The sequence below is a fragment of the Lactuca sativa genome, chromosome 2 (genome assembly GCF_002870075.4).
Source record: "Lactuca sativa cultivar Salinas chromosome 2, Lsat_Salinas_v11, whole genome shotgun sequence".
Lineage (NCBI taxonomy): Eukaryota > Viridiplantae > Streptophyta > Magnoliopsida > Asterales > Asteraceae > Lactuca > Lactuca sativa.
This window is the reverse complement of record NC_056624.2, coordinates 6,123,858-6,195,946: the sequence shown is the minus strand read 5'-3', so window position 1 is coordinate 6,195,946 and position 72,089 is coordinate 6,123,858. Positions and strand designations below refer to the sequence as shown.

At 35.8% G+C, this 72,089-nt stretch overlaps 5 protein-coding genes and 1 long non-coding RNA gene across 20 annotated transcripts; 1 reads left to right on the top strand and 5 right to left on the bottom strand.

The window, feature by feature from the left end:
• The first annotated feature begins 7,956 nt into the window (after window positions 1-7,956).
• On the top strand, window positions 7,957-14,928 carry LOC111887626 (glutamate receptor 3.3). Of its 3 annotated transcripts, none has more exons than XM_023883792.3 (8): window positions 7,957-8,110; window positions 8,220-8,362; window positions 9,003-9,184; window positions 10,001-11,343; window positions 11,922-12,199; window positions 12,355-12,386; window positions 12,824-13,230; window positions 14,349-14,928. In XM_023883792.3, exons 3-8 carry the CDS (start codon window positions 9,142-9,144, stop codon window positions 14,769-14,771), a joined length of 2,526 nt encoding a protein of 841 aa, XP_023739560.1. In that variant the 5' UTR covers window positions 7,957-8,110; window positions 8,220-8,362; window positions 9,003-9,141; the 3' UTR covers window positions 14,772-14,928. The 3 variants fall into 3 exon arrangements, with proteins under 3 accessions (XP_023739560.1, XP_023739557.1, XP_042754896.1); XM_023883789.3 differs by having other exon boundaries at window positions 8,884-9,184; XM_042898962.1 differs by lacking the exons at window positions 7,957-8,110; window positions 8,220-8,362 and adding an exon at window positions 8,588-8,757 and having other exon boundaries at window positions 8,884-9,184.
• A 4,566-nt stretch (window positions 14,929-19,494) lies between these two features.
• LOC111887632 (serine/threonine-protein kinase/endoribonuclease IRE1a) lies at window positions 19,495-26,289 on the bottom strand. Of its 8 annotated transcripts, none has more exons than XR_008230091.1 (7): window positions 25,065-25,431; window positions 23,845-24,734; window positions 22,934-23,731; window positions 22,586-22,719; window positions 21,974-22,139; window positions 19,886-20,700; window positions 19,495-19,799 (listed from the first exon to the last, which is right to left on the bottom strand). XR_008230091.1 is itself a non-coding variant. In XM_052768246.1 (7 exons), the coding sequence occupies exons 3-7, from the start codon at window positions 24,039-24,041 to the stop codon at window positions 20,187-20,189; spliced, it is 1,809 nt and encodes a 602-aa protein (XP_052624206.1). In that variant the 5' UTR covers window positions 24,042-24,734; window positions 25,065-25,262; window positions 25,922-26,289; the 3' UTR covers window positions 19,495-20,186. The 8 variants fall into 8 exon arrangements, 5 of the variants coding, with proteins under 5 accessions (XP_052624206.1, XP_052624207.1, XP_052624208.1 ...); XR_008230092.1 differs by having other exon boundaries at window positions 19,495-19,792; XM_052768246.1 differs by adding an exon at window positions 25,922-26,289 and having other exon boundaries at window positions 19,495-20,700; window positions 25,065-25,262.
• Window positions 26,290-32,942: 6,653 nt separating this feature from the next.
• On the bottom strand, window positions 32,943-36,255 carry LOC128125859 (uncharacterized). 6 transcript variants are annotated; one of them, XM_052768243.1, is made up of 5 exons: window positions 36,073-36,255; window positions 35,776-35,880; window positions 34,563-34,914; window positions 33,585-34,403; window positions 32,943-33,226 (listed from the first exon to the last, which is right to left on the bottom strand). In XM_052768243.1, the coding sequence occupies exons 3-5, from the start codon at window positions 34,835-34,837 to the stop codon at window positions 32,986-32,988; spliced, it is 1,335 nt and encodes a 444-aa protein (XP_052624203.1). In that variant the 5' UTR covers window positions 34,838-34,914; window positions 35,776-35,880; window positions 36,073-36,255; the 3' UTR covers window positions 32,943-32,985. The 6 variants fall into 6 exon arrangements, with proteins under 6 accessions (XP_052624203.1, XP_052624205.1, XP_052624204.1 ...); XM_052768245.1 differs by having other exon boundaries at window positions 34,563-34,890; XM_052768244.1 differs by having other exon boundaries at window positions 34,563-34,866.
• A 10,018-nt stretch (window positions 36,256-46,273) lies between these two features.
• LOC128132148 (uncharacterized) lies at window positions 46,274-53,473 on the bottom strand. The gene is made up of 2 exons (XR_008230090.1): window positions 53,309-53,473; window positions 46,274-47,236 (listed from the first exon to the last, which is right to left on the bottom strand). It is a non-coding gene; the product is annotated as an uncharacterized LOC128132148 (long non-coding RNA).
• Window positions 48,873-52,546, bottom strand: LOC128132146 (uncharacterized). Its single transcript, XM_052768241.1, has 3 exons — window positions 50,313-52,546; window positions 49,981-50,230; window positions 48,873-49,898 (listed from the first exon to the last, which is right to left on the bottom strand). Exons 1-2 carry the CDS (start codon window positions 52,449-52,451, stop codon window positions 50,183-50,185), a joined length of 2,187 nt encoding a protein of 728 aa, XP_052624201.1. The 5' UTR covers window positions 52,452-52,546; the 3' UTR covers window positions 48,873-49,898; window positions 49,981-50,182.
• A 346-nt stretch (window positions 53,474-53,819) lies between the features above and the next one.
• LOC128132147 (uncharacterized) lies at window positions 53,820-56,456 on the bottom strand. The gene is made up of 4 exons (XM_052768242.1): window positions 56,264-56,456; window positions 55,383-55,691; window positions 54,420-55,206; window positions 53,820-54,053 (listed from the first exon to the last, which is right to left on the bottom strand). The coding sequence occupies exons 2-3, from the start codon at window positions 55,631-55,633 to the stop codon at window positions 54,573-54,575; spliced, it is 885 nt and encodes a 294-aa protein (XP_052624202.1). The 5' UTR covers window positions 55,634-55,691; window positions 56,264-56,456; the 3' UTR covers window positions 53,820-54,053; window positions 54,420-54,572.
• Between the last annotated feature and the right edge of the window lie 15,633 nt (window positions 56,457-72,089).

The window sequence follows — 72,089 nt, the reverse complement described above, 5'->3', positions numbered from 1 at the left end:
TTTCAGACATCAACTGTGTGGCTAGGCCAGATAGATAGAACATCCTTTCGATATGAATTTACGAGCATTAAGGAAAGAGATTATTTTTAAGAGTCTTTGTTCACCGTAGACATAGATAGGATTCTCCCCTTCAATAGGAATGCGTACTATCTTTTCATAGCACAAGAGTTCTGCGTGGTTCTTTGATAACCAATCCATGCCGAGAATAATATCAAAGTTGGGCAAGGAGATAGGGATCAGGTTAGCAAGAAAAGTATAGTCTTCAATTTCTATAACACAGTCTCTATAGACTTTATCAGCAAGTAATGATATACTTCGCGCAGTATCTACGTGAAATGGTTGCGCAAGTACAAAGCAAGAAATTTGAAAGGAATGCGCAAATTCGTAAGACACAAAAGAATCTGAGGCACCAGAATCAAATAAGATGTGAGCAGGTCTAGAGTTAACAAGAAATGTACCCGTCACAACATTCGGGTCCTCGCGTGCCTCCTCTGAGGTAATCTGGAATGCACGACCCCTAGCTTTCGGCACCTCCTCCTTTTTAGTTGGAGTACCCTTTGATTGTTGAACAGGGACTTGGCTTCTCGCCGGTTGTTGAACAGAAGCTTGACTTCCCGTCATCTGACTAGTAAGAGTAGGGCAAAAACGCTTCTTGTGGCCAGTAATACCACATGCATAGCAAGTAACATCCTTTCTTGGGTAAGATGGCTTTATATGACCCTTTTCTCCGCATCCATAACAGACAATGGATTCTTTGTCTATTTTGCATTGGCCAGGATGATTCCTTCCACAAATACGACATGAAGGCGATTGCATAGAAAAATATTGTGATCTACCGCGTCCACGAGAGACACTTTGAGCTTGAACTTGATTACCAGGCTCAGTCCGAACGGATCGAGCTGGTAGAAAAGAAGGAACAGTTCTTTCAGTACGTGGATGCTTCGGAGCAGTAACAGTGGCACCACGTATTTCTAAGTCATGCTCACGTCTTCGAGCATATTCAACGGCTTTATCGAATGACAGAACTTCTCGATTGGCAACGAAATCGTGGATCTCATGTCGTAGTCCCTCCATGAATAACTGAATTTTCTCGTCTTCAGTTGGAATATACTTTGTAGCAAACCTTGATCTTTGATTAAACTGAGTTTCATACTCATTCACAGTCATTCCTCCTTGTTTAAGCTCGAGGAATTCCTTCTCCAATCTCTTCCTCATGTCTAGAGGACAATACTTCTCTAGCAAACGAGTTTTAAACATTTCCCAGGCTAAATTCTCCTGGTCAAACTCGTTGAGAGCTTCATATGTTGCTTCCCACCAGACTAAGGCTTCTCCGATGAGCATTGCGGAAGCATAGTTAGCCTTGTCTTCATTATCCACATGAGAAATACGAAACACTTTCTCTGTGTTCTGGATCCAAGTAAGAACATAATGGGATTGAGAACACCGGAAAACTCTGTAGCACCACTACTCTTGAAATCTTTGAACGAGGGACGCGTCACCTCTCCTTTTGAAAATTCTCCAGTGGCTTTCTCTTTTCCCTTATCATCATTCTTTTTGTGTTCTTCGAGAGTCTGTCGAATAACACCGGTAAGTTTACCCAATAGTCGCTCCTCGCGAGGAGATACTGGAGTATTCACTTCCTCGGGTTGAGGACCTCCACCAACCTCAGGGGTATGGCTACTAACCTGTTCAGCCATTGCTCTGCAATACGGAGTAACATTGTATTTTAGAATATTAGGGTTTATTATTACCTAATACTTTTACTTATATATTTCCTATGGTTTGTATCCCTATACTTACAATGATTAAGTTCATATATTGAACTTCCAATAGTTTAAGTCTAAATACCAATCCGTGGAATTTCGTTCACTCAAACTACTGCTCTGATACCATGATTGAAAGACCCTAACTTTCGTATTTATGAAAGACCCAAACTTTCATACTCGACAATATAGTTACTCGAATTACATATTCATAAAAACAATATTTTACATTGATAAAGAGATTACAAACTGCTGGATACAAACCGACTATTTTAAAGTGTTATATATTACATAACTTCCCAGGATTCTATAGTTTTATACATATGGGAGTGCAAAATACAATAGTTTCATACTATTCTTAAGCTTCTATCGATACAATAGTTTCAAACTATTCAAAAATCTTCTACCAGTATATAACTATATTGGATGTCTATCTCCTGCAATTTGTTAAACATCGAGAGGGTAAGCGGTGACGCTTAGTGAGTTCAATAATAGATACAACATAACGTTATGCCATATATATACTTTAATAGGGCAGAAGCAAAGAGGAACAAGGAACAACAAGGGAATATGTGAATCATGTGACAAACATTCCATATCAATCATTGATTTGATTTAAAGATGTACAATCAATGAGACATAACAATTTCCATGCTTGATATACATCAATAAAGCTTTGGCCCAAACGGCACAGAAGATATACAACTTCGGATTAGCATTTCGGTAGATTTCAGGCTTGTAGCCCTATCTAACCTTCTGCCACTACCATAGAATAGAATTCATTCTCTTACGGAGACATGTTCCACATGGCCAGAGGCTACATACCAGTATCAACGTGAATCTAAGTCCTTTCACTGATCACATGGTCAAAGGTATTTCTTTGCTATATAAAAATAGCAAATAAAATAACCCGGAATAATAACACTGAAAAGCATGTAGCACATATAACACATAACATACAATTATTTCTATATATTAAACTCACCGTGAAATAACCGGGGGCTAAAATATTAATTTGGGCAGTACTTCGGTTCTAAATATGACTTTCGTCGTTGAAAACCGGGAGTTTTCTTGAAAACCGGGCTCTGCGAAGGTAGAGCTTTGAAACCGAAAAGATAAATTTTTCGGGCTTCTCGGGAGTCTCGGGGCGTGTTTCGGGCTTTAAAATCAGTACCGGGGCTTCGGGGGATGTCGGGATAGTAAAAATATTGAAAGAGGGGGTGAAAATGGAAATTTTCTAAAACTAGCCGAGAGGGCTCGCACCCCTTATATAGGGTCGAGCTTCGGATCCGAAGCGAAGGGAAGGAGACAGGTGGCTGCGAGGCTCGGACCAGATGGCAGCTTCGGCAAGGCTCGGATGCGAGGAGTCATCAGCTTCAGGCGCGTCATCGGCTGGGTCTTCGGTTCGGACGCTGACGGTGCGCAGGTGGCTCGCACGTGGGTTGCGCATGCGAGGGAGGCAGGTGGCTGCGAGGCTCGGACCAGCTAGCAGCAACGCGAGGCTTCGGGTGCGAGGGTCGGAACAACTGGCTCGCAAATGGTAGCCTCGGATTGGACCCAACTTCGGTCCAATGGGAGGATGACACGAGGGTCAGATCACGTGTGGCATGCGAGGATCACGTGGCCTTCCGGACATCTGTGTGACACGCGTCACTTCTCGGGCATTGCCACGCAACAGCTTCGGACACGTGGCCAACTCCGAGCGAGGGTGACGTGGCATTTCACTATTCATACGAAAATTAAATGAAAAATGTGCCAAATCTTGTAAAATCCATAACTTTTGCATACGAGCTCCGTTTTTGACGTTCTTTATATGCACGCGAAGCTAAAATTATGCTCTACAACTTTCGTTTAGACTTTGTCGGCTAATTTTGACTTTAATTTTAATATTATTATTTTTAACAGAACGGGACACGAAAATCCGTTAAAAATTCATAACTTTTCATCCGACGTCCGTTTTCGTCAGACTTTTTACCGTTGCACTATTAATGACGAGACCTTCAATTCTCGTTTAGGTTATGTCGGCTAAAAATCACTCGATCTAAAATTCGAGTTTTTAGCTATCTACTGCTAAGCTGAAACTTCGAAAAATTATAACTTCCTCATACGAAGTCAGATTCAAACGGTCTTTATATGAAAGTTGATTGTTTTCACGAGCTCTACAACTTTCATTTGCATGATTAAGGCTATAAATTAGTTTATCGAAAACTAAATTTTTACGCGACAAGGTATTTTCCGGATTTATCACGGATCTTCGTTTGGTCATAACTTCTTCGTTATAATTCGGATTTCGATGAGGTTTTCGCCGAAATGTTTCTAACGAGATTATCTACAACTTTCAATAATAAAATTTTACTTACTCCAAATAGTATATTTTCGCTATATTTTACTATTTGGTTTTTTTTAATTGGAATCTCATAAGACTTCCAACATTTTATGAGTGATTTTAAACATAGTTTTACTTCATTTCTAGTAAAAACTATCTGTTAGAACTCAACATTCAAATTCACTTAATATTTCATAATAATATTTACTTAAAACACGATTTCAAAACGTGTATGTTATAGTGTTACATCATCAATAGCAGAGTAGGGGCGGGGCCCAGGATAGGAGAAAAGTGAGTGTGGGCGGGGGCCCGTATCTCACTATCAGCAGGAGCATGGACGGGGTTCCATGACTCATCAGTAGCAGGACAGGGGCGGGGCCCAAGTTAGTCGAGGCCTTAGAACAGGAATATACTAGAGTATGTTTTCTTTATGTACTAGCATGTTATATGATTGTATGTGTATTGTAGGCGGGGCCCAGAGACAGGCGGTGCCTAAGAGAAACAAATATGTATACCGAGCGGGGCTCGATGCCAGGCGGGGCCTAATGTCGAGCGAGGCCCGATACCGGAGCAAGTCTGATGTCGGGCATGTCCCGAGGTAGGAGCGGGGGCCCAGTATGTGGTTATGCGTATGGTATGTGTTCGGTTGGGGAACTCACTAAGCTTCGTACATACGCTTTTTAGTTTTGGTTTCAGGTACTTCCGGTAGCAGAGGGAAGAGCTCGGGACGACTGCATTGCACACACCAATAAATTTTAGCCTGGGATGTTTTGCTCTGATCTAATGAACATGTGTTTTTAAATGATACTCTGATTTAATACAATGACTTGTGTTTTAGTTGAAAGGGTTTTGATAAGTATGGTTCATTAATGATTTTTAAATGAAATTTTTGGTCATGATTTTTGGGATGTTTCACGATTGCTAATCTGATTTTGAAGTCGTGCTTGCAATTATAGTTATTAGACTTATCCAAGTGGGAGCCTGTTGGATTAGGTGTCTAAGCCCATAACTATAATTTGTATGCACTTGACCCGATAGTAGCATGGTCCATTATGGGTTGCATTCTCCAAAGTAATTTGATAGGATGGATTTTGAGAAAGATGTTATTTGTGATTTATTAATATATTATAAGTATAATATATTAATTGAGAAATCATATTATTTAATTGGTATTGATCAAAAATTAATTTGGAATTAATTTAGTAATCAAAAGAGACTAATTAAATATACGGGGACTGATTATGTAAATCAGTGATACATATAGTTTGGGCTAATGATCCTTGATTGAATTATGGTGGGCTAAGCTTATGTGAGAGTCCATGAAGAGTTAGTCTATATGAGTCATTGGATGAATTCTACACTATATATATGTAACCCGTTAGCCAAAATCGATTGACATAAGTGTTATAAGTAGCATATAACCGAATTTGTGCTCTCTAACTTCTCTCTCAAGTTCCTCCATTTGCTCTTGGTGTTTTGTGAACCATTTGAGGCATCACACTTGGGGTGCTAAGCTCTTGAAAGGCCAAACTCAACAAACTACAACAAGAGGTAATCTTCTAACTAGTTTTTATGGTTCAAATATCAAATTGTATGCTAGTTAGGCTTCATGCTTTGAAAAAATGAAAATTGCATATATAACTAGAGAAAACTTAGATCAAAAGCATTAGGGTTGTATGTGCACCATAGGGTTGTAATAGTGCACAAAACCCATCGCTAACATCATCACCCAAAAAGTCTCCTACCCATGAGCATCGAGAAAAAAGGCACAGATAGATGATCCATCTCACCCACCACTACCACCACCACCGGCTGCTGACCCATCAATTGACAAGGACCAAATATATTAGTGACTTGCAGAACGAGATCGGTCAATTGAAAAATGAGGTTCATGAATGTCGCGAGCAGTTGCGGTCTCATGAGGAGCATTTAGTAGAGCATGAGGCTACTTTAGCCATTGTTCTAAAACTTATCAATAAGACTCCCGGAGACGATATTTATACCTCAAAGGGGATGGAAGTACATTTTTAATTATTTCATTGTTTATGGTCATTATGTTCTTGCATCGTTTACAAGTATACATTATCGAACTGTACATGGACACTACAATGACAATGAGTTATGGGAGGATGATTATGTCGTAATCAACCCTGAAAAGTCGTTGAATGTCGGCCCTGAACAGCCACTGAATGTCGGCCCTAAGCAGCCGTCTCTGGTCATCCCCTCGTCGGGTGTAATAGAGATTTTGCGGGATGATTACAAAACATCGACGTAAACACCTATTAGGCCTTCTAAATGCCAAAAAGTTATGTACATATGGTATAAGTCATCATGGATACACATGAAGAGGAAAAGTGTTACACGACAACAACCAACACCATTGGACAATCTTGTAGATCCTACTGTACACATTGTATATAAAGAACGAGATGGTTTGCTGTTGTTTGCTCACAATTATTTGACCAGTTTTGTTACACTTGAATTTTGGACACAGTTATATGCAGATAGTCATGAAGGATGGTTGTCATGTGATGTAAGTAATATAATTCTTTGCTTATTACATACTACGCTTCTAATATTAATATTTACTTTACTGCAAAAAAAATGGCAACACATCATGATGTGGATCTCATTGCTCTTAGAGCGTAGAGCGGATGATGCTCGGTGGTCGGTTGTGCCGTCAGCTTTCGACACTGATACATATGATTGGAGTGACATGGCTGACAAATCCGTTTACCCAGCTTGGGCAGAGTGTGATACGATATAATTTTGTTTGGATTACATAACCTGAGTATTTATATACTAATTAATTATTTTTAACCTTTTTTTTTGTAGCTTTACATCCCAATCAACATACCACAATCTCATTGGTTTTTGGGTTCTTTGGATTTGAAGACATTCAACCCCCCAGACATACTACAACATACTAACAGTAGAGGGGATTGTGGGGTGTTTTTGTATTGATTCCTAGAGATGTTGATCATCAAGAAATCGATTTCTATAGAGGGTAAAACCATCGGTCCATGGGCCATGAGTTATATAAAACGACTAGAGGATATATTTTGGGGTACAAAAACAAAGATAATTTGAACATCGTATTTATAATATGACCTACATACACATCATTTATTTAGTTTATGTATTTATTAGTTGCTTGTTCATTTTAATTGCTTTTTATATTTAATAAAAACAAAAAATTATTCATTTTATAAAAGAAAAACTTATAAATTTTATAAAAGCAAAACTTATATACAAAAAAAAAGTCAAATCTATTCCGGACCCATGATACGGAATCATACTCCGAAATTCCGAAGATATCTACGGAACAATATATTCCGGAAAATGTGGTTATTTTTTACCAAAAAAAAATTGTACGTTTATAAAAGTTAGATTATTCAAATTTTCTAAAAAATAATTGGACAACCCTTCAATATATTTTATTATTTATTTATTTATTTTATTTTATTTTGTGAATCCGTTCATGAAATTGATTAAAACCATACAAGTGATGAACATGTGGACTCTTTCGTATATTGGATAGAAAATGCCAACAAAACTAATTCAATTTACATTTGCTAGCAGTCTGCCTCTATCTTTCTTTTTTTTTTTAATAGAAAAAAAATAAAAGAGGACTCCAGGTGTTGTAACTCATATGTGAAATCGCACTTCATAAAAACACTACCAAAGATTTCCGAGGCTCGATATTTTTTTACTTTTAATCATCAAAGGGTATCTTAAATGCTAGATTAATCTCATATTTAATTATGCATGTAATATTATATTCATCTAACTTTAAACAAAACATAGGGTGTGTTACATGTTGTCACGTTCTATATCCTAATCTACTTTTATTCTTTTCTTCCACATAAAATCCATGCATCTCTTTCTTTTCCAAGAAGTCTTATCCCCATTTTATCTCAATCTTCGTCATCTTGTTGTTGTACTTATATACACACCTACCTCATTTACCCCCATCCAGAAAAACCCTTCAGCCAAAACGAAAAGAAACTCCCTTGTTCATGTAATTAGTATTATTATAAAAACGAATGATTTTTTTTTTTTTTTTAAGAAATTGACCCTTCAACTTGCCCGCAGATAGATTCTCATTGTGTCTTGATTTCCACATTCAGGTTTCCATGTTTATCAGAGCCTTTTTCGATTCCCAACTTTGACCTGCTGTGTTATTTTATGAAGCTAACTCCATTGAAGATTTGAAGTCGACTGTTTTACGATGTTTCTAGACTTTTAATTCGACATTAGACACCCACCCCAGGTATTTCTACTGTTTTTAAAACTTAATTTCACCAAATGTATTACGTTAGCTGATCAGAATATAAAACTGAAGGGTTTTTTAGTTTTCTACCTTTTCTTTCTTAAAATAGTAAATTTGTAGTTGAGTTTGCTTTCTGTCTGTCCCTCTATTTTGGGGTTTTTGATCAATCAGTTAAGCTTTTAAGAATCTTTATGACATGGGTTTTTCTTAAAAAATTGTGTTTAGGGCATTGCATCTGATTCCCTGTTTCTGTTTTCAACTTTTTCTTTGTGGGGTGTACGAAAGAACCCTTTCTCGTGGGTTACCTTTTGATGTTCCTTCATAATTCCACTTTGTTTTATTTTTCTTGATTAATTTCTTCAAGATTAGGGTTTTAAAGCTCTGACATGATCTTGGTAAGTAACCACTCTGTTCACATTCGATTGTTATTATTATTATTATTTTTTATTTTGTGAAGAATTCAGTTTCCAAATCCCTAAATCCACAGTCAAATTAAAATTCCCAGAAACCCATGATTTCAGGTGGATCAAATTTGATATGATATGATGAGTGTTCTTGTTTGGAATCTTGTTGTTACACTGTTACTAAATTTGGGGGTTTTCCTTACAAATGGTTTGACATCACATAATGCATCTACAAGACCAGCTGTTGTGAATATTGGAGCAATTTTCACTTTTGATTCAACAATTGGAAGAGTTGCTAAAGTTGCAATTGAAGAAGCTGTTAAAGATGTTAATGCCAATTCAACTGTTCTTCGTGGATCAGAACTTAGAATTGAAATGCGGAGTTCAAATTGTAGTGGGTTTCTTGGCATGGTTGGAGGTAAATCATGAATTTATATCAAATAATTTAGATTTATTTATGTTCTTTAAGAAAATTATGATCTCATTTCCTTCAAAAAGACCATATATTACTCTATCAATCCCTCTCACACTTTAATGTTTTAAGAGGTAACTTGAAATAAAAAGTTTTTTGTGGGACATCCAGAAAAGTGAAATGTTGCAATACTTATGGGTGTTCAAAAGATGCTTTCTCTTTTACCTCTTATAGCAGAATAAGAGTAGATCTTGTGGACCTTGATGAATCCTAGCTAATGTTGCATATTATCTATAGGGGCAAATAGGTAATTTGATTCATGTGGTGTTTGGAGGTGCTTTTTGAAAGTGATTATCTGATTGTTTCTAGTTTCTGCTCGTGTGTGTTTACTTATGTCAAATAATTAATTTTTATACTAGTTGTAACAAAACTGATTATCAGAAGGTAGATTAATGTGCATTTATATACCTTTATTTTATCTCTAGGGCTAAATAGAGTAACTACTTTCATTTCTTTCTATAACAGACTTGTAATTTTTTTAATCTTATTAAAACATTTTACTTTGTTAATCTACCCACTTATAGCATTATACTTTCAGTTTTTTTCTTATTAGGACACTATATTTTGAAAAGTCTATCCAAATATAACAGATAAAAAATTTGAATATTTGGATCACATTGATATAATTGGGTAGATTTTTCAAAGTACAATGTTGTATAAAGAAGTGACAATAGGATGTTGTAATAAACAAATCTTTGAAAGTATGTTGCTATTTCTTATAGAATTTTGTATTGTGAACAATTATCTTTTTACCATTTACAGCATTGCAATTTATGGAAAGCGATACGGTTGCAATCGTGGGGCCACAATCATCCGTAGTAGCCCACATTATATCACACGTAGCAAATGAATTACAAGTCCCTCTTTTATCATTCGCCGCCACGGACCCCACACTATCCAACCTCCAATTCCCATATTTCATAAGATCAACACAAAGTGACTTACACCAAATGACAGCTGTATCCGAAATCATAGACTACTACACTTGGAGAGAAGTCATTGCAATTTACATAGACGATGATTATGGAAGGAACGGAGTGTTAGCATTAGATGATGCCTTAGCTGCAAGACGTTGTAGAATATCATACAAAGCCGGAATCCCACCAGGGTCGGAATCGGAATTGGGATACGGGCGGAGTGAAATCATGGATATTCTTGTGAAAATTGCATTAATGGAATCGCGAGTGATTGTTCTTCACGTGTATCCGGATATTGGATTCTTGATTTTTTCGGTTGCGCGTTATCTTGGAATGATGGAAGATGGGTACGTTTGGATTGCTACCGATTGGCTTTCGTCTGCTTTAGATTCAAATTTTCCAAATTTATCAGATAAAATGGACGACATGCAAGGGGTTCTTGCTCTACGCCAACACACCCCCGGTTCTAAATCTTTTACGGAAAATTTTAAAAAATTATCGGGTGGTTCTTTTGGGCTAAATTCTTATGGTTTATACGCGTATGATTCCGTTTGGATTATAGCTCATGCTCTTGATGCGTTCTTTGATCAAGGCGGTGTTATTTCTTTTTCAAATGATTCAAGATTAAGTAACGCGGGTCTTGCGGATCTTCATCTTGATGCGATGAGCATCTTTAATGGAGGAAAATTACTTTTGGATAATATATTGAATAGTGATTTTATTGGTTTAACCGGACATATAAAGTTTGATTCGGATCGAAGTCTTGTCAACCCCGCATACGATATTCTTAACATAATCGGAACCGGATTTCGAACAGTTGGATATTGGTCAAATAGTTCCGGTTTGTCAACTTTGACTCCCGAGAATCTTGACTTGAAAAAAGTCAATGGATCACATAATCAAGAACTTCATAGTGTGATTTGGCCTGGGGAGATAGTGACAAAACCACGGGGGTGGGTTTTCCCGAATAATGGAAAGTTGTTGAAAATTGCAGTTCCGATTAGGGTTAGTTATAAGGAATTTGTTTCACAATTGCCGGGGAGTAATTCTTCGAAAGGTTTTTGTATCGACGTGTTTGTTTCTGCGGTTAATTTGTTACCGTATGCAGTTCCATATCAATTTGTGCCATTTGGGAATGGGAAAGAAAATCCAAGTTATACCGAGCTTGTGAGATTGATCGCAGCAGGGGTGAGTTTGACTTTAAATATTAATGTTTTTAATTGGTTTAAATGCAAGAAATAGAAACATACTTTTGTTTTTTTTTCCTTTATTAGAGCATCTTACTTCCATTTCTTCATATTAAAACGTTGTGCTCTGAAAGAGTTACGTACTTATAGCAATGTCATCCAAATACAAAGCATTTTTCGTCGATATAATTCGATAGATTTTTCAAAGTACATGCTATAATTAGGTAGCGTTTTGAAAGTACAATGCCTTAATAAGAGAAAAAAATGATGGTACGATGGTGCAATCAGAAGGAAATGAAAGTAGGATGTTATAATAAACAAGTAGATGGAGCTAGACAGGCTTTCTAGGGCTGTTTTCGAGATGAGGATGAGGAGGGCATCGAGAGCGAATCTTTGTCCCACTTTTTTGGTGTGACAAAAAATTACAGTTTTTGTCCCATTGACATCCATCACAGTCTAAGTCCAATGCATGTCAAACACAGTACAGTGACAACATATCATGCATAACTAAAGTGGCCTAAACAATGCCTAAATAATTCATAGCACACAGAAGCTTTAAAAATCAAACTTTTGGTGTAGGTATTTGATGGTGCGGTTGGTGATATTGCAATAGTCACAAACCGAACAAGAATTGTGGATTTCACACAACCATATGCTGCATCAGGGCTTGTTGTAGTGGCTCCATTCAAGAAAATGAACACGGGTGCTTGGGCTTTTTTGCGCCCGTTTTCTCCGACATTGTGGGCTGTCACTGCTTTTTTCTTTCTTGTGGTTGGCACTGTGGTTTGGATTTTAGAGCATCGGATAAATGATGAGTTTAGAGGGACACCTAAAAGACAGATCATAACCATTCTATGGTTAGTTTTCTTCTTCTTTCATATACACATATATGCATATTTGGTTTTTAAGTCTTGTTATCTTTTAATTCAGTTAAAGTCAAAAAGAAACACCACCTAAGTGTAGTTTGGCATAGCTTAATGATATCTTGTTTTCTTGGTTTCTTTCCTTGCAGGTTTAGCCTTTCTACTCTCTTTTTTGCACATAGTAAGTGAGATTGCTTATTTTTCAACAGCAACATGTTTGACCTCAAAAGTCAAACTGTAGTGACTCTGTTTGATTTTTGAAGTCAAACTGAACAATGCTTGAATTTTGAAATTCGTATTGATTTTTGAGAAATTTCATAAATATATTACATCTGGGACGAAATTTGGTACCAAATCAGTTACAATACCCATATTTGAAGATTGAGAGAAACGTTTGACTTGAAAAGTCAAAGTGCAATGGTTGGCTGGAATTGGAATTCGATTCCATTCCATTCCAGTGATCCAGTCAAGCCTTTGGTTGCAAATGAATTTGAAACTTGGAATTCACAAAAAGTACTAAAATACCCTTTTTAACCCTAGAATTTCACAAACGGCTCTAGCCTCTCTCTATCAAATTGCAATTCTTTCCAATTGAGTGACGCGTTTTCTTTTATGCAGGGGAGAACACCGCAAGTACTCTCGGACGTATAGTTTTACTCATATGGCTGTTTGTAGTTCTAATAATCAATTCGAGTTACACCGCAAGTTTGACTTCGATTCTCACAGTCCAACAGTTATCTTCTCCAATCAAAGGCATCGATACCTTGAAAAAAACTAACGATCGAATTGGATACCAAGTGGGGTCTTTTGCAGAACGATATTTGGTTGATGAGATCGGAATTTCTGAATCCAGACTTGTTCCTCTTGGAACGCCTGATGCTTACGCTGATGCACTCCTAAAAGGCTCCGACAAGGGTGGGGTGGCGGCCATTGTTGATGAACGACCATACGTTGAGCTTTTCTTATCGAATCAGTGCAAATTTAGGGTTGTTGGGCGCGAGTTCACCAAGAGCGGATGGGGATTTGTAAGTTCCTTATTTAATTTCTTTGTTTTTCGTGTTTATTTTCAAGATTTGAAATTTCTAATTGATTGATATGTGGGTACTTTGTTATCTCATAGAAGTACTTCTAAATATAAAACATATGTTTAAAACTTTAAATCATAGACGTATTAAGTGCAAGAAATGGCAACGTATATTCAGTTATATGTTTTTATAGGGTCATACTTTCAATTCTTCCTATTACATCATTCTACTTTTCATAATCTACCTCATTATATTAACCTATAATTGGATAGATTTTTTGGAGTATACTTTTTCTATTAAAACATGTTGAAAGTACAATGCTGTAATTAGGTTCATTATTCAAAGTCCAGTGCCTTTAAAAGATTACAATGCTGTAATAAAAAATGGAAATACATGCTACAATAAACAAGTAAATAAAAGTGTGTTGCTATTTTATGCATTTAACCCTTGGTGAATCCAGATTCAAGAAATAATAGGACATTATTTATTTCTAGGGCTGAATGCAAGAAACAACATTGTATGTTCACATATTTGTTTATAATAGCATCCTGCTTTCATTTCTTTTGATTAAACATTATACTTTCATGTTTTTTAAGGCTGTGTAAGTCGAAACATCAACCCAATTTTAGTGTCATAATTTTATTGTTTTTCTTATTAGGTGATTATACCTTAAAAAATCTATCCAATTAGCTTTGTATTTCGATGATATTGCTATAATTGGGTAGGTTTTTCAAAGTACATTGTTGTAACATGCAGAAATGAAAGTAGGATGTTTTAAAATAAACAAATCAGTGAAAATACATTGCTAGATCTTGTATTTAACCTATCTCTTGAATTTGACTTCATCAAAAGGCTAAATGCATAAAATATCAATATGCATTCATTTATTAGCTTATCCTATATTTATGCTTTCATTTCTTCTTATTACAAGATTATACTTTCAAGTGTAGATTTTTCAAAGTACAATCTATGTAACGCGAGAAAACAAAAGTAGGATGCTTTGATTAACAAACCAATAAAACACGTTATATCTTTGCATTTCATTTAACCACAAAACTCGAATTAGTTTACAAATTGAGAATAATAACCGAGGCTAATACGGTCAAATCACATTACAGGCATTCCCCCGTGACTCTCCATTAGCAGTCGACTTATCAACCGCAATCCTCACACTATCAGAAAACGGAGACCTTCAACGGATCCATGACAAATGGCTAATAAGAAGCGGATGTAGCACCGATAATTCAGAGCTTGAATCAGACAGATTACACCTTAAAAGTTTCTGGGGTCTCTTTCTTATCTGTGGTATCGCGTGTTTCGTTGCCCTTTTTATTTACTTTTGTCAAGTTTTCCGGCGGTTTCGTAACATTGCCCGGGCGGCACCGGATTCCGGTGGGGCCGGGTCGAGGCGGCTTCAGACATTGTTATCGCTTATTGATGAAAAGAAAGATCCGAGAGATAAGAAGAGGCAGAAAGTTGAGAGGTCGATATCGAATGAGAGTAGAGATTGTGAGATTGGGCAGGATTCAGAACGAAGATAAACTGATTCGAATACGCGGTTTATGGGTATTTTTTGAACGTGTAACTAAATTTTATGAAATTAATTGAAATTTAGAATGCTAAACTGCTAATGAGTATAAGTTGTATATATATTTTTAAAGTCAATATTGAAAGTTATATCGAAGTTATGTGGTAGTATATATATGTCTTGGTTTATAAACAAGGGGGTAAAAGTGTAACATCTTGAAGATGTGTTGCTAGGTTTTTTATTTTTTGTGGTAGTTGTAAGAAATGTGTTTATGTGTTGGATGTACATATGATTAAGGGGTATGGGGATGTTCTTAGGAGTCGAAGCCTAAGTGGCATACATCACAACGTGTACACTGCTCCCAAGGCTAGTAAATGTGTTGTAGAGTGGATATCTTGATGGAAGATTAGGTGGGTTTTTGATTGGCTGGTGGAATAAAGTAGATGCATGACCACAAATGGGTGTAAACTTTCATTTTTCCTTTTTCAGTTTAGATTTAATTTTATATAAAATCTCTTTTTAACTTATATATTAGAAGAAAGGGTAATTCTATCTACACGAATCTAAATCTAAATGCACGAAAATTAGATTGAAATGATAGATGTCAGTTATCAATTTTAAAATATTAAATTTATTTTTTAATAAAAAATATTTATTCAAAATTATTAATGTCATTTTTCATTTTACCTTAAACATCCTCCTATTTATATTGATTTTTAAATCAAACCTTTTATTTTCTAAGATATATATATATATATATATATATATATATATATATATATATATATATATATATATATATATATATATATATATATATATATATATATATATATATATATTGAAAATAATAAAATATATTATTTTCATTAAATATCCTTACATTTATATTTAATTTTCAAATCAAATCTTATATTCCGCTGCCTCGACTGAAGGTATAACAGTTATATGGCTTAAAAATAATTGACAAGTTACTAATACATTATAATAGAACTCTTATCAACATTTGACGATAATAATAGTTCATAAATCAGTTCTTACTCGGCGGGTTACTAAAAATAATTATTATAATATGTGGTGTTTTATTGTTATAAGTTGTAGGGTGTAAAAATAATTTACAATTTACTAAAAATAATCGATAAGTTGTGGTGTTTTATGATTATAAGTTGTAGGGCGTAAAAATAATTGACAAGTTATAAGCGAGCTATGACGTATTTTAAGACGTGACATAAGACGTTAATTTATTATATATAACAGTTGACGTAAGGGTGGTTAAATATATGTTTCTAGAAACGAGTTAAAAATTATTAAATTAATCGGTCGTTAAAGTATAAGGGTATGATAAAAAAAAACTTAAATCGAATAACTGAACCAAACCAAATGATGGTTGGTTGATTTGGCTCGGGTTACTCGGATATTTGATTCATTCGGTTTGATTAACCAAATAAAGATACCTTATTCGGATAAACTGATAAAATTGAATAAACTATTTAGTTAATATATATTTTTTATAATTTATATCTATAAATAAATATTTTATATTTAAACCAATGGATTAGTTACTAAAAAAGATTTTGATAATTCATTATTTAATTATTAACCATTATAAATTGATAATTCAAACGGTTGACCATTTAACCGGATAGTCATTTAATCACATGGTTTGGCCGTAATTAGAAACCAATTATGTTAAATTTTTGTATGATTTTAAACGAGAGATGAAAAGAATCTTTCTAAAACTTATCAATGGATAAAATATGTCCACAATGCCAGGGATTCCCCATGAGGGGGTTCTATCCATAAATTCTAAGATAACATTTACTACACCTCACCAAGATGGTTCTCTTTTAGCCAAAGACCCAAAAAAACCATCTTTATCCTGGGTCGGTGTTAATGATTTTGTTATTTGACGACAGTCGGAATCAAATCGGAAATTCAATAACGACACTCATCTTATATATATATATATATATATATATATATATATATATATATATATATATATATATATATATATATATATATATATATATATAATGTTTTAAAGTTTACATGTTTTAAATTTATTATTATAAATAAAAATAAGATGACAAGATTTCAAAGTTAAAGGGGCTATATATATTATTATTCTAAGTTCTAGGGTCTTAATGAAAAATTGACAATTAAAATGGATTGGACGTACATGACGTTTTTTCACAGAATTTTATACAATACACGAATAATTCGTGTATTTAGGAGTACCTAGAACAAATTATGAAATTACGTCCTATGTTTTACCAAAATTTTATGTTTAGTCTCTATCTTTTGTTTTGTTTCATGTATAGTCTCTATCAGTCTTGAAATGACATTTATACTCTTTTTACATTTTTCTATTATTATCTTATTAAAAAAAGTTAATAAAAAAAATATATCAACCAAAGGCCCAAACCCGCTACCTCATGTTCCTTTCTCAATCCCGTTATATCCTCTCGTTCAAAGTCACGATTTCGACGGCATCTCTTCCATACTCCCTCTTGACCGACAATTGCATCTCATCCCTCCTTATTCACCATTGACCCGCATCTCTTTTTGTTTCCCTCTCCACCACCCACTTGCATCATCGCTGATGAAACCCCGACTCAGACTTGCCCATTTGTGACCTAAATAGCCATAGGTTTGAATGGGATTGCATCAACCTTAGAAGTCGACCCCTAAAGAGGCTCGCTTTTTGCATCTGGGTTCATTTGACTTGGGTAGTTTACGCTTTGTGCATCTGGGTTTCATTTATGTTTGTAGTCGGTGGTAGTGGGCTTTGAGAGAAAGCATATGATTTTTTACATCGGGTTTAACCTAGAAATTCATAGGATTTATTCGATTGGGAGTGCAGAAAGCAGGCTTGGTGATTCAAAGCAAAGTTCCAGGAAGTTTTTTTTTTTTAACTTCAATTCCATGACGGACATCTCAATCAATCTGTGTGCCTATGCTTGTTGTCTGATCTGGATGTTAAATTGGCTGATTTTGAACTTTAATTCCAGGAAATTATTTATTTTTTGTACATTTCAACATTAATCCATGCTAAATCCCCACTAAAACCAAAACCAAGATTCAAGCTGAAACTTGGTTCTAGCTGCAGGTCTCGCCGAAAGCCGTCATCGTTGAAACTACTATCATTATCTCTGGTAACCTAGATCTCGTCTTCAGGGAGAGAGTTAAGTTCTCACCAACATTTATTTCAGATCAGAGTATAAGAGGATGCTTCAGAGCGAAATATATGCAGAGAGGGTAGGAAAGGTAGTGTCTGGTGGTGGGTTTCGGTGTTTAGCGGTGGTTATCATGACCGGTAGTGGTTGTTGGTGGTTGCGTGTGTGTGGTGGTAGTAACCGGTGGCTGAGGGTGGCAGGTGACCGGAGGTGGGAGTGGGTTCCAATTGTTAACAAATCAATTAATTGATTATTTTTTTTAAAAATAATAAGAAACTGAAAAAAAAAATAATAAGGGCTCAATTTTTTATTAGACATGGACTTACAACGTAACAAACATGAAAAATAATAAGGGAATTATAGTCAAATGTTAAGATGGATCCGAATACAATACAAAAGATAGGACCAAACATGAAAAATATAAAGTTTTTTTTTGACAAGATGTCTAAGAAATTGTGCTTTTTCACAAAGATGTTTATAAAATATAATTTTATGGTATTAGAATTATGGATGAGAATTTGGTCCGAAAACTCAAACCGAACCGAATTAGACCCGAATAAGCAATTTGATTTGGTTTTCGGGTATCTATATAAGGCTTATTCGGTCCGGGTTATTCGAATAAGGGCTTATTCAGTCCAAAATGACCGAACCAAATATGAAAAATCATATTTTTTTTCTCCTTGCACGATTGCTTATTCAGTCTTGTGTTCTATCAATCATTACCCAAAATACATATGTAATGTTTAATGTTTAACTTATATACTTATAGATAGATTTTTTGGTGTTTTGGATGTTTAATGTTTAGTGTTTAATATGTTGCTTAATAACTATATCTTAAGATTGTGATGGTTAGATTTTACATTTTATATATCAAAAATAGTTAATCCATGTTGTCCGTTTTATTCGTGTTTATCATAAGCTAAAAAAATCATACAAAATATAATATTTATACTCACATTGCAAATATTATTTGGGTTATTCGGCTCTTTAATCATATATGTTATTTGGGTTATTCGGGCCGAAACCGAACCGAACGCGTATTACTTATTTGGTTTGGTTTTTGGTTCATACAAATATCCTTATTCGGTTTTCGGTTTATTCGGGTTCGGATCGATCCTGACCCGAATAACATCCCTAATTAGAACATTTCATATATAGATTTTTGTATGAATTAAAATAATGTCTTTAAATGGTCACATTGATAGTTACCAACTTTTAGAAAGAGAGAATACAAAAAGAACATTCTTTCAACATCTATCTGAATTAACTATATTTTAGTAATTAAACTAAAAACCATTTTTGTTACAAGGGTACTCGAAAGACGCAAAATTAGAAAACCAAAAGCGTACTTTCAAAATTTTATCGACTAGCCTCATAACTGCATTTTGCTTAATGGTAGGAAATAAAATACAAAACCATTTTCATCGTATGTTTTGGGTAAAATGCACAAACTACTATCTTTTTAGTAGTTGAATATCATCTATTCAACTTTTCTTCCATCCCACAAACTACATACAGCATGTCACATTTCCCAAAAAAAAAAACAATCATCAAAACTGAATAAAAAGACTCTTTTTCAACCGCTAAAATAATATAAATATGTGAAAACCAGCAAGAAGCTGGAAAATACAGAATACAGCACAAGGAAAAAAGAAAATACTGAAGTACAAACTAAACACAACCAAAATGGGAGATGACACCACACCAACACTTGAAGAAGCATAGTACAGCAGCAGCACCAGCTATTGAAAGGGACAACCAACGAGCAGCACCAACCAAGTCCAAGTGAGAAGAGTAATAATGGGTCTGTTTCCCACGAAAGCTCAAGCACTTGAAATTAAGGGTCACCTGGGAGCTAAAGTCTTGCAAAAAGCAAATAGAACAGAATGACAATCTTACTTTCAGAATGATACCAGGCCATACTAAATATGTAGCAACTAATCGGAACCTTCTGATCATGATTATGAGAGAGTGAGTCCTGCAGAGAAGATAGCCCATAGCCCTTTCCCCATTAACCAGGAGTGGCAACATCCAACTGAGATTTGTTTGTCTTTATGTGCCTCTTCATCTGTAATTTCTGACAAAACGCTGCAAAGCCAACCTCATCATCCCCGTTTCTTGCACACAGTGAAAGAATGCCATTTTTTGCTAGAGTAGACTGCAAAACTAGGCATGCTCGAGACAAGTCCCCAAATTCTATAAGAGAACGAGAAGCGTCGAAAAGACTTGATAACTTAAAACTGCTCATTCTAACAATACTTATTAAGAAGCTCTTCATTCGCTAAATGATTTTCCAAAACTTTATATACGTCCATTACCAGTTTAGGAAACTTGCTGCTAAAATATGTCGAGAGTCCCTCCACTCCCCCCAACAAATGTTTTGAATCGTTCCAGAGTGTTTTATAGTGATTTGAACAGTTTCTTATGAATCGTAATAAATCACATACGCTGTTGTAATCGTAATATCTGTGTCGCTCTAAGTTATTTATGAGTGTGGGGTGTATTAAAGTGTTCCAATTGCTGTAACCCTGAAGGCTTTCAAGTGATTTTAGGATTTTGGAATTGGTCACATTGTCCAACTTTTGAGATTTAACCCATTTTCCACGTAAGGCTTGTGGATCTGTGATATTGAGTAACTGTAGGATTTTGGCTTTGGCATTGCAGACGTCTGGATCCACACAGTCGCTCACATCTTTGATGAAGGAAAGATGTTGCTTGGCGTCCCAGAAAAAAATGTCGTCGCATACTTCTTTGGCTGTTGGTCTGGATAAGAACAAATGTAGACGTATCAAATGTATAGGTTATAATATACAAAAAAATACACAATATGGAGTTCCGCTGTTTTATTGGTTAGGTCGTTTTCTGTAATAATTAAACCATTAATACTTCATCTAACAATTCAAAAGAGTAGTTTTTGTGGGTATGTGGACTTTAAATACAGAAAAGCATAACATACTTTCACCATCTAACTGATTTGGCCATTTAATAAATCATACACTAATCAAATCATTATACAGTACTTTTTTTTTTTTTTTGACTGTTTAAAAAGTCCAGATTTCATGTTTACCTGGTTATAGGAAAGGGGGAAACAAAGTAAAGCTGAGCCAATTTGGTGGATTAACAATTTTCTGTACTAGTTAAAAAATTATGAAGTTTTTGAACATTAAAGAAAACATTTATCTCAATTACCGGTTTTGTAAATAGGCAAAAGACAGAAAAGCAGAATGTACTATCACCATTTTACAGATTTAGCCACAGAACTATTTTCTGTGGTAATTAATCACTTGATATAAAACACTCCAAGTTCAAATCCCATGGCAGGCTGGTCATAAAAATACATATTATGACATTATACTTTTTTCAATCATTCATAAAAAACCATTTCTCCCAGTTATGGGTCTTGAAAAAGCTAAGTATAAAAAAAACAAAAAGTATGTTTACCATTTTGTAGATTTAGCCACTGAACTATTATTTCTTTATGATAACCATGATAGTAATTCAATACCTAAAAAAAAGGATTAAACAACATTTTGCTTTCGTCAAAACTTGCCCTTTGTCATATGAAAGAAAAACTGGGTAACAAGGAAAAATGGTTTTCATATATAACGGTCTAAAAATAGAATGGTTTATTCACAACTATAGGAAATAGTTGAGTGGATAAAAAGATGAAAGCTTTTTTGTATTTTCCCCTTTGCCATATCATGATAGAGTAACTGCAGATGCTGGTATTTAGAAGAAAATAATAATAATAATAATAATAATAATAATAATAATAACAACGGTATAATGTTTTAGTCGATATAGGAGATAATTAAGTGGGCAATATAGATGAAATGGTAAAGATACAAATGTTGTCCTGTATGTTTTCCCGTAGAAAAATAAATGCAGATTCAAATTATTAAAACATGAAATCAATCAATATGCTTATCAACTCAAGCAAGTGTAATTTATACAGCCCCATGGTAGTTTTAACTAGTTGATTTCACCACAATTTATCATAATGGAAAGAATTTCAGATAAGTTTATAGAATTATACCTGGAATCCGGATTGGTATTCTGGAGGCGAGAGATAAGATGAGAGGCTTCAGGGATCCATTTTAATTGTTCTTGCACTGTCTCGTCATCAAACGGGAGGTAACCAGCAGTGATACAAAAACAAAACAGATGCCCTAAATTGAATGAATCCCCAACAGTCGTTTGTCCTACACAGATGCCATGAAAATTAAAAACTAAAAACATACAAGATATTAAGTAGTTTCTAATTTTTTCCTTATTAGAGCATAGTACATTTTCCTTTTCCTTTCCATATTAAAGCATTATACTAGTCTTAGATTACTCCTCATCACAGCATCATCAATTATAGCAATAAGATTATAACTTTTAAGCCACGTCAGCATAACATCACATGTGTATGGACGATGACATTGGATAAAAACATGTTAACTTGTGTCATTCCGTCATAATTTCAATCTCGTTGCTAAGGTGGGTAAACTTTCTGAAGACCAATGCTTTATTTAGGAAAAAAAAAAGTACAATGCTATAATAAGGAACAATTAGAAACTATTTTTCTTTTTCCTGCATTTTGCCCATTCAAATATGAGTGAAGTAATCTATCATATGTTACATGAAATTATAAAAGAAGATTTGCCTGATGTGCTAATGCCCATTCCCAAGACTTTTGCAGTGATACCGGAAGGAGTTTTGCATATAAAGATCCATTGAGGGTTTAAGTTTGGAATAATTCCATGTTCCTCGACATGGGCAATTCCTTCAACTATGCCACTGTGATTTTTATTTGCCAATAGACATTATGAGTTTCAAAAAATAAAGTCATGAAAAAAAACATATGAAGAAGAACTCGAGATAGAAATAAGGTGCATGTCCAATTTTACCGATTTTGTCATGATTTTCTCAAATATCATTTAATTGCCTCACATGACAATTAACGAAGAAAAAAGATAATAATAATAATAATAATAACAATAAAATGGTCTACCTCAAAAGTTTCAACAAGCACTCTGAAGGAGAAACACCATCAGGCTTCCACAGCTTCAGATTGTTGAAACCTGGAAGTGTCACTCTGTATTCATTCGATTTTTTATCATGAACAACTGATGATATCAAATCATGTAAGCTGCATTCACACCTCTCATAAACATAAAAAACAAAATCTTCATTCTCCTCTTCAACAAAATGCCAAAGAACATTAGAATGATGCAGATTAGATCTCTTGAGAATTTGAATCATTTCGTCTGTTGTACCATTCCCCTTGGGAATCCTTCCCGCAATAACTGGTGATTCATCATAAGTTCCCTTGTATAGACAAGTCCCATTACTCTCCTCTGCAATTGGTTTCTCAATAAGTAGTAACCCCCCAATGGGAAAAACAATGCCAGGATTCTTTTCATCAAAACAGATGCGACAACCATTATAAGGATCATCCGCATCCGTTTGCGTGGAATAACTACGTCCATTCAAATCAACAAACACAGACATCCTCCCATTCACCGATAAAATCTGATTTTTTACCTTAACCTTGGTTATACCACTCTTGTTCTGAACCACTGCTTCCGTTTTTTCCAAAATACAATTCTTACTTCCATCTTCATCTGCCTGTGCCACTATTTCTAATTTATAGACATCTTTTAAGCCCTTCTTATGTAAGGGAAATTTGACTCCATCTCCTTTCTCATTGAATTTCTGGACTAGCCCTGGCCTCTTTTCGGCATTCTTAGAGGTTTTGAACACCTCTTTTTTTTCTTGACCCACCCAATAATAGATACAAACGGTTATACTGCCAGGGAAACAATATATAACTTGATGTATCTAAAAGATGCATGAATGGAAAGATGTTGACAAAACTGTTATAATTATATACACAAAAATAAAAATAAAAAAAAAGTTTACCAGCCATCAACCTGAGCGTCATAACTGAACGTCACATGGTATTTTTCGGTGTCATTGAGATCGGGCTCGATCTTCACAGTATTTCTCTTGACATCAATTGTGTGCCCTGCCTTAAGACGTCCATGCCCACAACCATACCGATGAACCGGATCAACAGGCTCCATAGTTACAGGCACGGAAGCTGCTGAATTATTCATTATCAGACGAAGAAATTTAGGGTTTCAAACCAAAATGGAAGGCCAGCAGATTATGTCCGGGCTCTGTTGTTACAACAAAATAGTCATAAGTAAATCAGTGGTCAGAGAAATATAATAAAATCATCAACAAAAATGCACATGAAGAGGAACCAAAGATAGTTTTATCAAAATAACACCAATGTTTACACAAACAAATCTAAACAGGTTTTCAAGCACAAATCACTTTAGAGCACACATCGGTGAACGAAAAGACTTATGAACTTACACTAATTAGTGTTTACAGGAAAGAATCTATAATCTACGAAACAAACAGGTAAACACAGACCACCTGGGCAAAGAGATCGACTTACTTATGCCCTTAGTTTCAGTGCTTATCTTCAAAAAATAAATAAACAAACCGCCAACTACAAATACATGTTACTTTAAATTATTGTATTATTTGCTGTAGTAAATTGAAATCCAGTACTATTTAACGCAAAAAGGATTTTGCAATGTTCATGCTTTGTTTTTATTGTTGGGCAGCATAATATATATATATATATATATATATATATATATATATATATATATATATATATATATAGCCAAAGTAGTAGACATCGAGTGAACAACATTAGTCTTGAATGGAAGAACAAGAGAAGCTCCCCTGATATCAATGGCCCAGGTCGCACCTATGCCTATGCCAGCCCTAACCTGCAGTATATTTTGTTAAGCTAACTCCATTGAAGATTTGAAATCAACTGTTTTATGATGTTTCAACATTTTTAATTGGGATTTGTGAAGACCACATAAAACCCTTTAGGCTCCTTTTAGTTACGGAAAATGAGGTGTCCGGAAAGCTGTTCTAAGAAAAATTAGAACTTTAAGAGCTTGTTTGGTCAACATTTTTATGAAAAAAAATGCCAAGAAAATGAGAATTTTCCATCTTCTAACATTACAAAGATTGAAAAACTTTGAAAAAACAATAAATATTGTTTTCCACAATTTTCCAACTCAAATAATTTTCTAAAACCCCACACATACCTTGTATCTTTAAAATCGCATGCCTACTTCTCCTCAACGTTATTCCTACATACTTAGCCCACAAACTCTTTGATTTTGTAATATTTCAGGAGGTATAATGTCAATATGTTGTTGATATTGGTATGGTTGGAAACAGAGCCCTAAACGGTGGAACACGCCCATCACAATTAACAATTAAGGGGGCTGAAACCAAAATTTCTACACAATATAAACAAGTTTAATTTGATTCATATATCAAAAATCTACAGAGGACTATTAATAAATAAATTTTCTTTGTTTATCAAAGTAGAACTCATCGATTTTTATGTTTTTTTTTTTTATTTCAATACAACTGCCAATAAACTAATTGTTGAGGCACATAGCCAATGAAACAGTGTTACGTTGAAAATATTATTTTTCATTCTTTGTTCACTATCTATTAAAATTTTAAAAATGAATATATATATATATATATATATATATATATATATATATATATATATATATATATATATATATAAAATGAGGATACACATAAAATGGGAAGCTTTAGGTTTAGCCTATAAAGCCAGATTCTATAGTAATTTATGGAAAAAAAAAACTGAAGGGGAGGGGGATCCTGTAAGCCCCAATAGTAGTCATACAATTAGAATACTTTTTTGGGCTGGAACTGGTCTCTAGTTCAAAGCTTCCTATCAAAAGAAAATAATTCCTCCATAACATTCTTTAGTAATCAAACGTGGGATACAATCTACGATTAGCAAAGCAATCAAAACTGCCATATACTTTGGTCAAGGATCAAATGATTTAAAACAAAAAACCACAAAACAAAGTGATAAATTCGTATAAACAAGGATAATTCTAACAAAAAAACGTACATGGCTGTCCTCTATGTGAATCTGTGTATGATTGCTGATACCGCTGCTTTATAAAGAAGTATACAAGTTATTACGTGAAGTTGTGAACAAATTATTCAAAAGCTTCCGCTCGTTGCTTCCGATGCTTTGTAAAGAAGTATATGTGCACAAGTGATTCTTATTATGAAACAAAAGAAATTAAAAGGATAGTGTTAAAAAATTAACGAACTCCTTTTATTATAAACGGAATACAAATACAACCAAAGCTCAGTACAGATTACACTCAACAATTACAGAAGTCCGTAAATAACAGTAACAAACCCTAGAACAAAACCCTAAACATAAACAAAAGAATATGACGTCTGAGAAAAGTGTGTGTAGAGAGAATGAACAAATGACGAATCCTCTGTATGTCTCTGTATTTAAGCTCCGGGTCATGAAGCGGTTCAAGTACAGTTAAAACCCGGTGAGGTTCGACCCGAGTTGGGTCCGCGTGTTTTCCAACCTCAAGAGAAACGAGCCGCAGTCCCTCGTCTTCTGCAAATCTACACTTTACTTCCTCTAAGCTGAAACTCTTTCATTCTTCATATTTTCACAGTTTTTACATATTATACCCTTATCTTCAATAACCAGCATAAAACTTTTTAAGTTAATATTCCATTAAGCTAAATGTTAATCTTGTGATTAAGTCATTATTCTCAAAACCCATCTCATGATCAACATCAAGAAACGAGACCGTTTTGAAATAACTTTTTTTAAATAGATATATAAGACCCAGTTTAGTACTTAAAAAATTATTTTGATTAGAGGTCAACAACTTTGTAAAAAATTTGTTTTATGAAACAATTTTAACTATTTTTAAAATCTCTTTTGAAAAATTTTCAATATAAAATGTACATCAAATTCAAAATGGTTTTTTTATCATGGAAAGCAAAATTTAAAGCAACATTTATAGTTGATTCATTATCACAATAAACTTTTACCGTTATAGGGTAGGCTGCCACACAAGATCTGAAAAAAATAAGGCTTGGATTTTAATCAGATTATTTGAAGGAATTAAATGCTTAAGAATCATTTTAAAATAATATTTTCAATAACATATGATTTTATATAGTCACCGATAACAAGTAGACATAAATTAAATATTTATAAGAATTTGATTTTTGATAAACATTAACAAGAGTAAATTTGATTAGAAATTAATATTTTATGGAAAAAAATAATTTTGAATGTTAGTATCAAAATAATATCATAACGTGTGATTTATGATGTCATGTATATATTTTTTAACTTAAATGGTCGTGGTATTAAAAATATACATAATATACTAAAAAAAATGAGTATCTTTCCCTCCCCTTTTACTTGCCAAAACCAATATCCTTCTAAGAGGACACACTTTTATCACATTTTCTTATTTTATTAAGCAATACATGCTTTATTATAATCATTAAGCATGTGGAATTGAAGGTACGGTATGTCTTAAAGTGTTAAGACACAAAGGACAATAGTCGATTAATAAAGGCTTTCGTGCGACTTTTCTTTACTAGTGAAACCTCCAACCTCTCTTTTCTTCTCTTCTACTCTCTAAAGCGGTATAACATAAAGAATAAGTTTGATACATACACTCTCTTTTAAGACAAAATTGGTTTTGTGCTTAAAAGATTAAGAGTTTTCATATTGCAAGTTATAAACGAACATACAATGTCTTAATTACTTGTTGGTCAATACCTCTAGATGAGCTCTTATTTGTATTATTACCATCTCCATCAACTTGGAAACTCCTCCTAATAGGATTTAAAGTCTTCAAATATTGTTATTCTTGAACCTCCTATGGGTGTGATTGGTATTTCATGTTAATTCAAAATGATATTTGGTGAGTATAAAATAGTTTTATGTTATTTAATTTTTATAATGCTTTCATTGCTAATTTTTTTCGTTTTTTAGAACTAAAATTGTAAATAAAACCCAACAAATGGTATTAGAGCCATTTTGCTTGCATGTTTTAATTATTATATTATTTAGATAATATTGGTTTTTGAAAAACATTGATGACTTTTGTTTTGGTAAGAAAATGTCCATACGTGTTTTTAAAGTAACTTTAAAAGTTTATGAATGGACCTGATAATTCTTGTGATGACTCATGAAAATTATCACTAGTTTATTGATTTGGTTTATGCACATTTGCATCTTTGTGAGACTATTGTAATAACCACAAATTCGGGTTACACATAATAAGTAATAATTATTAAAACTAAATCCTTGAATAGGATAATCTGTAGTTGTGCGCGCTATACACTATATAATATAAGTTTCATATTAAGAAAATTAGGAAAAAATAAGTTGAATCATTTGTAAACCGTAAAAAATAAGTGCGCCAAAACATATATATATTATTATATATTTAGAAAGTACATGTCGTTCCGATTTCGAAAATATAAATCTCATAGAAATCTGACTCTGTATGAATTAGATATGATTTTTATAAGATATAAAAGTCAGTCGTGCATAAGGAATATGTGACATAAAAAGCTACAAAAAAAAAATGGTTGACTTTTAGCTAAAGTCACCAAAAGGAAAATCGTAGTACTCTTTAAGATAGGAATTTTGAGAAAAAAAGAATGCCAAAAACGGAGTCCATACGCAAATATTATGATTTTAGCAAAATCATTTAATCATATAAAAATAGGGACGAAAATAAAGTCAGATTAGCCAATGGAATCTAAAGGAAAGTTGTAGATCTCGTTGAGAGCTTTCTGAGGATATAAAGAACATCAAAAACGGAGTTTGTATGAAGAATTTATGGAATTTACAAAATATGCATTTTGTGTTGCGCGCGGTGCGCGCTAGGTGCACGACGTACGTCTCTTGAAAGTGAAAACGCAGACCACAGAGAGGCCGACACGTGATACAAAGCGGCTGGGGAGACGTCGCCTTAAAATGCATAATGTGCACCCCAAGAGCACCCCAAAAATCGCCTATAAATAGTCTCCAATGGCTCATTCTCTTCCTACACCTCCCAAGTTCTTCTCTCTCGAGTTGCTTTGAATCCCTAATTATCACCCAATAAGAAAAATTAGGGCTAGGATCCAACAACATTATTTACATATTAGAAAAGGGATGTCGTAATCCAACATGCAAACAATTTGAAAGTAAGTGAATGACGATTCACTAATTCTCCACCATGATAACATTACCTATAAGTTTTAAACGCATTGAGAAGTCCTAGATTTCGATGAGATTCATTGAACTTTTCAATGACATGTTTAAATCTCGATATGCCCCTCTCGTTTGTAACTGGGATGCCGAGGATCACAAAGTGGGTGTGAATAACCACGCAAATCTACACGGTGCCTTCATTGTAACGATCACCTATTCGATGTGCCGGTAAACCACACACGCTCCACCGAACTATGATAAACAATGAATCACCATTTGCCACCTTTTCTTAGAACCAATTAGTGTGCTGGTAAACCACACATGCTCCACTAACTTCTTAGCAAGGATGCATGTAACGCCCGCAGATCCGGGCTAGTCAATTTAGGGGCAATAGGGGTCAAAAATGACTTTTCGACAAAAGATTATTTAGAATGAATAGTCTTAACCAAGTTTTAGAATATGCCACAAGGTTTCCATACATATAAAGAACGCCGAAATCCGAGTTATAACGAAGAAGTTATGGCCCGCCGAAGTTTTACGGCAAAACCGGCACGGCACCGGAAGACGTAAATAGTGAATTTACGATAGAAGACTTTTTAGCCTTAGCAATCTAAACAAAAGTCGTAGAATATGTTAAACGAAGAGCGTCGATAAAAAGAACGCCCAAATCTGACTTCGTATGAGGAAGTTATGATTTTTCTAAGATTCGGCTTAGCAGTGTACAGCCCGAAACTCGAATTTTAGTTCGAGCGGTTTTTGGCTTACGTGAAATAAATGAGAGTTGAAGATCTCATTAATAGGAACTCAACGGTAAAAAGACATACGAAAACGTAGTCTGTATGAAGGAGTTACGAATTCTTCGCGGTCATTTAACAGTCTAAACGCCTCGTACTGTTAAATTTAAGATCGGTCGAGAATTAGCTGACGGAGTCAAAATGAAAGTTGTAGATATTATTTTTACCTATGCGTGGATATAAAGAACGTCAAAAACGGAGGTCGTATGTGAAAGTTACGGATTTTAGAAGTCGGAAGTGTGTTGTGCGAAAATGGGTGATGTGGCACAATTTTGGCCATTGCTTTCTCCCCAAGTCTTGCCACTAGATGGTGACATGTGGCACCAAGTTCAGCCATTTTCACCCTATAAATACCACCTCTCCCACCCTCATTTTCTTCACACCTTTCCCATTCTTTCTTCTCTTTACTCTCTCTCTAGAACCTCTCTCTAGCCCCGAAATCCCCCGAAAAGCCTAGGGAACCTCCCTAGCACGAGGCGGAAGCCCTGGAGTGCTCGACGGCTCCGAGAAGAAGAGCTTTTCGGCTCGGAAACGCTGCTCCAAGCAAAGCCTGGTTTTCTATAAAACCCGCTGTAAGTGAGCTACGCCTACGTTATTTTTAATATAGTTTTTATTTAATTATATTAACGTTATTAAGAACATATAATAAATACTTGGGCTATTATTACGGGTTATATAAGTATTTTTTTTAACGCTTATATAATAGTAATAATAGCTAGACTATTAATTAGTCTCGACGAATAATAGACTAAAATCTATTGGTGATAATACTAGGTTTCGTCGAAGGAAATTATTTTAAAGTAAACGAAGCGCTGTCCGAGTACCGAGTCACCACCTTCTCATGTGAGTGCATAGTCCCTTTCATGAACATGATTTTAATACAAGTATTGATTGAAGTATTAATTATATGTTTATGTGCGAGTTAATTGATGTTGCTTGAAATTCGTGTTAAAGAACATACCTGATTATATTTGATAATTTAGGATAAAGAGTAGACCTAAATTAAATATGAGGAATATTGGGTAGTATATTCTTACGAGTACAAGTGAGTTAAACTCAGAGAATAGAAGTTAGTATATGTCACTTATCCGGGAGTATGGATTAGACATAGTCATTGTCCCTAGTCCGAGAATATGGATTAGGCATAATCATTCGTCGTTAATCCGAGAGTATGGATTAGCTATTGTCCCTAGTCCGAGAGTATGGATTAGGCATAATCATTCGTCTTTAATCCGAGAGTATGGATTAATCATTCGTCCCTAGTCCGAGAGTATGGATTTGGTAAATTCGTTCATTTCTGATCCGAGAGTATGGAGTAGGTAAAACGACTAATCTTAGGTCCGAGAGTATGGATAGCCTCGTTGCGAGGATCGACGGGGTGGGATAAGAATTGTTTATATATATGTATGGTGAAATTGTATATTTTGTGAATTTTAAACTATATATATGGTATAACATTGTGGGATTGAAATCCCTGTGTGCTCACCAGGTTTCCCAACCTGACCCACTCAGTTTATTTATATCACAGGTGTTGATATGAAGTGACATTACACTGAGAGATTTAAAGAGATGTAGACCACTAGTGTGAATAATTGTAAGTTCTGTTTATGCTTATGTTCCTGTATTAACGATGACATCCCAAACGTTTTAAAATGAAATAAATATGTTTCTTCGAAAATGTTTTAATAACGTATTTACCATGTTTTTCTGGGAACAAATTCCGCAACCTTTTTATAAAATGAAGTACTCTGATTTTTATAAAGCATAAACAAAATCGGTCTTTTCTGGCCGTGATTTTGGGGATGTCACAGTTGGTATCAGAGCATTAGTTTAAGCGAACTAGGAATATGAATTTATTTCTAGACTTAAACTTAGAATGCTAAGCGATGATTGTGAGGTGTGAGCACTAGCTTATTTTAGGAATTATGCCTAAAATGCTTTTATGTGCTAAATACTTGTGCCTGATATGTTGTTACTTGTTCGGATCTATGGTCTGTTGCCGACCGGATCTGGAAACCTTATGTGTTTAGGATTCTAAACGTACGACTACGATATTAGAACTAGCATATAAACGTTTCGGAGTGATAAGGATGATTTAACCGTCAATCCTAAGTAAAGATCTAGATTCACCTTATTTGGTGTATAGATCAAGATGGCAAGAACCCGTAGCGGAAACGTGAATGCAAATGGGAACAGAAACCAACCCCCAGTGATTGAGCAAATACCGGTGATGGAAGCCGCTGCTGAGCCAGTCACAATGGACGGAGTGCAAGCGATGTTGGATCGTCAAATGGAGGAACTAGACGTTTGCTCCAGCAAAATCGTGAGGAAGCCACTATTCAGATCGAACAGCCCGAGTTGAACGAAGGGCAGACTGAGGAAGGAAACTACAGTGGGACTGTTAGTCAAGTCAACCCACCAATAGTTCGACAAAACAACCAAGATGACGAGGTCGAGAGGAATGGATGCAAGTACAAGGATTTTCTGACTTGCAAGCCATCGACTTTCACTGGAAAGGAGGATTCGATCGGGGTCATGGATTGGATCTCGGAGATGGAGTTAGCCTTCATGACATGCGGTTGTAGAGGGAAGCTACAGACCACATTTGCAGTGCGTCAGTTTCGAGGAGGCGTTGTACGTTGGTGGAATACCTTGGGGAAGACTCTGAGCCCTAATGAGCCTCTGCAACTGACATGGGCAGAATTTCTGGTGCAATTCAAACGAAAGTACTGCTCAGCTCAAAACCTGCTTGAGCTAGAGAACCAGTTTCTAACCCTGAAGAAGGGAAGCATGTCAATCGATGAATACACCAACAACTTCACAGAGAAGATGGAGTTCGCCTTGCGTCTTGTTCCGGATGAGCTGACGAAAATCGACAAGTACGCAAAAGGACTTCCATGGGAGTACGCGGTGCCAGTGCGTCAAGCACCTACTCTAGAGGCAGCTATCTGGGCTGCCAAGTCTGTCGAAGATATGATCAAGTCCAGTCTCAATGCTAACGTGGGTAAATTTTCTAAAGAGCAATGCTTTAATAATGTAGAACCTTGAAAGCACAGTGTTGTAATAAGAAAAAAAACAAAAATAGAATGCTATAATAAGGAACAATTAGAAACTATTTTTCTTTTTCTTGCCCATTCAAATATCAGTAAAGTAATCTATCATATCATAAATCATAAATGAAACAATAAAAGAAGACTTGCTTGTTGTGCTTTCGGTTAAAGAAGATTTATTGTCAGATAGGCAGCGCTTGCTTCTGCCCATTCCGGAGACTTTTGTCGTAATGGAAGTATCTCTGTGTATTAAGATGTTTTGAGAGTTCAAGTTCATGTGAAAAATTCCAAGTTCATGTAAATGGGCAGTTCCTTTAACTATATCCCTGTAATTCATATATACCAAAGAATATTATGAGTTTCAATAAATAATGTTATTAAAAGAAAACATATGCATAGGAACTGGAGATAGAAATAAGGTGATACAAAGGAACAAAACATAACATAACAAGATGGGACAAAGACTTACGACTAAATTTTTAGATTTTAGTCTCACCCAAAAAGATGGAACAAAACTGTTTTAGTGAATTTAGACAAAAATAAACAAATAAATGAAGGATATACATTGGCCTTCCAATTTTCTCATGTTTGTACGTCGTGATTTTCTAAAATATCATTTAATCATCATTCATCCACACAACACTTAAAAATAAAAAATAAAAATAAAAAGGAACATGATGTAACCTTAAAATTTCCAACAAGTGCTCTGAAGGATATACATTGACCTTCCATAGTTCCAAATCCCTGAAACCGTCCAGTTTCAGCTTGAATCCATCCGATTCATCACATGACGATATCAACTCACGTAAATTGCATTGACACCTCTCAAGAGCAGTATAAACAAAACGTCCATCATCCTCCTTACCATAAAACCGAACAATATTAGGATGATCAATTTCCTTCAAAATTTGAATCTCGTTGTTTGCAACATCACGATGCATAATACGAGTCCTTTTCACAGCAGCCTCTCTACCAGCATAAGTTCCCTCGAATACAAGAGTTCCATCCCTCCCCTGCCCAATTTCTTTTTTAGAAAGTGATATGTTCCCAATTGGACGATGTATACCAGGGTAGCTTTTTGATAAACATAGAAGACAATTGTTACCAAGATCTTTCCGATCAATACCCATGGGCTTACATAATCCAACAAAATCATGACACACATGCATCTGTCCATTCACCCATATGATCTGGTTTGTAACCCTAACCTGGTTTTCACCCTTCACCTTCTCAAACACTGCTAGAGTTGATTGGGTAACACAGTCTGTACTTTCATCTTTTGGGTCCGAAGAACTTCCATGTTTTGAGTTGCATGAAGTTGCATGTGTCTTTATTGCTAAATGATAAACCTCTGTTAAACCTCTCTTATGTAAGGGAAGGTCAAATAGATCTCCTGTATGTATAAATTTCTTGCACAATCCTTTTTTGACTTCTACTGTAATGGTTTGAAGCAGCTTTTTAGCTAAGTCTTCTCCCCCTATTTCAAAGAAATAAAGAGTGATGCTGCCAGGAGAACAATATAAAACCGATTATCATAAGTTCATACGGCATAAAACACAGTATATATCTACAAGATACATGACTAGAAATTTTTTGATGAAATGTTCAAACATAAAATGTTCGCAACGGCTATGTTTATATACGTAAGAGTAAAAACTTTACCTGCCATCAACATGGGCATCATAAGTGAACTCAATACGGTATTTTTCCATGTCATTTTGATCGGGCTTGATCTTCAAGCTATATCTCATGATATCAACAGTGTACTCTAAAACCCCAACCCTTTTATGCCCACATGGATACGTATTATCGACCAACGTCTGCGCTACAGATCTATTAGCATCGATCTCTAGCACCGCTGGGACCGGCGGTGTGTCTGCTCTACTCTCCGTTGTGTCCCCCGGGCAATTTGACTTCTTATTTTGATTGTTGGTCATTTTCTTTTGATGGTTGTTTTTACTCTTGCCTGTTATCAGACCAAGATTAAGACCTTGATCAAGAAGAAATTTAGGATCTGAGACAAAAATAGAAGACAGAGTAAACTAGAAGGGTCAAAAACAAGAAGGAATTTTAATGATTTGCTTTTTTGTTGGATGGAAATAATTATATAGGAAAAAAGGAAAACTAACAAAAGGCCAGCAATAGTACAGGAAGAGGAGAAAAAGATAATTTACATATGCACCATTCTAGCAAAGTAGGGTAAACACGAGCTACACCTGCTAAGTTAAATCTTTTATACCGCCTGAGCAACCTTCTTTAAATACTGTTTGAAACAGAGCCCTACCCTACAAGGCGGAACACAACCAGTCGACCATCACAACACAATTAAGGGTGCCGAAACCAAAACTTCAATACAGTACAATATATCAAAAAATCCAGACAAGACTATTAATATATAATATTTTTACATCGTTCATCAAAGTAGATCTAGACAATTTTTATGTTTTCTAGTTCATGTACAATAGCCTCCAAACTAACTATTGCAGCATAAAACCATTGACTTTCTTTTACATTTATAACCTATTATAATTTTTTAAAAGAAAATGTCAATACATGTTATTAGTTTTAATTATGAGGCTATACATAACTTATATAATATGAGAAGCTTTAGTTTTTGCCTATGGAGCCAAAATCTATAGTAATTTATGGAAAAAGTTGGGGGGCATGGTCCTCTAAGCCCCAATAACTGGTCTCTAGTTCAAAGAGTCCATAACATTCTTCAGTAATCAAACCAAGGAAACAATCTACAACGAGTAGCAAAACAAACATAATTCCCACATACTTTGGTCAAGGAGCAAATGATTTAAAACGAAAAAACAACAAAACCGAGTCAAAAATTCACATAAACAGGGGAAAATTTTAACAAAAAACGTACCTGGCTGTCCTCTATTCGACTCTGCTTGCTGCTACCGCTGCTTCTTAGAGAAGTGTACTTGAAGTTGTGAACAGGTTATTCGAAAGCGTATGCTTGTTGCTGCCGCTGCTTTGTAAAGAAGTATATGTTAACAAGACTATTGTTAAAAAAACGAACTCTTTTTATTGAAAAATGGAATACAGATACAACCAAAGCTCGTTACAGATTATACCCACACTCATATGACCTAAGAAACTAACATAGCAATTACAAAGTACGTGAACAAGAACAAACCCTACAAGGAAACCTAACACATACGAGAGAGTATGAGGTCTAAGAACAGCTTGTGTGTCTGTGTGTAGAGAATGAGCGAATGACGAATTCTGTCTCTATGTCTCGTATTTAAGCTCCGGGTCATAAACCGGTTGGTAAAACCGGTGGAATCCAACACAGGTGGGGTCAGCGTGTTTTTCAAATTCAAGAGAAACGAGTCGCAGTCCTTCGTCTACACTTTACTCTGTCTAATCTGAAATTCTTTCATTCTTCATACTTTCACAGCTTTTACATATTATACCCTTAATGTAAGTTAATATTCCATTAAGCTCAATGCTAATCTTCTTATTAAGTCATTGTTCTCAATACCCCTCTTAAGATCAACATTAACACCCCGCTCCCGAGTTCAACTTAAAGAGAGAAAAGAAAGGAAATGAGAGGAAATGAGAGGAAAGCAAGAGAGAATGGTGCTCCCGAGTTTCATTAAAGGAAGTAAGTGGAAGGAAATGGAAGGAAAACTTTCCCTCCTACCTTTCCTCCCGATTTGGGAGGATTTGAAAAAAAAGAACAAAATGTTTAACTTTCCTTCCATTTCTCTCCAACTCAGGAGCACAAATGACAATTTCTTTTTCCTTTCTTTTCTCTTTTTTTCTCTCGTTACTTTCTTTTCTCTTCTCTTCTTTTCTTTGCTACAACTCGGGAGCGGGATGTAAGAAAAGAACGATGCGTTTAAAGTATCAGTTGTTTTTCTGTATCAATTTTAATTATTTTAAAAAAGCCTTTTTTGATACCTTTTTACATACAAATTGTACTTCAACTTCAAAATGTTTTGTTTTTTTATGGAAAAAAGTAATTTAAAGCAAGCTTTATAGCCGATTCATTGTCACAATAAACATTTACTAGTATTAAACATTTCACTCCAAAGTCAAAAAACAACTTTTAAAATACACACAATCCCATAGGTTACAGAAATAACAAAATTATAGTTTAACTCGGTGGAATACATATACACGCCCCATGAGGGGGTGCAGTTGCATAAGGCTTGAAAAAAATAGGGCTCAAGTTTTAATTATCCAATTATCCAGTTAGGTAATTAATATATACGATTTTATTAAAACCAGAACATAAAAGATACGTGGAACAACCGGTTAAAGCGTCACTTGGGTCGGGTGTATACCTAGGTTTGAATCCCGCGTATATCAAAAAAAATTACACTTGCATTGCTTCATATGATGTTGCTCCTTTGTTTTGCTTTGATACAGGAAGTTACATATTTACCTCCCTCGCTTTATAAATTTGCAATTGTCCTTTTTTATTATTTTAATTTACTTTTTAGTTTTTGTCGTGACAATTCACACCTATTGATTTACTTATATATAAAAAAACATGCTATTCTTCCCCACATGACCTTTAGAATCAACAAACGGACCCTATATTTATAACTTATAAGCGGATTCATGTTTCTTGCTCTTCAAAAATATCATTGCATCTCTAAAATAAACACAATAACCACCCATTCTATACGACATATAGATTGATTAGATTCTACAAGCATTTCTCATTATGGAAACATTTCCGTATTCTCATATGACCATCAATTATGAACAAGAATCCTCTCAATCGAAAACCTGTCACTATGGTCCATCATATCAATATCATACTTTCAACTGTCCACAAGCAACCAATCTTCGGTAAACCTTAGAATGTTCTTGACAGTTGTTTAACAACTTTAATCACATTAAATTTTAATCCTTTTCACACAATGCTAAAGGCATTTGAAAAATTAGAATAAGAGAGTATTATAGCATATACAATCGATCCTATATTCAAAGCATATGGGACTCGACTCATTATGTCTTACATAAGGATTTGATATATGTTCGATTCCTTGATATAATATTTCCATAAATAGAATCCCCGATGTTAAAAGATTTCAACGTGCTATTCGTATATGTCTTTGACTTGGTTCCATTAAACCATATGACCTAAACCTTTAGATTCCAAATGAAGTATGAGTGCCCTCTCCCAGAAGTCCACTATAGCGAAACACTTTCCGAACTTTACAATATGCAAAAAACATAAACATTGTTTTCTATGAACAATATTGTCAACATGCAATACTAGCATAACAGTTACGCTCCCATTAACATGTACCTAGAAATCAACTGGACTTCTAGAAATCAATACCCTTTTCCTTCCCTACAGAAGTACATATTTATGTTACACGATACTTCAGTAAGTCTCCAATTAGACTTTTTAATATTATACACCTTATTTAGATAGTGTGTGTGTGTGTGTTTAAACCCTTCAAGATTGATAGATATATCTTTCGAAAGTTCAAACCGTTCTTTGCCATTCCTCACCATTCGAAATATAAATAGGGATGTCGTAATCATATTGTGAATTCGAAATACGAGGGTAACCCAAAAAGGAATTTGCTTTAAATTATAAGTATATACCAATTTAGTTATAAGCTTAAACACCTTAATCTAACAAGTGGATGAGGAGAGTTGAAGAAGAAGGGGCTAAAGAAGCTTGTAACCTGGCTTAGGTTTTATGAAAAATTATTTTATTTCAAAATTTTAATATATAAATCATAAATTAATTATAAAAGAGATATATACACCATAAAATTAATTAACAATAAATTGACAAGTGCACAGTAGTCTTTAAGAATATTTTAATATATATCTTAAAACTTAAGAACAAGTTATATACAAGTAAAGACTAGCTTTTTGAAGTAGTTTATCCTTGCTTGGATGGATACTTCTAGAGAATCCCTCCTTTGAGTCTTTGTCGTCTTCATCATCATCCTAATTGTCAAAAGGAAGTCAAATCTTCAAAGGTTGTAAACTTATCTTTTCCTTTTATATAGGCGTTTTAATCTTTCTATGCTTTGCAAAATGATCCTTAGTGGGTAAAATGATTTTAGTTTATTCAACTGTGAAAATGCTTCCGTTTCTCATTACATTGAATTTGTCACTAAAGTAAGACTATTTTTAATAAAAACCCAACAACCCCGACAACCAATGTAACAACCCAAAAATACCACCCAAAAATTTTTGTTTTAATATTACTAAAAATCACAACATCAAATGTCATATATAATAAAACCATGGAACGAGTAACTCAAAAGTCATAGTAACTGTATCAAAACAAAAACTGTATCAATCATATCAAAATATCATAATAATTGTCAAATATATCAGAGTATAAACACCCCACGCTGAACAAATAGTGTGTGCACTGCAATCTTCCCGAGCTCCTCTTTTGAAAACTGAGTACCTGAAACTGTAAGCACGAAGCTTAGTGAGCTCCACCAAACTACCACATACCATACAATAACATATAAACACATATTGGGCCTTGCCCACTGCATCTGACCGAAGTTCGAAAACTGCATCGGACCGAAGTCTGGAAGTAACTGGGACCCCGTCCCTTGCATCGGACCGAAGTCCGGAACTAACTGCATCGGAGGGAACTCCGGAACTGACTGCATCGGACCAAAGTCCAGAACTGACTGGGACCCCGTCCCCTGCATCGGACCGAAGTCCGGAAACTGACTGAACATAGCATAAACATATCAACTAGCATGAACACATATACTGCATATTGCATCGGACCAAAGTCCGGAACACATAACACAAAACATGCTTGAATCACAAAGACATTAAGCACTCTAACAACTGCATCGGACCGAGGTCCCGAACTAACTGAACATAGCATAACATAATAATAGCATATAATATGAACACACATACTGCATACTGCATCGGACCATAGTCCGGAACACATAACTCATACCATGTATGTATCACAAAGACACCAAGCATACTGAACTACTGCATTGGACTGTAGTCCGGAACTACTGCTAACTAAACGGGCCGGCATTGTGGCTGTAGACCCATTCCTACTAGAAGGAAAACTCACCTCACACTGTTGAAGTCCCGTAGACACAATCCCACATTGCTAAAGTCCCGCAGACTCAACCTTAGTTGTTGGATGACAGATTCCCGAACTGTCAACACCAAAATAACACCTAATTAATAATTGGGTTCTAACACATAACTATAAATACATACTTTGGGTAATTACTACAAGCCCAAGGCCCAATCCATAGGCCCAAAGTCAACTAGGGATCAAAGCCCAACATATGGCCCAATTTTCCAAATTGGGCCCAAGCCTCTACATGGACTTCCCATAAGGCCCAATTGATCAGTCCAGTCCAACATGTCTCATTCTAAGGGCCCAATATCACACAACCATCTAGGCCCCAACTATGGCCCATCTATGGCCTAATTTTCCAAATTGGGCCCACACCCTCCTATGGGCCTTACCCTAAAGCCCATTAAATTATTCTAGTCCATTTTCTTGTTCTTGGATGGCCCAATACATTGCCCAAGAGAAATTAGGGTTTCACATAAAATGATAACAAGGGTTAAGTGTTTCTTACTTAACCCATTAAGGACTTAATTCATTAAGTCAAATATCACTTAGGTTAATCTTGTCAATGCTTATTATTTAATACTTCAAACTATTAAATAATTTCCGCGTGGGCCCGATTAATTCTCAAAATTAGGGTTTTATTGGCATTAGGGTTTCCCAACCCAATTACTAGCCCATTTATCAATTTGTTGGACCTTTGCATCAATTAGGGTTTTATTAGGCCTATTAAGCCCACTAGAATATTATTAAGCCCTTTAGGGTTTTTCACTAAGTCCATTACTCTTCATTAGGCCCATTAGGGCTTCTTTGGGCACATTAGGTTTTCAAGCACTCCAAACGAATCACACAGCGAGACAAGGCACACCGCCACCCGACACGGCGGCCGGTGGTGGTTATGACTTTCTTTCCATTATACCATTCTTGTTACAATTTACAATGCTTTACTCAAGGATAAACACACGCACTAACTAACACACACCCACACAACCACACCGTGGCGGCCTGCGGTGGCGCTAGGCAGCAGCCACCACCCTAAGGTGGTGGTGGTGGCTGTTCTTCGAGAATTCCGGCTAAACAACACCCAAACACCACTTAAATGCAATAGACACTCACACACGCACGTTTTCTGTTGCAAACGAAACCAGCAACCTACTTGGTGGCGTACAGTGGTGGCGGTGACACGAGGCGACTACAACAGCTGCGATTACCGGAGGATTTTCGATGACAGCCACCACCTTACGGTGGTGGCGAGTTTCCTTGAGTCCTAACTCAGCAACAACATCCACCAAACCCAAAACGTCGCGAGTTCGATCTAGAGGTGTACTCCGACCACATCCACCGCTCGAAATGGCGCAAGGCAGCCAGAAAGGAGCACCAGCCGCAACAGCCGCTCAGGATGATCAACAGCGACTGAGCAGCGGTAGGAGGAGATGGAGAGGCTCGATGCGACTCCACCAGTTGTTGAGAGTGGCGGCAACAGGAGGAAGAAGGAGATGACATCCGCTCTTGGTTTGCGTCGGCAGCGGGATGGCGACATGATGGAGTGTGGCTCTGAACGACGACATGACGTTGTTGGCCGTCGGGTCTTCGTCTGGCCGGAAAAATGTGAAGGAGGCGGGTGACGGCTGGAGGAGGGTACGAGAGTAGTGAAGTCGGCGGTTGAGTATAACACTCTCTAGGGTTAGGGTATTGAGCGATGCAACAGTTATATACCTGCTACCAACAATATTCATTCCATATTGGCAAGAACGGTCCCTCCCCATTAACATCTTTTCAAACCAAGGCCTTAATTTACCTTTTCTACCCCAGTTTCGGAATTTCCTTACAAATAAAATCCAGAATTTATCAATTACTCCCTTAACCTCTAAAATCTTTTCAAAAGAAGTCCCATAAATTACCATTTAGTCCATGCCTTCATAAATACTTACAAAACTAATCTACAAAACTAATCTGGAACATACACTTTTAACCCCCAACTTCTAAAATTCTTCACAATTTAGTCCGTGACTTACATTTATTAATTTGTCTAAATAAATGGGGTGTTACAACTCTCCCCCACTTAAATTAGATTTCGTCCTCAAAATCAATCCTTACCATTCCTTACGCGCCAAACCACTCCGGTAACATGACCACAATTATGGCTACATCCTAGCCCTTCCAAGGCAATCCAAATCATCCCTCGCAGGGTTCTAAAACCCATACTAACGAACCCTTTGCGACAATCACAACAACCAAATCTGAAACCTGCAGTCTCGAGGTGGTCTGAATCCCTGACAAGCCCCTCATACTGAATCATTATAGCTGAACCCCGCAGTGGGTGACTTAGCATTACTCAGCAATCTGTTACGCCTACCATACATGAGATCCTCAAATACCATTACTGTTGGAGACCCAAAATTGTCTGGAACACTAACTTGCCTGAAAACACTGAACTGCCTGAAACACTAACTGCCTGAAAACTGAACTGTCTGAGACACTCAACTGCCTGAAACACTAAACTGCCTGAAGCAGCATGTTGCCACATGGCTGCTTTCCAACATCTACCGAGACCTACCTGGTCTCAATTTGTCCGCCAATCATCTAAAATACTGGGTTCCGGTCCGGCTACAAAACCAAAGGACTCCCACTTAGTCGCCCCACATGACTTTTGAATGAAATCCTTCTCTAGAATTAGTTGCAACTAGTTATCATACCACTGTAACTCGAACAACTTTCTGATCTAACTGATTGGTTCCATGCGTCGAATCCTGACATCACCAAACCCCAAGGCTAAAAGTGATTGCTACATGACCATTGGTAGCCTTATGTTTTGAATGACCTTAAGCAGTCCACTGTTACCTTGCTCTCATAGCTGTAATGGAGCTCCTACAGTCTTATCAATATCTTAACCAAGTTTAATCCATCTGGGAAATTGCGAAATCCAATCCATGGATTTCTATATCCTCACTTCTACACCCGAACTGGGGGGTACTACTATTCTTTCCGCGTCCTAACAGCGCACTCACGCTATCTACCAACCTAGTGAATGTTATGGCTACACCCGTAGACTTACGACATTCTAGTATTATCTGGCTGCTAGTGAATGCTACGGCTGCACCCGTAGACTTACAACACTCTAACACTACCAGGCTGCTAGTGAATGCTACGGCTACACCCACAAACTTACAACACTTTAACATTATATGGATGCTAGTGAGTGCTATGGCTACACCCGCAGACTTACAACACTCTAACACTATCCGGCTTCTAGTGAATACTATGGCTACACCCGCAGACTTACAACACTCTCCATACTAGATCAATCACGCGCTTGACCTGCACTCAGCTGAACTCATGTCCTGACTGGTATCCCTAACCTGATTCCCTACGCCCGCAGACTTACAACACTCTCCACCAAGTCACTTCTACTACTACTGATCTCTGCTACTCTCATCCTAGGCTTGCCCTAGGGTAATCTCTGACTCTACCCAATCCAATACTCGACTGCTGAAGGCCTCCCTGTAATGCTAATTAGCGATCACATGAATACCATCACATGTGACGAGGATCAGATAATCCTTCGAGTAAAAGACTCGTCCCTACAACGGTTAGACTAAAACAAGAGCTGCGCAATAGGGCCCAATCCAGCACTATGAGATTATTCAATCCTGATCACATGTGACATGATGTATTCACCTAACGGCTAACTCCCATCACTCAGAGTCCTACAAAGCACAAAGCAAGCAGCATTCAGACATAGGAAACTACTCAAGAAAATCTATTCTCATAACGAGAAACTGTACTAGCATACAATGCTAAGCTCATACTATCAGGCATAACCTGAACATGCTATCCTACTACTGTCTACTCAATACTAGCATGCGATTCTCATAAAGCTGAAACACATATAGCAGGCACATAAGGCATCCTCCTAGATCCTTAGTCCTATTCTAGCATGCTGTTCTACTGTAACTGAAACTGACAATCATAACATAAACTTGTATGGGTAATTTGGGAGTACTTACTTGAGCTCGGCTGATTACATGCACCACACCCTTTTCTCTTTTCAAAACGCTTTTCGCTTTTTCTAAAACTCTTTTCTTTATACTTTTTCTAAAATTGTTTTCTTTTCTCTAAATTCTTTTGTAACCATGGTTTTTCTCATGAAAACTTTATATCACTTCCTTAGTTTGAGTTCAGACATACTCGGGAGTGCGCCCGAATCCCTCAAAAAGGCTCTGATACCAACTTGTAACAACCCAAAAATACCACCAAAAATTTTTTGTTTTAATATTACTAAAAATCACAACATCTAATGTCATATATAATAAAACCATGGAACGAGTAACTCAAAAGTCATAGTAACTGTATCAATCATATCAAAATATCATAACAACTGTCAAATATATCAGAGTATAAACACCCCAGGCTGAACAAATGGTGTATGCATTGCAATCTTCCCGAGCTCCTCTTTTGAAAACCGAGTACCAGAAACCAAAACTGAAACTGTAAGCACGAAGCTTAGTGAGCTCCCCCAAACTACCACATACCATACAATAACATATAAACACATATTGGGCATTGCCCACTGCATCGGACCAAAGTTTGGAACTAACTGGGACCCCGTCCCCTGCATTGGACCGAAGTCCGGAACTAACTGCATCGGACCGAACTCCGGAACTAACTGCATCGGACCGAAGTCCAGAACTGACTGAGACCCCGTCCCCTGCATCAGACCGAAGTCCGGAAACTGACTGAACATAGCATAAACATATCAACTAGCATGAACACATATACTGCATACTGCATTGGACCAGAGTCCGAAACACATAACACAAAACATGCTTGAATCACAAAGACATTAAGCACTCTAACAACTGCATTGGATCGAGGTCCCGAACTAACTGAACATAACATAACATAATAATAGCATATAATATGAACACACATACTGCATACTGCATATTGTTCAATGATCAATGGGTGTTAAAAGTAAATTTAGATATGTATTTAATGGATGGAGTGGGAATCTATTCAAATCTATAAAGTTTTATTCATTGTGGGTGCTCTTATGTCTTAATGGTATTAGGAGTTGACAGAAATGTGCCCCTCATCAAAATGTTGAGGGTTCAACTCCTGCTTGCAATGAAAAGTGTTAGATTTAAGAGTAGAGTAGTGGTAATAATATGTATTTAAAACAAATATTAAGAACGAGGAAAAGTAATTGGGTTTTTTAGGTTGGGCATAAACAAATTCCTGTACTTATTTAGTTTTTCTTGCAATTATGATTTACATAATATAATTTTTTTAATGCATGAAATAGCAACATACTTACACTTTTTACTAATAATAGCAACACAATTACTCTTTTCTTTCCGGATTAATCATATATAACTCAAAATTGCTACATACTTACATTCCTATATTCGTTATACCAACCAACTTACCCTACACTCTTAATCCATTATAGCAATGTACCTCAAATTTGTTGGCAACAGTAATATACAACAAATAAAGTACATCATTTATATTTGTTACGAAACATAGATACACTACTATCATAGGTAAAAATATATTTAAGTGTAGAGGCATGAAATTAACCTACATCTGTTAATTTGTTTATTATGATATGCTAGTTCCATTTCATCCTATTTTAATATCGTATTCTATAAATTTACCCAAATGTAGAAATGCGATTCAACTATAAAATAAATTTCATTACCGCCACCATTAGGTTAGATTATTCAGAATATGTTCTAGTAAAAAAAAATGAAAGTAGAATGCTATAATTTGGTAGATGTCAACTACAAAACCTTAATAAATAAATAAAGTAACAATGATTTAATAGAAAGAAATGATAACTATAATGTAATAATGCACAAATTAATAAAAAGCACATTGCTATTAACTGCACTTAGTATAAGGGTAAGAAATAAAATACATCGACATATATAGTATATTTATGGGTAAAAACTAAACCGTATCTGTTTACAGCTATATGTTTTTAGTACCGAGATAAAATGTAATCAAATTATAAAACCGCTTAAGTATCATATATTTGAATTTTTATTGGGTTTCACAATCTATATACTTGTTACATTTCCTGACAATAAACCTTAGTTCGAGAAATCAAGAGGCATCCCATAAGTCAATACTTGTAACCAAATGTGGTTATATTACTTTTAATTATAACCAAAATTGGTTATATACACAAACAGAACAATAAACCATATATGTTTACAGCTATATTACTTCATCAACTAAGACTGATTTAGATTATGAAAGTCTAATAACAATTCAGATTTCAGAAAGACAGAAACAATCAGCAAGAATTCAGAAGCTGATTTACAATTCAGAGTGATAACAATCTACTTGGTTATACCAAATATCTGAAGCTGATTGATAACAAAAAGTACTCAGCTAATCGCGAATAAATAAAGAAATAACTCACTCTGGATACTAAAATTGTTTGAAATTGATTGGGGGTCGATGCTTAAACAGGGTTCTTAGAGATTTATTCTGTATGTAACTACAGTTGACAGGATCAATGCTGAAACAGGGGTCTTGAAATTGAGTAGATAGATCGATGTTTTAGGGCTTAAAAGTCTTGGAAGTCCGTGTGTCAATAAAACCCATTAAAAGCGTTATCTTAATAAATAAAAACCCACACAGCACATCAGGTGTAGAAGGCTTATGCATCACGCCTCACATCGCATCCATAAAAGCATACACATCATCATGGGAATCGCATGCATCGCATCACGTACAGGATGCGTTTTTGGAAACCATCACGTATCCGAGCGCATTTTTCTAAACCAAGCCATAAACCATCAGAAGCAGCTTATAACTTAAAAACTGTTATTCTCCAAAATACTTTTGATGAAACGGTCCTCTCACACAATGCTCTTTCATAACCTTATACACATCCATTAAAAGTCTCGGAAACTTGTACCTAAAATATGCCTCCAATCCTGTGGTGTCCTCCCCAAACAAACTTTTCAGCGGTTTCGTGAATTCATCACGGTGAGTATATTTGTTTCTAATGCCTTGTATTAAACCACAGAGGTCTGCAGTTATGTTTTTTGCGTGATGCTTTATGTCTTCTACGAGTGCTTTGTCTAACACTTGGTCCCAATTATCGTAATCTTTGATTTGTAGCAGTGCCTTTCGGAGACCAGGATCGCATTTTTTTGATTTAATGATGGCGCTTGTTTCTTGATAGAAGGAGAGAATGAACTCGGAGTCCCAGAATAGAATGTCGTTGCATACATCTCTAGCTGTTGGTCTGGATAAGAATAAATGTATGATATCTTAATGTATAGGTGAATGAAAAATGTAAAATACAGAAAAACACAATCTACTTTCACTATTTCATCAATTTAGTAATTGAGCCATTATACTTCATCTCATCATTCAAAGAAGTACTTTCCGTGGGCACCTTGACTTGAAGAAAGGAATATTACAGAAAAGCATTACATTCACCATTTAAATGATTTGGCCATTTAACAAACAGTCCATTTTTCCTGGTCTTAGAAAAGAGGGAAACAAAGAAAGGCTGAATCGATTTGGTGAACCGACTATTCTGTAGTAACTAAAAATTTATATATATATATATATATATATATATATATATATATATATCTTGGTTACAGGTTTTGTAAAAAAGCAAAAAACAGAAAAGCAGAATGTGCTGTCACCATTTTACAAATTTAGCCACTGAACTATTATTTCTTTATGATAACCATGATAGTAATTCAATGCCTAAAAAAAGGATTAAACAACATTTTGCTTTCGTCAAAACTTGCCCTTTGTCATATGAAAGAAAAACTGGGTAACAAGGAAAAATGGTTTTCATAACGGTCTAAAAATAGAATGGTTTATTCACAACTTTAGAAAATAGTCGAGTGGATAAAAAGATGAAAGCTTTTTTGTATTTTCCCCTTTGCCATATCATGATAGAGTAACTGCAGATGCTGGTATTTAGAAGAAAATAATAATAATAATAATAATAATAATAATAGACAAAATTGCAAAAATGGTCCCTGTGTTTGGCAAAATTATGCGACTTTGGTCCAAAACGATAGTTTGATGCACCACTGGTCCAAAATTGGATTTTTCCATTGTTTTTGGTCCCTCCCATTCACTTCCGTCCATATACTCCGTTACATACAATAAAGACCGGGGTATTTTCGTCTTTCCACATACAGGGACCTTTTTTGCAACCTTATTCAAAATAAAAGCAGAGCTACATCACTCTTCCTTCTTCAACTTCACGAGCTTCATACTCTTCCTACTCTATGTTCACAATTTCTTAGAGATCAAAAATTAAAATGGTGATGTGTTTCTGTGGTAGGGAAGCGGTGGTTCGCACCTCCTGGACATCAGCAAACCCTGGTCGGAGGTTTCTTTCCTGCCCTCAAAAGGTAAGTGTTCGATTTTGCTATTTTACCCTCATTTTGGAAAATCACCCTCATGTTTAGGGTTTATTTTTTTATGTGAAGGGTTCCAGATGCCGATTCTTAGGATGGATTGATCCTCCCATGTGTGCACGATCTATGTTGATAATACCCGGATTATTGAGGAATATCAACAATGTAAACTATCAAGTGGCAAGATTGAAGATGTGTTTGTTTGCAAGTTGGTTACTATTTGTGGTGGTTTGGGTGCTTTTCATTTAGTAATAAGCAATTAGGGACCCCTGTAGTTGCATGTAATTTTTGGGTGTTTTTTGTCTTATGAAATTGTAACTAGGGAATGTGGTAGTTTTTGGTATTTGATAATGTAATATCAGTTTAGGGTTATTTTGGACAACTTCAGAAATTTGTAACCTTTTCAAGGATATAATGACAATGTATTGCAGTTATCACCGAATGTTAATGTATATTTGTTGTTTCAGAAAACAGTTCTTACAACCAAAAATGTGTTCCATAAACATGACAACCAACAGTTGGTATAAACCATAAAAATCATTCTTCAACAATGACAAAAGGTTGACATTAGTTTCATGACCAAAAGGGCTAAAAGACCAAAATAAAACCATTACAACAAACTAGTTTTAAACCATTACATCCAAATGCACAAAAGTTGTGCTAAACCAAAAGATAAGTTTTTAAACAAAATACACTAATTCCTGCATTGACTGCTACCTCCATTCCCTCCTTGACTGCATCATGCATTCCCTCCTTGACTGCTTCCTGCATGCCCTCCTTCATTTCTTCCTGCATTCCCACCTTGACCCTTGCACGTCCTTGAGTTATGACCCCTATTGTTGCATTTCCCACACCTAACACTAACAAACTTTCTGGTAAGTTTTTCAGGTTCACCTGCACCATGATTTTGCATATGTTTATCATATTTTTCATCTGCACTTCTCTTTCTCTTGGTCTTAGGTCTCCCAGGTTGATTGTGATGTGGTGGTGGTGTTAATTGAAATGGACAGGTACTTTTTGGCCACATGGCTCTACCCTTTATAGGGTCCACAGTGTAAGAGTAAGCTTCATTCCATGTTTGAAGCCAATACACTTTGTTAACATAAGTGTAAAGCTCCCCAACTTTGTCTCCACTATCAACCATTTCATGTATTGTAGCTATGGCATGCCTGCATGGAATCCCATTCAATTCCCACCTTCTACATGTACATGACATATTTTTCATGTCAACCACATGCTGGTCATGCCAAGGACCATAAACTTCATACTTTGCAGTCCCATTCCATCTAGCTCTATATTGGACTGAAGCTTCCCTATTTCTCTCAAGTAACTTTGATGCTGTTGGAGTGAGTGGACCTGGAGCTTTGGACATCACTTTCTTCACATTGCAAATCCTCTTCATAAGGTACTGCCTAATGTACTCAAGACAACTTATGATGGGCTTATTCCTACCATGAATAAGCTTACTGTTGAAAACCTCACATAAATTGTTGAGCAATATATCTGATCCTGCTCTGCCTGTATTAAACAAGAAAATTATATGAACTAAACCATATACAATGAGCACTAGTAAAGCTTCACCTAAGTTAGGGAATGTAACCTGAAAAGTGGCTTCTGGCCCAATGGTGAGGGGGGATTTTCTTCAACCACTCAAAAGCATCCTTATCAAACTTGTTAAGTTCATTCATGTAGTGTTCAAATTCTGGTACTGTGGTTGCTATTGCACACTGCCATAAGTGATCTTTATACTCTTTTGTTTTCCATTTTTTCCTCATGTTCTCATAAATATGTCTTAGACAGAATCAATGCTCAGCCTGTGGGTATAGTTGTGCTATAGCAGGTAAGAGTCCCTGTAAAGGATTATTTCACATAATCATTGCAACAATCATATACAAATAAACTATTAGTAATACAAAAAGAAGAAAATAGTACCTTTTGTCTATCACTTATGAAAGTAAAGTTAGAATTTGAGCACAACTCTAAGTCATCTCCCAAGCATTCTAGAAACCATTTCCAGCTACTCATATTTTCAGTCTCAACAATGGCATATGCAAGTGGGTATATGCCGTTGTTTGAATCCAATCCAACTGCTGTGAGTACTTGGCCTGGAAAGGGTCCTTTCATAAAAGCACCATCTAGTCCCAGAATATCTCTTAAACCTGCTTTAAACCCTTTCTTTAATGCCCCTAAGCAAATATACACCCTTTTAAACTGCCTTGTTTCTCTAGTACTGTTAGGCTCATTAACAACCTCAAGCTTCACAGTTGTACCCACATTAGTTGCTTGTAGTTCCATAAGATAATCTCTTAACACCTCGTATTGCTTTGTGTAGTCACCACTCACTTGCTTTGTAGCTGTTGCTTTTGCTCTCTGTACTTTGTGTATGGACACACCAACTTGAAGCCTCTTCTGAACTTGCTCTTGAATGCTTCGAAGGGGTACTGTAGGGTTAGACTCGACCATGTCTAAGATTTCTGCAGATATATACTTCGCAGTGCAAGCCCTAAGTTTTCTAGTTTGAACACAAGTATGTTTGTCCAGTAAAGTTTTCACATACCAATAATCACTATCTTTTGACCGTGAAGTCTGCATTGACCAAGAACAATTTAATTTATTGCCCTTACCTACCCCACTTGCATTTACATTAGGTACATTACCTTTACACACAACCCTAAGCCTTGTTTTGTCGTTTTTCTTGAAGCCAAGATTCCTTCTAGTCTCAATGGCAAGTTTGTTGACTTTGTCCTTAATTTCCTTTTTACTTTTATACTTTTGACCCACTTGAAAAGTAACTGTATGGACTTCACCAAGAGAGCACTTCTTCTCCTTCACCATCTGTTTTAATATTGCTTTCCTTCTTTCATCATCACTATCTTCACCTAATGAGTCCCATTCATCATTATCAATTACTTCAACATCTTCAACATCTTCTGTATCAACAATTTCATTTTCAGTCTCAACACCTTTTCCTCTGTCAACATATTCAACATCTAGATCAACATTCATATAGAAATCACTCATGTCCACCTCAATATCACTTACATAGTTTTCTTCATCTTCAAGAAAATCACTGTCTTCCTCACTCCCTTCACTACCCCCTTCACTACCCCCTTCACTACCTCCTTCACCAAGTCCTTCACAAACTCCCTCACTTTCAAATTGAACTTCCCCTAGTCCTGTGCCAAGTTCTGCACCAACACCCATACTCTGATCATTACCATCATTAAAAGTATATTGATCAAAGAAAGGATCAAAGTATTCAAATTGAAATGGTTGGTCATCAAAGGTATCAAACTCTCTTGTATTTACTTCTTGGTCACCAACATTTGCACCTTGATCATGAACTTCTGTATCTTGATTACCAACAGCTGCACCTTGATCATGAACTTCTGTATCTTGATTACCAACAGCTGCACCTTGATCATGAACTTCTGTATCTTGATTACCAACAGCTGCACCTTGATCATGAACTTCTGTATCTTGATTACCAACAGCTGCACATTGATCACTAACATTTGCTCCTTCATTACCAATTTCAACATGTGTATCTTGACCACTAACAGTTGCACCTTGCTCACTAATATTTGCACCTTCATTACCAATTTCAACATGTGCATCTTGATCACCAACAGTTGCAGTGTGTTCCAAGTTGAAACACAATTTCTTACTACATGATTGAATCCCATCAACTAACCTCAATCTCTTATTTGAATTGTATTCGGGTGTCTCGTATCTTACTAAACACAATTCAAGATTTGGGACATCTTGATCACCAACAGTTGCAGTGGGCACATCATCTGCTATTTCCTCAATTATGACCCTAGGTTTAACTCTTGGAGACATAAAGTATGTAAGTAACTTAGTTTCATTATGTTCAGTGTATACCTTGATGATCTTATGATGTTCAATGTACTGTGCAAGACTAAGTACATCAATATCATTCCCTAGAGCTCTAAGACCAAACTCCAAATCTCCATTTGGCAATTGATAGTGGTAGTAAATGACTGGTGGTACATCATAACCAAGCTTCAGCATCACCTCGTCCAACTCATGCACAGAGAACTCATCCATGTCTACCAAGTCAATGTGGTCTAATTTTCCTTCAATGTAGCTTATCCCTGGGAATTTTGTGAACCTCCCTCCATGATGGAGCTCAATAGTGAACATTGTGGAAACATTACTTTATATGGATTGTAAAAGATTTTTTTTTGTTTCAAAGAAATATGTAAGAAACAGAGTACGTTACCGTAAATTCGGATTGCATCAAAACACTGATTTCTTGGCCTGATTTCCCACATTTGGACCATCCTCGTGGATTCAAACTTACGATTGCGGTTGATGATCAAATGCAAGATTTTAATGAACGATTAGGGTTTTCGATCAACAAGTTGGGTTTAGTGCGTAGAGTAGAGTGAAGGGTCATTAACTGTGTATATCATTCAATATGGCGGTAATCGATGATATGGAGGTGGAAAGATGAAAATACCCCGGTCTTTATTGTATGTAACGGAGTATATGGACGGAAGTGAATGGGAGGGACCAAAAACAATGGAAAAATCCAATTTTAGACCAGTGGTGCATCAAACTATTGTTTTGGACCAAAGTCGCATAATTTTGCCAAACACAGGGACCATTTTTGCAATTTTGTCATAATAATAATAATAATAACAACGGTATAATGTTTTAGTCGATATAGGAGATAATTAAGTGGGCAATATAGATGAAATGGTAAAGATACAAATGTTGTCCTATATGTTTTCCCGTAGAAAAATAAATGCAGATTCAAATTATTAAAACATGAAATCAATCAATATGCTAATCAACTCAAGCAAGTGTAATTTATACAGCCCCATGGTAGTTTTAACTAGTTGATTTCACCACAATTTATCATAATGGAAAGAATTTCAGATAAGTTTATAGAATTATACCTGGAATCCGGATTGGTATTCTGGAGGCGAGAGATAAGATGAGAGGCTTCAGGGATCCATTTTAATTAATCTTGCACTTTCTTGTTATTAAACGGGAGGTAACCAGCAGTGATACAAAAACAAAACAGATGCCCTAAATTGAATGAATCCCCAACAGTCGTTTGTCCTACACAGATGTTATGAAAATTAAAAACTAAAAACATACAAGATATTAAGTAGTTTCTAATTTTTTCCTTATTAGAGCATAGTACATTTTCCTTTTCCTTTCCATATTAAAGCATTATACTAGTCTTAGATTACTCCTCATCACAGCATCATCAATTATAGCAATAAGATTAAAACTTTTAAGCCACGTCAGCATAACATCACATGTGTATGGACGATGACATTGGATAAAAACATGTTAACTTGTGTCATTCCGTCATAATTTCAATCTCGTTGCTAAGGTGGGTAAACTTTCTGAAGACCAATGCTTTATTTAGGAAAAAAAAAGTACAATGCTATAATAAGGAACAATTAGAAACTATTTTTCTTTTTCCTGCATTTTGCCCATTCAAATATGAGTGAAGTAATCTATCATATGTTACATGAAATTATAAAAGAAGATTTGCCTGTTGTGCTAATGCCCATTCCCAAGACTTTTGCAGTGATACCGGAAGGAGCTTTGCATATAAAGATCCTTCGAGGGTTTAAGTTCGGAATAATTCCATGTTCGTCGAAATGGGCAATTCCTTCAACTATGCCCCTGTGATTTATATTTGCCAATAGATATTATGAGTTTCAAAAAATAAAGTTATGAAAAAAAACATATGAAGAAGAACTCGAGATAGGAATAAGGTGATAATACATGGGGACAAAACAGAATTGAACAAAACGGGACAAAGACTTGATCAAATTGGACTATATTTTTAGATTTTAGTCTCACCCAAAAAAATGAAGAAAACTGGATTACTAATTTTAGACCAAAATAAACAAATACATAAAGGTGCATTTCCAATTTTACCACTTTTGTCATGATTTTCTCAAATATCATTTAATTGCCTTCTATCCACATGACACTTAACGAAGAAAAAAGATGATAATAATAATAATAATAATAACATGGTCTAACCTCAAAAGTTTCAACAAGCACTCTGAAGGAGAATTATTATCGGGCTTCCACAGTTTCAGATGCATGAAACTTGGAATTCTCACTTTGTATTCATTCGATTTTTTATCATGAAAAACTGATGATATAAAATCATGTAAGGTGCATTCACAACTCTCATAAATAAAAAAAAACAAAATTTTTAGTCTCCTCCTTAGCAATAAACCCTACAATATTAGCATGCTGTCCAGATTTCTTGAGAATTTGAATCACTTGGTCTGTAACATGACCATGCACCTTGGGAATCCTTTCCACAGTAACCGATGATTTATCATAAGTTCCCTTGTATACACGATTCCCATTACTCTCCTCTGCAATTACTTCTTCAAAAAGTTTCAACTTCCCGATTGGAAAAAGTATACCAGGATTCGCTTTATTATAACAGATGTTACAACCATTATAAGGATCATCCTCATCCGATTGCGTGGAATATTTAACTCCATCCATATCATGACAGACAGACTTCCTTCCATTCGCCGATAGGATCTGGTTATTAACCGTAATAATGATTTCACCGCTCACCTTCTCAACCGATGCTAAAGTTGTTTCCAAAATATTATTCTCAATTCCATCTTCTGTTACTTGTGCCTCTATTACTAAATGATAGACCTTTGTGTAGCTAGACTTATATAAGGGAAAGCTAAGTCCATCATGTATGAATTGCTGGCCTGGCCCCTTTTTGAAATCCTTTGTGATTGTAACCATCTCTTGTATATTGGGACCCACCAATTGCAATAAGCGAAGGGTAATCCTATCAGGAGAAAAAATATAATATATATATATATATATATATATATATATATATATATATATATATATATATATAATAACCGCTTACCATAACTTCATACAACATATATCTACAAGATGCATAGATGTTGACAAAATGGTTATAAATAATTATATATGCAAAAATAAAAACTTTACCTGCCAGCTCTATAGGCATCATAAATGAACATCAAACTGTATTTCTCGGGGTCTTTTAGATCGGACTTGATCTTCACTGTATTTCTCCTGACATCAACAGTGTAAACCGCAAGATGCCCATGCCCAGAACCAAGCCAATGAATCAGTTCAGCAGGCTCCATAGGTTTAGGCACGGGAGCTGCAGGGGGGGTTTGATTCTTTTTTTGCATATTGTTACAAGGCTTTGAACTCCTCCCTCCAGATTTTTTCATTATCAGACAAATTGCACCAAGTCACTATTGAGTGAAAAGTAAATTGCAACCAAAAGAACTAATACCAATATGAAGACTTAAAACAAATGAAATTCATTCAAGGTTAGAACTCCAAAAGAGATTAACTAAACTTCATCAAAAACTCAATAAACAACATTCAGATCATGGATTATTAACAGGACCTCAAAGTTGATGATTAAACCTCGTGAGTAACATAAGAACAACTTCCTGAAACAGCATGATTCATGGATTTTAGATCTGGAACCCGTAGGGTTAGAAAACCCCAAATTGTGACCAAAAAATAATTAAACCCAAATGAGAATAAGAATTACAATTCAAACAATGGATGGATGATGAATTAAATACATTAGATGAGCACAAAACACCATGAATCCTCTATTTAGAACATGAAATTCAGATCTGAATATCTAGGGTTTTGAAAACCCCTCAAACATCATCCAAATTCACAAATCTCACAACTATTAGCTAATTGGAGCTTGGAGATGGATCTAGGAATGGTATCACAGCTCAAAACTCATATGAACTCTATAACTGAAAGAGAAATTTCGGATTTGCATAAACCCACATAAACCGTAAACGAACTGAAGAAGAACAGGGGATGAAAACTACCTTTAAAGGAAGTAGATGAAGAGATATAAGCAAGGCTTTCAATTATTGACTTGAGACTTCAGTCGTAACCCACGTCGCCCTGCGGCCTTCACAGCACGTCGCCTCCGCCTGCCTGCCGTCGACGAGCTGGTTTCCTCTTCGCCCTTTGTTTTGTTACAGTTCTTGATTTCTGATTTCTGGTTAGATGTATGTAGACAATAAGAATACAGCTAAATGAAAATTTAGCCCTAAAAAAAAGGAATTAGCCCACATCAATGCTTAAGCTTAGCCCACTTAAACATTTTGCTCACAAAATATAATTTAGGTCAATATATATTCCCCTTGTTTTATTTTTTGTATTGCAGCCATAGAGCAGAAATAAAAACCAATGGTTATGCAAGGCTAGGGGGTGGTCGATGGTTGGTGCATGAGGTGATTAACGGTGGCTTTCATGGTTTTAGTTAATTACTGCATTTTAATATGATTAATAAAGCTTGAAGATTGGTTTTTTTTAAAGCTGATTATTGTTTGTGTATTCTTTTAAGAATATAGCATAATAAATTTTGTATGTTGGAAGTAACTTAAGTATTGAATTCTTTAAGTATGCGACAATATAATCTAATATATTCTTAACGAATATGTAATGTTTACGGTTAATCGATATAAATCCCTACTTTCACCATTGTAGAACCTCGTCAACATGTGGCTCATTCCTTTGAAGTTATCGTTCATATTCTTTTTTTTAACAACTATGTTATCGTCCATATTAAAGGCTATCAATACCAGACACAAAGATTGAGATTTCACATGCTACATTTATGTGTTAGAAAATAGGTTACATGTCTACTCAGTACTAATTCATTAAAAAAACATAATGGGATATAAAGTGTTGTATTCTTAAAGAATTATTCAGATTAATTCTTATAGAATATGTTGTGCTTAATCTTAAAGAATACAATAGCTTTATTCTAAAAGAATGCGTAATTAATTTTAATGAATGCATAATTTTTATTCTAAAAGAATATGAAAAACATTTAGGATTTTTTGTTTTTAATCCATGATTTTAACAAACGAAAAGAAAAACCCCCAATAATTACCACCAACTTTATTCTTGGCTAAAGTGACTGTTAACTAAAGAAACATATGTACTAAACTTTTCTAATTCTTCAAGAATGATGTTCTATTACTTATGATCATGGCATGTACTACTGCGTTATTCTTCAATTTTATTCAATAAAGTTAAAATACATTTAGTAATGGTGAAAACCTTAATCGATTACATGTGTTATAGTGCTTCATTCTTGATGAATAATACGAACAACAAAGCTAATGTCGAAAAAACAAAGTCATCATCGTCTGGTGCTTACGGAAAATGAACAATATTCTTAAACTTTAATTGAAAGTTCTTTTTTAACCTCGAACCCAATCTCCTACTCTTCATTCTTTTTTTTTCTACACCTAGGAATTCTTGATTTTGGTTTTCAGAAATGTGCTCCTGTTCTTTAGTGTGAGAATTGACTGACAATCTTGCAACTTATAATCCTTCACGATTCTTTAGCAATGGTTGTAAAATGAAGGTGAATTAGTATTTTGATTCCAAGATTATAGATTGTTGAAGATAATCAGGTATCTCAATTTAGTCGACATTTCCTTATTTGAATATTTGCAGAAAATCAATAATATCATATAAACGGTTACTTCTATAAAAAAAAATTAAAGATATTCTTATTAATTACAATAATGCCATAACATTCTTAGCCTTTAGATTTTTTTAATCCAAGAGTCCTCATTAAGTCATACATTCACACTATATTTAAGTTTCACATTTAATCCTAACCCTATATATATATATATATATATATATATATATATATATATATATATATATATATATATATATATATATATATATATATATATACAGAGAGAAAGAGAGAGGAGGGTTCAATTGAGAAAAAAAAAGGTTGAGAATGGGGGAATCATTCTCAGCCAAAAATGTATATTTGCTGCAAAAGACTCCAACGTACCGGTGGAAATAGGAAAGGAATGCACATGTGTTTTCCAATAAAACATGTTTCCTTAAACTATGCTAAACATTACCTTAATATATACAAAAACATAGTTTTTTCGTTTTTTTTTTTATTTTTAAGAAGCTATTTTTATCGAAAAATGATTTTAAATATACCAAAATTCATGATTTTTTATTCTCTACAAATAGACATCCATATTGATATAGTTTTAAGATAAAATAATTTTTTTTTTATATATTTTCAGTTATCGTAATTTATAAGTGAATAAAAATGAATCAAGTTTTTACTACAGTACATTCGTTATTCACTTATGAATAAAAACTATGATTAATTTTTTTTACAATTTAAGTATCATTCATATATGAATATAGTATATAATAAACATAATATATTCATATTTAAATATTAGACGATACATTCACTTGTAAATATTACATAGTTTATTCACTTGTGAATATTAGATGATATATTCACTTATGAATATTATATAATATTTTCATATCTGAATATTACGTAGTATTACATGATATATCACATGTGAATATTACATAGTATATTCACTTGTGAATATTAGATGATATATTCACTGATGAATATTACACAGTATATTCACATATGAATATTACAAGATATTTTCACAAATATATATATAATTTTTATATTTTATTCACATATGAATAACATACAAACTTGTATTTGTTTTTTTGTTTTAATAATCATATACTGTTTCAGGTGAGAAAACATATTCATATATGAATATAACGTGATAATTTAGTTTAAGCATTTCATCAAACAGTTGGAGTGCATACAATTTAACTTTTTTAAAAATGTTAAAAACATGATACTTTGACTATTTAAATCTTACAAAATAGTAGATTGATAGAGAATTATATTAAAATTTTCAAAAAAAACGATTTGATCTTTTTCTAACCTCAATTTTGAAGTTTTATTTGATAATCGATGTTGAATGAATGATATGAAGTGGATTTTTTGTTGATTATCGATGATGTTGATCTAATGACGCTGGGAGTATAATTAATCGTAGATGCTGAAGATCTGATTGTATTCAAGCAGAATTGAAGGTTAGATTAAAAGAACCAAAACTGAATTTTTGTTGTTAACTGTTGAATCGTGTTGATAAAATGTTATTGACGAAGATCGATGATTGATTAGCACTGGATGATGTTGATGATAGTTTAATTGAAGAAATCTGGATGATTGTTGAAGGTTGGAGAAGAAATTTGGATGATGAACGATGAATGTGTTTGAACTGTAATATAATTATCTACAGATACGTATTTGAGATTGAAGGTTGTTATGATATTTACAAGTTTGCCACCGTGTCTTTTTATGCTTATATTAAATGAGTGGCTGAGAATGTTTCCCCCATTCTCAACCTTTTTTATTTTCTCAATTGAACCCACCTCTCTCTCTCTCTCTCTCTCTATATATATATATATATATATATATATATATATATATATATATATATATGAATGATCATTTAAGAACTCAAAGTTTTCTGAGAACCCGAAAACTAAAGGTGGAACGTTTAATCAAAAAAAAGGAAGGACAAGATGCAAGATGGCGTTTTTGTACATCAGTAGACAAAAAAAGAGGGGTATATTAATTAATTTAGTTAGGGGTATTGTAACACGCGGAATTAGCAATTTATTGTGTAACAATAGTCCCAGTAACCCAAATCCTCATAAAGGATGCTCTGGTGAGGATTTGGAAGCGAGTAGGAGATCTGCTCATATGGACTCGGCGAGTTGTTCTTTGACTCGGCGAGTCGGATCGCGAGTCGGTTCTATCGTCCCAAGTGGTGAGTTGAGGGTGACTCGGTGAGTGGGAAGAGGGACTCGTAGAGTAGGACCGGGTTAGTGGGAGAAGGACTCGGTGAGTCGGTGCCATGACTCGGCGAGTCCAGTCAACTGGAAGTTGACTTTGACCAAGGAGTTGACCTTGGACCAGGGGTGGGTCAGTCACCTGACCTAAGGGTGTTTATGAGTGGCTAATCTATGTTTATGATTTATAGCCAGAGGATTACCGACTCAGCAGTCAGGCGCTTAGCAAGCAGACTTTCAGCAACTACTTTTCGAGGTGAGTTACCTTCCAGTAGCAGTGGGTCTAAGGCCACAATGTCGGCCCACTAGTAGGAGTTGTATGATTAGATGATTGTCCCTGTGATATTCATCCAGGGTTGCTACTACCTATGTTATGTTTATGTGCTAGTATGATATGATGCTATGTGCTAGTGATAGTAGGGGAGATAGTCCCCAGGTTACCGGTCGATAGGACCGAAGGGGCAGTCATGCCCAGCCATGCTAGATAGATTATGTGATATGTATTATGTGGTAGTGGTAGGGGTGAAATAGTCCCCAGTATCCGGTCGAGAGGGCCGAAAGGGAGACCAGCACCCAGGTATGCTAGTCAGCATCCGGTCAACAGGACCGAATGGGAGACTAGCACCCAGATATGCTAGTCAGTATCCGATCGAAAGGACTGAAGGGGTAGGTCGGGCATCCAGATATGCCTGACAATATATGTATGTTATTGATGGGTTTAGCCAAAAGACATCCTATGTGCTCATGCAAACCCTAAAGCTTGGATCTAGGTTTCTCTATTGTACATGCTTTTAATCCAAGACTTAAAACCCTAGATCTAATCAATATAACATATGAATAAGGGTTTAAATCATACCTTGATTGTTATGTAGCAATAACAATCTCAAATCCTTCTTGTATTGACCTTAAAAAGCTTAGAGTCACAAATGTCACTCCTCTAATGGCTTACAAACACCAAGAATAAGAGGATGAAGAGGAGAAGAGAAGGAGGCTGCCCAAAAACGTGTGGAAACCCTAGAGGATTAGTTCACCATGTTTTTGAGGCTTAAAGGTCTTATTTATACATGTAGGCTATTAGGGTTTAGAACTAGGAAACCCTAATTTGGATGCTTAGGCCCTAAGCAACCCATTGACCCTTTATTAATAAGCCTTGGACGATTTCTAATGGGTTTCCCCATAGAATTCATCCAACCTTAAGTACTAAGGTAATCCATAGCCCAATTGCAATTATCTTATAGTTACAATTCCAGTCCCTTTAAGTTTAATTAATCTCTTTTAGCCACAAACTTAATTCTTATTAATTCTTGACTAATATTAATTAAACAATATGATTTCTCCTTTAATATATTATTCTCATAATATATTAATAAATCATATTTAATCCTTTCTCTCTATAATTCATCCTATCAAGTTGCTTTGGTGAAGACAACCCAAAAGGACCATGCACCATCGGGTCAAGTACATACCAAAATAGTTATGGACTTAGACACTAATCCAACAGTCTCCCACTTGGATAATTCTAATAACTATTCCGCTGATGACTTCAGATCCTGATTTGCAATTGTAGCTTTCTAAAGCCGCTGTCAACTCTGATCTTATCAGATACGCGTGTCCTTTAGATAAGGGATCATACATTCCTCCATTTTAGATATTGTCTTGTAAAATGAGACATGGATCTAAATCATTCTCTCTGTCTATGTGTTGTTTCCCGAATTCAGATTTATGACGACTGACAACAGACTACAATTGAACACATCAATTTAGTCCCGGCTTGGCCAAGCGCTTAAGTGCCATTACTAAATCATCGAGGGGCCCACAGATATCACTTTTATCCTACTTTGGATAAAAGGAATGGATAAACTTTGACTCAATGCTCGCTTGCACTCACTCACCAAATCACACACAACAATATGTTTTATAACACCAAGTTACTGGTGCATTTGCATATTATCAATGTGCAACCGACTCGCAAGATACAACTCACACATCTCGGTTTCAAGAATATAAGATGTTATCGTCTCACCAATCACTCGTGATGAAATCCATGAAGTGATCCAAGTGAGCGTGGGTTTAATCCAATGCTCAAATCATATTCATAAGCACTCATGAACGTTGCAGCAAACAATTGCTTATGTCTAATACACTTTAGACAATCCACACACCAATTCATGACAATCTTCATTCATATCTACTTCCAACATATGATCGACTGTGGCCCGTTTGAATAACTTGACTGTTCTTAACCAATTAAATTATTCAGGAAGTCAAAACATGCAAAGTGAAACACAAGAATAATACTAATCTCATATGGTCTCAAACCTTTGAGTATAAATAAAACATCTTTTATTTATCACCATATCGATTACTCATTATTTGGTGTTTCGGGTAATCAACTTCTTACTTGAATTATTACCACACTTGTCCCATGCTCTTAGCATGCACACAATGTTTTCCTATGGTTCTTACTTTGTGAAATAGATCAAATGAACACATTACCAATCATACTCATTTCACAACTCCCAATCCTATCTACAAGTGAAAGAATATAAAATTCTTGCCACTTATAGAATATGCTAGATTCTAACATTTTATGCAATAATCCTTTCGTAATATCACTGCACTAAAGTCACAATGACTATTGCCAATGAATTACAAATCTCTCTATCGGAAATTGTTACAAGGCAATTCCATAGATGTGATGTCTCTCACTCAAAGTACATTCCTTTGAACATCCTTTTGCATAAAAGTTTCTAATCTTAGACATTGATTCTCAATATCTAACTCCCAATATGGAAAACTTTCCATACTTACCATATGACAACTCATTCTCAATAGAATCTTATCTATTCATATTAATGTCGATATGCTCCATCCAATATCATACTTCCAACTACCACAAGCGACCAATCCTCGACTAACTTTGGATTGTCATTTGATAGTTGTTTAATTATCTTAGTCAAAACCAATTATAGTCCTTTTTCCCTCTAAATGCGCTAGACATTTGGAAAATTTTAGAATGGTCAAATATTACAGCATTCGCAATCGATCCTATACCCGAATCGTATTGGACACGGTGCATAATGTCTTACATGAAGATTTAATACTTTATCAATCTTTTGCCATAATATTTTATGTGCTACGTTCTTATAATTCGAAATATGAAGAGGAATGCCGTAATCATAATCGAAATTTAAGAACACACTATGTATCCTTTGACTATATTTATTAAAATTTATCAATCTAAACTTTAGATTTTGAAACGAAGTACAATATTCTCTCCCTTAATTATAGCAAAACAACTTTACACCCTTACTACTTTGCAAAGTGTAACTCTTGTATTCTATAATTAATATTGCTAACTTGCAATACTTGCCTTAATAATCAAACAATCATAACATTTATGCTCCCACTATCATGATGATTATTATAAACATAACACTTATGCTCCCACTAGCTTTGACATGTATTTAGAAAACAGCTCAACTTACAGAAAAACAATACTTATTGAATTTCTTAAGTTCATGTTTCTAATACCTAATGCTTCGATAATCCTTTATCAATGCTTCTTAATCTCATACACCTTTATCCAAGATAGCTCATATGTGTGTCTTAAACAATTCAGACTAATTGCCAAATCTCACAATTCGAATTATGGAGAGGGATACCGTAACCATAATCAAATTTGAGAAAGCAATTTTACAATTTCTATCTTCTTAAAATCTCTCTTAGTGAAAGCATTTTCTCACATTCATTTTCATGAAGGAGAAAATCTTATGACACTTAGATTTTAATGGTGTATGTGTTCCTATCCATGTGAATTTGTCAAAACAAAGTTTACGACAAATTCAAACTCTTATGGACCGAACTTTCTTAATCTTGATCTCTTGCCTTATGGTAACATGGCTGCCCACCATGTCTTCCAAGTAGTTAAACAACCCACCCTATCTTATCAATGTACTCTTCATTGATTAAGGTGCTTGCCTTTTATGCATTCAATGAGAACTCATAGGACTCATATGCATAATTAACTCGATTGGAAACGCAAAGAAACAAGATAATGTCAACACAATAGGTTGTAAACCTCAAGTCGTGTGCTAGTGATGTTAGATAAGGTTTATTCTTGGTAAGTTCTTGAAACCTTTCAAGACCATTAAGACTCCCACTTACTCTTTGACATATAAGATTCTCTTGTTAATAAAACATTTCTTGACAAACCAATATTCAAGAGTTAATGTAGTTTTTATCAAGACAAAACACTTCATAAAATTTGGTCCTAGTTGGTCTTTGTCTTATCCAAGACATCACAACTTTCCAATTTCAAATGTGCAAGAATAGGAAAACTCTTTCCCTATTTTACATTTGATGAGTGTTATAAACCTTCTTAAGACTTGTTACTCAATGTCACAATCTTAACTTTAAGACTTGTTTTTGGAATGAAGTATGATTGACTTCTTGATTTAACCATTTCTTCAATTCTTGATTCCTCTTCTTAGACATACAATTACACTAAGACTCACTTAGATGATCAATTGATATATGGTTCTTAATCATTAAGACCTATCATAAAACATAATAAAAGGTATTCTCCCTTCTTCATAGAATGAAGAAACTTTTATCTTTCTGCCTACTTGATTCTTCTTATTCGTTCTGCTATTGATATAAACTTTTTCAATCAACTAAGAATTACACTTAATCTCATAAGTGTAATCATATTTACTTAACCTTAGTAAATCATGACGAATATCTTTTTACTCTTGTGGTGGACTTGATCAACACACAACTTTGTGTAATTGATCTTCTAGTCCTTCATTCGACACTTTGTCAACGAATTAGTCTAATTTTCCCAAATGTGAAAATTTTTTCATTCATCATACAATACTTGTTGCATGATTCCAAGTTTCTGTCCACCTGAAACTTGGGCGATGAGAAACTCTCCCTATTTGGTAAATTCTTGACATTTCCACAATTAACATAATTAAGAATCACATCCATTCGTTGTAGAAATATGCAAACATCAATTTTTTTCATAACGATTTCATTGCAAGGAAATAAATAAATAGACAAATAAGTGAGTCAAACCAAAATTTATTTTATTTATAAAAGCAGCAGAAAACATTTGTCCTTACAATGCAAAAATTAAATGAAAAACTATGTAATTAAATATTCCTAACAACTCTATCATAACTTTCTAAGCTCAAAATCTAATCTTCGAATCCATGCGATCGAGATCCATTTCTTTGTGATTAGACTCATCTTTCTCTTTCATCAAGCTTCCTCTCTTTTTATTGATCCTACAAAACATTCAAGTGCAATCTTATCACATTATGTATTAAGAATCAATGAATAGGAACTTAATGGAGTTAGGTAGTGGATTTTACCTGAAGTGCAGCCATACTCTTTGACTCTCCCATCTTCTGGACTCTTCAGGCTCTTAGGGCAGACTTATATCCAATGCCCTTTCTCTTGGCAGCAAACGCAGGTCGGTTCTCCTAGAACGTCCTCGGAAGCACGGTTGGTTGATTTTCCCAACAAATATGCTCCATTTCTTTGCCAAATCATTTCTGATTCTGCAGCAATGAGCATGTAAGTTAGGTCAATGAGGTTTGCGTCATGATCCATCATATAATACTTTCTTTTGAACTCATTATATGATTCAGGGAGTGACTGTAGAACCCAGCCTATAGCCAACTCATCAGAGAATGATGCACCCAACATTATCAACCTATCGATGTGTGATTTCATTCCCAGAACATGGGTACACACGGGCTTACCATCTTCATGTTTCATTGCCAATAGGGCTTTAGTGACATTGAACCTTTCAATTCTTCGATCTTGTGGGTTAGGGAGAATAACGGGAGGAGAAGGAGGAAGTGAAGCATGATTTCTTGTTCCTCGATTGAATCGTGGAATATCATCTTCATGTGGAATGCTTGTTCTACGGGATTTGGGAAGACCATAGTTGTCGTACTTTGACATCTACAAAATGGGAGAAAACAAATTCAAGTTAGTTAATTGATTGAGTCCTTAGTAAATCACCCAAACGATATACTAAGGCTAGGACCCAACACAATATTCTACAACTCAGGAGAGGGATGTCGTAACCCTAATTGCAGAACATTTGAAGGTAAGTGAATGACGATTCACTAATTTTCCACCATTAAAAACGAAAAATAGATTAAGTTTTAAATGTATTAAATCTCGATATGCCCCTCTAGTTTGTGACTGGGATGTCGAGGATCACAAAGCGGGTGTGAATAACCATGCAAATCTACATGGTGCCCCCACATGTTACAGTCACCTATTCGATGTGCCGGTTAACCACACACGCTCCACCGAACTATGACAAACATTGAGTCACCCTTTTCTACCTTTGCTTAGAACCATTTAGTGTGCCGGTTAACCACACGCGCTCCACTAACATCTTAGCATGACACAAAGTGTAATTCCATGGAATTGCATCAATTCACTTTTGCCTAAAGTAACTAAGATTGAGAATTTTATGAAAGCATTTAGTTACTTTTATACTTCATTATACTTATAATGGAAGGTTTCTATCCTATCCTACCCGTTCGGCTAACGACCCTCCACTAGTCAAGAGTGCGGTGGGTAAGAGTGGATACCCATTCAATCGTCATTTTATAGGCAATTTTGTTAAACACCCCTTATAGACCAGCTTCGTGAATGAGGCCTACTAACGGTAAGATTGACTTTTACTCATACATATATATAATGTTAGACTTTTAATGTTATATATAGTATAGGGTGTATTTTACACTTTTAAAATACTAGGTGGTCAAATTTAATAATTATACTTTTAATCTAATTAAATTGTGAACCAAAACTTATTGATTTATTAAATCTCTTTTAATTATACACTTTAATTAATTAATAAAACCATAAGGGTGTGATTTGAACTTTTCAAAACTATATTAGGGTTTTAGAATTTAACATTTCTAAATTAAACTTTTAATCAACTTTTAAATTCCAAAACTTGAGGGCAAGTTTTGAACCATTTCAAAACATTAGGGGTTTAGAATTTAAATATTTCAAAATCAAACCTTTTAATCAAAATTTAAATTCCAAAACTTGAGGGCAAGTTTTGAAACTATTCAAAACATTAGGGTTTCAAATATTTAAATTTCAAAAACAAAACTTTTAAGTTCAAATTTAAACTATCAAACCTAAAGGGTAAAAAAAATGAAACTTTTCACAAGATAATTCAAATCTAAATTACAAATAATCAAATTTTATCTAATAAAACAAGTGATTATCTAAATTTTGACAATTATCTTCTATTTAGGTAAGGATAATCACCAAATATGGATAAAATTCGGATTTTATAACAAAAACATATTTAAGGTAATTATCCAAACCCAAAACAGGAAGAAAATCGCGAAAATTAGCTGTCAGGCGCTTTGACTCGTCGAGTCTGGACTTGGACTCGTCGAGTACACCTAACTCGGCGAGTGAACCAAGTGACTCGGCGATTCAAACACTCAGAATCCAACATTTTCGATTTTCAATGCTGATTTCGATCAAATATGCATCAATACAATAGAAACCAATCTAGGCTCTGATACCACTGATGGGATTTAGCCAAAAGACATCCTATGTGCTCATGCAAACCCTAAAGCTTGGATCTAGGTTTCTCTATTGTACACGCTTTTAATCCAAGACTTAAAACCCTAGATCTAATCAATATAACATATGAATAAGGGTTTAGATCATACCTTGATTGTTATGTAGCAATAACAATCTCAAATCCTTCTTGTATTGACCTTAGAAAGCTTAGAGTCACAAATGTCACTCCTCTAATGGCTTACAAACACCAAGAATAAGAGGATGAAGAGGAGAAGAGAAGGAGGCTGCCCAAAAACGTGTGGAAACCCTAGAGGATTAGTTCACCACATTTTTGAGGCTTAAGGGTCTTATTTATACATGTAGGCTATTAGGGTTTAGAACTAGGAAACCCTAATTTGGATGCTTAGGCCCTAAGCAACCCATGGACCCTTTATTAATAAGCCTTGGACGATTTCTAATGGGTTTCCCCATAAAATTCATCCAACCTTAAGTAATAACGTAATCCATAGCCCAATTGCAATTATCTTATAATTACAATTTCAGTCACTTTAAGTTTAATTAATCTCTTTTAGCCACAAACTTAATTCTTATTAATTCATGACTAATGTTAATTAAACAATATGATTTCTCCTTTAATATATTATTCTCATAATATATTAATAAATCATATTTAATCCTTTCTCTCCATAATTCATCCTATCAAGTTGCTTTGGTGAAGGCAACCCAAAAGGACCATGCACCATCGGGTCAAGTACATACCAAAATAGTTATGGACTTACACACTAATCCAAAAGTTATGTGGTATGTGGTACGGTGGGGGAACTCACTAAGCTTCGTGCTTATGGTTTATAGTTTTGTTTTCAGGTACCTCTTCAGCGAAGGGGAAGGAGCTGGCGCGGTAGCGGCATATCATACACACGCTCTTGTTTTCCGCACTAAGAGATATTCTGGGATTTGTACTCTGACATTATGGTTGTTTTTATGATTTGGTTTCGGACACGAAATATGTTTATGAAATGATGATGTTTATTCACAAATGTTTTCCAAGTGTTGATTCAAAAATGAAATTTTTGGCTGTGAAAAATTGGGTCGTTACAAGTTGGTATCAGAGCCCTGGTTTGAGGGATTCGGACACACCTTCGGGAGTGTTTGAACTCAAATCGAGGGATTAAAGGATTTTGAAAAAGAAAAAGTTTTCTAAAAGACTAAGTAAAGAGTTTTAAGGAAGAACGAAGTGTATGATGTGTGCGACCGGCCGAGCTCAAGTAGGTATTCCCCAAAGTACCCATACAATGTTATGCTATGTTTATCAGTTTCAGTATAGCAACATTCTAGAATAGGACTAACGATCTAGGAGGATGCCTTACATGCCTACTTTATGTGTTCCAGCCTTATGAGAATTGCATGCTAGAAATTGATTACATAGCAGTAGGATAGCCTGTTTAGGTTATGCCTGATAATATGAGTTCAGCATTGTAGGCTAGTGTAGTTTCTCGTTATGGGAATAGATTTTCTTGAGTAGTTCATGTATCCGAATGCTGCTTGCTTTGTGCTTTGTGGGACTCCAAGTGATGGGAGTTAGCCATTAGGTGAATACGTCACATCACATAGGATCATGGTTGGATAATCTCAGAGTGTTGGATTTGGCCCTGCTGCGCAACTCTCGTTTGAGTCCAACCATTGTAGGGACGAGTCTTTTACTCAAAGGATTATCCGAGTCTCGTCACATGTGATGGTATTCAGGTGATGGCTAATTGGCATTACAAGGAGGCCTTCAGCAGCTGAGGATTGGTTTAAGTGGAGTCAAAGATTTTCCTAGAGTAAGCCTAGGATAAAGATAGCAGTGATCGGAAGTGGTAAAAAGGGAGATTGATCTGGAGCATATCCGAAAGAGGAAGGCAGAGCAGGGACAGGTCACAGGGGCTTCAGGGAAGAAGCCCAAGAGATCAGATGCTGGGCCAAAAGGCCAACAGGGGCGAGGCCGCTGCAGGAAATGCAGCAAGACGCACGAGGGAGCGTGCAAGTTAGGATCGTCAGGTTGCTCTAAGTGCGGAAAGTTAGGGCATTTTAGTAGGGATTGTACCGCCCCTGCACCTGTCTTCTCGACGTCTGAGTTGTTGTGCTTCCACTGCAACCAGAGGAGCCACAAGAAGGCCAATTGCCCCCAGTTGACAGCAGCATCAGCGCCAGTGAAGGCGCCAGCTCCAGCGACCCTGCGGATCACAGATGGCTGGCAGGGCAAGTCGGAGGCTCCAGTAGTGAGGAGTCGGGCCTTTCAGCTGACTATAGAGGAGGCACATGCCACACCCGATGTGGTGACGGGTATGATTCTTTATTTATGCTTTTATGTTATGTTGCTGTAATTTTGATATGTTATATATATGTGCTCTGCTTAGGATCGTTAGTATCCCAGTTCAGGTGTTGTTCGATTCGGGGCTAGCCGATCATTTGTTTCTCTTGCGCTTAGTAAGAAGTTTCCTGAGTCTTCGGGCAGGTTCGATTTCCCGTTAGAGGTGGAGATTGAGGATGACCAGACGGTTCGAGCATTAGAGGTTTTCTGGGATTGTGTATTGAGATTGTTTGAGGAGTAGTATCTGGTTGACCTGGTTCCCATTCTGTTGCGGGGAAACAAGGTCATTATTGGTATGGATTGGCTGAGCCCCAATGGAGCAGTGATAGATTGCGCGCAGCAGCTAGTACGAGTCAGAGCCCCAAGTGGGGGAGAGTTGGTGATTCAGGCTGAGAGACCACAACGAGGGCCAGCCTTATGCTCGACGGCGAGGGCAAGGCGTTACCTTCAGCAGGGTTGCGCTGGATATGTCGCTTACGTCATAGACTCCCGAGAGGCGGGTAAGGCGACAGTGGCGATGTGCTCGTGGTTCGAGAGTTTGCGGACATATTTCCCGAGGAGTTGCCTGGGATACCTCCGGAGAGGCAGGTGGAGTTCAGGAAGCGACCTAGTCCCTGGTGCAGCTCCGATAGCCAAGGCACGTATCGGTTGGCTCCTTCCGAGATGCAGGAGTTGTATGCACAGCTACAGGAGCTATTAGACAAGGGATTCATTAGACCGAGCGGTTCACCATGGGGAGCCCCGATTCTGTTCATGAAGAAGAAGGATGGGTCGCATCGGATGTGTATAGACTACCGGGAGCTGAACAAGGTAACAGTGAAGAATCATTACCCACTCCCGAGGATTGATGATCTCTTTGACCAGTTACATGGAGCATCTTGGTTCTCCAAGATCGATTTGCATTCAGGTTATCATCAGATGAGGGTCAGAGAGGAGGATGTGCAGAAGACCGCGTTTCGAACACGCTATGGCCATTATGAGTTTGTGGTGATGCCGTTTGGGCTCACCAATGCTCCTGCCGCGTTCATGGGCCTCATGAACCGCGTGTACAGACCGATGCTGGATCGGTCTGTGATAGTTTTCATTGATGACATCTTGGTCTATTCCTAGATGCAGGAGGAGCACGAGGGGCATCTCCGAGAGGTGTTGGAGACCTTGAGGAGAGAGAGCTTATACGCTAAGTTCTCCAAGTGTGAGTTCTGGTTGTGCGAGGTGCAGTTTCTTGGGCACCTTGTCAACCAGGACGGGATTTCAGTAGACCCGGCCAAGGTAGAGGTCGTGATGAGATGGGAGGTTCCGAAGTCTCCATCCGAGATTCGGAGTTTCCTGGGTTTAGTGGGTTATTATCTGAGATTCATCCAGGATTTTTCCAAGATACCCGTACCATTGACCAGGCTAACAAGGAAGGTCGTGGTCTTTCGTTGGGGGCCTGAGCAGTAGGCAGCGTTCGAGACACTGAGATAGAGATTATGCGAGGCGCCAATCTTAGCCCTACCATAAGGCATAGAGGATTTTGTTATGTACTGTGATGCGTCCATCTCAGGTTTGGGCGCAATATTGATGCAGATAGGGCATGTCATCGCCTACGCGTCGAGGCAGCTGAAGCCTCATGAGGCGAATTACCCGACGCATGACTTGGAGCTGGGTGCTGTTGTGTTCGCCCTCAAGATTTGGCGGAATTACCTCTATGGGGTTCGCTGTACCATTTACACGGACCATAAGAGTTTGAGGTACCTCATGGATCAGCCGAATCTAAACATGAGGCAGCGTCAGTGGTTGGATGTGGTAAAGGATTATGATTGCGAGATCCTTTATCACCCAGGGAAGGCCAATGTAGTGGCCGACGCACTTAGCCGTAAGGCAGTGCTGATTCAAGATATCTGCCTTCAGATGACAGTAGTGACTCCGCTGTTGGAGCGGATTCGGGAGGCTCAGGAGGAGGCTATGAAGGAGGAACATCGGAAGAGTGAGCGGATTGTGGGGCAAGTTTCCTCCTTCGACTATGATAGCCGAGGGTTATTGACTCTTCACCATAGGGT

Excerpts from the sequence above, each read along its gene's own strand:
- LOC111887626 (XM_023883789.3), top strand. The coding sequence starts at position 8,905 with ATGATGAGTGTTCTTGTTTGGAATCTTGTTGTTACACTGTTACTAAAT. Across the intron at positions 9,185-10,000 it reads GTTTCTTGGCATGGTTGGAG|CATTGCAATTTATGGAAAGC; the intron begins GTAAATCATGAA and ends TACCATTTACAG. Across the intron at positions 12,200-12,354 it reads CAGATCATAACCATTCTATG|GTTTAGCCTTTCTACTCTCT; the intron begins GTTAGTTTTCTT and ends CTTTCCTTGCAG.
- LOC111887632 (XM_052768246.1), bottom strand. The coding sequence starts at position 24,041 with ATGAATAATTCAGCAGCTTCCGTGCCTGTAACTATGGAGCCTGTTGAT. Across the intron at positions 23,732-23,844 it reads GACGCTCAGGTTGATGGCTG|TATAACCGTTTGTATCTATT; the intron begins GTAAACTTTTTT and ends TTTCCCTGGCAG. Across the intron at positions 22,720-22,933 it reads TGCTTGTTGAAACTTTTGAG|TGGCATAGTTGAAGGAATTG; the intron begins GTAGACCATTTT and ends TAAAAATCACAG.
- LOC128125859 (XM_023883803.3), bottom strand. The coding sequence starts at position 34,837 with ATGACCAACAATCAAAATAAGAAGTCAAATTGCCCGGGGGACACAACG. Across the intron at positions 34,404-34,562 it reads GATGCCCATGTTGATGGCAG|CATCACTCTTTATTTCTTTG; the intron begins GTAAAGTTTTTA and ends TTCTCCTGGCAG. Across the intron at positions 33,227-33,584 it reads CACTTGTTGGAAATTTTAAG|GGATATAGTTAAAGGAACTG; the intron begins GTTACATCATGT and ends TATGAATTACAG.
- LOC128132146 (XM_052768241.1), bottom strand. The coding sequence starts at position 52,451 with ATGGATGAGTTCTCTGTGCATGAGTTGGACGAGGTGATGCTGAAGCTT. Across the intron at positions 50,231-50,312 it reads TCATAAGTGATAGACAAAAG|GGACTCTTACCTGCTATAGC; the intron begins GTACTATTTTCT and ends AATCCTTTACAG.
- LOC128132147 (XM_052768242.1), bottom strand. The coding sequence starts at position 55,633 with ATGAAAAAATCTGGAGGGAGGAGTTCAAAGCCTTGTAACAATATGCAA. Across the intron at positions 55,207-55,382 it reads GATGCCTATAGAGCTGGCAG|GATTACCCTTCGCTTATTGC; the intron begins GTAAAGTTTTTA and ends TTCTCCTGATAG.